Consider the following 71,840-nt stretch of genomic DNA (forward strand, 5'->3'; position numbering starts at 1 on the left):
CAACTGTTACGCGGACACTGCAGTGATCCCGGCTGGCCGCGAGGTTAAGATTGACGACTGCACCATCTGCTATTGCACGTATGAAGAAGGGACCTGGCGCATTGAACGGCAGGCCACCTGCAGCAAGAACGAGTGCCAACAAAGCTAGGGCTACCTAGCGCTCACACCACATCCAGCCTTCACCTGGACAGCTGTCAGTCAGGAGGATGCAGCCCAGCTGGGCTTTGTAAAAGACTAACAGCAGCACTGAGTCTCAAACACTGCTGGGATTACATTTGTCATGACTGTTTATGACAGCTCGTCACGATCTGACCTCAGCCTGTCAGTAGCATTGTCAGTTAGCCTCGGAGAAAGGCCAGTGTTTAGGCCACATTGTTCCACATTCCACATGCTGTTGTGGAGCCTGAAATATGACAGTGTGTCATGTAAAGTGCTATGTTCCTGATACTGTTTATGTATATATGTATGTATATATATATATATATATATATATATATATATATATATATATATATATATATATATATATATATATATATATATATATATATGTATATATATATATATATATATATTTATATATATATATATATATATATATATATATATATATATATATATATATATATATACATGCACAATATCTTACGTGTGAACACACCCCTCACATTTTAGCAGTACAGATTTACTGTCCTCTGAAAATAACTTACATACAGCCATTATTGTCTAAAATAACTGGCAACAAAAGTGAGTACACCCTAATTAAACATGTCAAAACTGTGTCAATATTTTGTGTGAGCATTATTGCTATGTATCATTGCCTTAATCCTCCTTGGCATGGAATTTACCAGAGCTGCACAGGTTGTTGCTGGGATCCTCTTTCACTCAATAATTATATTACGGAGCTGCTGGGTATTAGAAACTTGTCGCTTCCACACCTTCCGCTTGAGGATCCCCCACTGGTGCTCAATAGGGTTCAGCTCTGGAGACATACTTAGCCACTATATCACCTTCAGCTTCCTTAGCAAGGCAGTTTTCATCTTTGTGGTGTGTTCGGGGTCATTATTGCTGTATGTTGGAAAAAACTGATGTTCGGCCCCTGCACCAGCAGCACTCATGCAGCCCCAGACCATGATGCTACCACCACCATGCTTGACTGTAGGCAAGACACAATTTTATTTGTACACCTTGGCAACCTCGAAATTACTGCTGGCATCACTCATGTGTCTGTTTTTTTAAGCCAGCTTCTGCACCTAACGCACAGCAGAAGGACTCTTTAAACGACCCTTGCGAAACCTGTTCCAAGTGGAAACCTTATTGGAAAACCTCTGTATGACCCTGACCACTGTACTGTAACTCAGTTTCAGAGTCTTACCGAATTTCTTATAGCCTCTGCCATCTTTATGTAGAGCAACAATTCTAATTCCTAAATCCTTAGAGAGTCTTTGCCATGAGATGCCATGTTGAACATCCAGTGGTCATTATGAGAGAATTGTACAAGATGCACAAATTTGTATTGTCCTGTCAAACAGACAAAAACATGAGCATGAATAGTACATGTGGCTTTGCACAGCTGTTATCACTTAGGCTGTACTTAATTTTGTTGCCAGTTATTTAGACAATAATGGCTGTATGTTGAGTTATTTTTAGAGGACAGTAAATCTGTACTGCTATACAAGTTGCACATTGTTTCATTTCTATAGTATTTAGATCTACTAAAATGGTTGCTGAAATGTGAGTGGTGTACTCACTTTTGTGAGATACTGTGTATATACATATACATACACATATGTATGGAAGCTGGAGCAAGGTGGCATTGAGGGATCAATTTAGTTATATTACTACATAAACTTTGTATTAAAATTTCCTACTAGTGTAATAAAAGTTATTTATTTACATATGTATTGATAAAAATACACAGACAGGAGGATGTTTGATTTACAGTTAAATTATATTTTTTATAGGTACTGTATTTTGATATGTTGTGAATATATGTAACAGGGTCAGACTTCAGTGCTACTTATTAGAATGTATGCAGAATAAACAGCTGTCACTGCGGATGAAGGCAAAACGTTGTTAGACGTCAGGAAGACAAGCTGTAGCCAGCAATCAAATGATGAACACACTTCTCAGCATGTTTCACAGCACAATGGATGTGTATAACAATTTCCGCAAATTAAAGAGGGGTAAAAAATAGGAGCTGTTTTTGATGTTTATATCATAGGTTTTTTCTTGTGTTCTGAGCTGAAGTGCAGTCTTTAACAAGAAAGTGTTTCTGTATATGTGTTTACATGTTTCAAATAAAAACGAGTTACACTGTGCACTAACATGTAAGCCTTAAACTTTTCTGATTGTGCAGGTTAACTGCAGACACTGTCCCTGTGGGTTGGCTTTCTTTCTTTCTTTCTTTCTTTCTTTCTTTCTTTCTTTCTTTCTTTCTTTCTTTCTTTCTTTCTTTCTTTCTTTCTTTCTTTCTTAAGACATTTTTAAAATGTGGAGATTTTTGAAAAAAAACAAAACTATTTTATCTAAATTCTCACTTGTCCAAAGGTCTGAATGAAACCTGCTGTTACTTATGAGAGGTCATGGCCTCATTGCGATCCTTTGAAACCAAATTAAGTTTTAGATGATTGCATCAGCAACTGGATGATGGGGTGTAGCATTGCTCACCTGCAAAAGTCAAAGTAGCTTAGCAGAGTCAAAGCCCAAACTAATGACATGCTGTAAAACAATCTTGTTTCTGAAATGGATGACTTGAGAAATAGGCTGTCTGAATGCTGACAGCTCGCTTCTTAGACAAGCTCAAACATACACTATATTGCCAAAAGTTTGTGGACACCTGGTCATAAGTATTGATTTATAAGTGCTTTTTGAGCATCGCATTCCACATTTGCTCTTATAATTCCCTTCACTCTTCTGGGAAGATGTTCCACTATATTTTGGAGTGTGCTTTCGGACAGTTGTGTTCATAAGCCAAAAGGGATTTAGTAAAGGCAGGTATTAATGTAGTGTGTGGAGGCCTGGAGTGCAGTTGGTGTTCACATTCATCCCAAAGATGTTCAGCAGGGTTGAGATCAAAGCTCTATCACAGGCCACCCAAGATCTTTCTCTCCAAACCATGTAAACCATATCTTTATGCAGCTCGCTTTGTGCACAGGGGTATTGCCATGCTGGAACAGGTTTGAGTTGTGTGCCTCCAGCTTTGTGGTAACAGTTTGGAGAAGACCTGCATATGGTAGAAAAGGTCACGTGTCCTAAAACTTTTTTTCCAACATAGTGTATTAAACATTGTGCTTTTTTCACAGTAAAAATAAGACAAACAACATGCATCAACACCAGGTGTTAAAAGACTATGAACCGCATGCAGCAATAAAGAGATTCAATTACCCCCATAATCCTAAATGCAATCTTTTGGATGCAAGCGACTTAGAACATATTACTATCATAAATAATGTCAATTTCTATTTGGCACTAACACTGTAAAAATATGAATTCTTTGTATATAATAAGTTCCTTGTGTGTGCTCTTATTAATAACACAGATGCAATATTACCTCCTTTTGACAGTAACAAACCCAAGCACCAACTACTAGGTACTACAAATCATGATACATGATGAAGGGAAGTTTGCCATTGTGATGTATTCCCACTTCATATTTAATGTTCCTAGAATTGTATCCAGATCCTTTGTGACCGCTATGTAGGATAAAATAGTAACTTGAAATAAATGAAAGAATAATAAAAAAAATACATTTTGTAGCGTATAAAATCTTATCATGCTTATCAGCTTTATTACTATACACAGATTTAAAAATTTAATTGCCAAAATAGTTTCTTTAATGATAATTTATTGGCCTATTATGCATATTCAGTCATGTAGTTTCTGTTATTGATTCTGCTACACATCCAGTATATCCTTCTTGTGAGAATAATGTCAAATGTATGCACATGCATTATAGTGTGAACACTGTCATGCTAACAAACATTGTTACCCATCTGTCTGTGGAAAAGCTCTGGTCTGTCTGTTTTATCTATGTGATGCCGCCTAGAAGCAAATTTCAGGAAGTAAACATGAAACATGCATGCATTGATTTTCTCCCAAGTGAGTTACAGTTGAACGAAGCAGATAAAGGTTAAGAGCCTTGCTCAAGGGTTCAGTAGTGGCAGCTTTTTGAGTTGAACTCACAACCTTCTGTTTAGGAGCCTTGAGCTGATCGTCACCAGTTTAAATAATAGATAGCGTTCAACCCCTAGCACAAAGAGGATCAAAGTCAGACAGTTTTTTATATTTTTTATGCCAGACTGCTTGGTCATTTCAGCAATATAATTGTGAAATAATAAAATAAATTATGCTAAATAAAGAGAGAATTCATAAACATCTGTAAATAAACAGCTTAGAAGCATCTGTTTAATGATTCAATTCTCTAAACTGCTTTCCATAAAATATGCGTTATCACTTGGAAAAATATTTATATGGGGATTTTGACAACTTTAATGGCAGTGCATGCCTAGTTTCCTACCCAGTGAGAGTCCAATTAAGAACACTAACTGTAATGAGTACATATCCACGAGGATGCCCTAAATTAGTCGTCTTCTTTGAAATGGAATTCCCCAAAGTGTATTAAGATCCAGCTAGCCTCTGCCTCCATCAAACGGAGTTCCTAATGATGTGTTGCAGAAGAGCAAAACGATTACCCTCCTCCCTTTTCAAACAAGTGATATACTTTTCCCCTAACAAGCAGCAACACTGCGGTTTTGGCCAGTTGCCAGCACAGCAAAATCCCTAGTGCTGAATTAACACTTAGCATATTTACATAAGTCCAGGTGGACACAAATGAACTCGGTAACAGTTTAGGTCGACACCCTAGGTATTAATTCAACACTTGGGATTTTTCTCTAAAATTAGTTATTTCAACATTGACGTCCAGTGGCATCTAATGGCAAATCATTTCCTCTGAACAAGAGTCTATTCAATGGACTGTCTGCAATCTCAGTGGTTTTAACAATCCAAAGAGGGCTTTTATAGATTGTGACAGCAAAGATATCTTCCTCAGATGAATCCTTTAGTGATTTCCTATGTAATTGTGGTGATATTGAGAGTATGGATTGAAGAATGACCTAAACACTGCTGAAAGTGTTCCAGGCTTAGTACAGTACATCACTTATAACTTGGCAAAAGCGGAAAAAAGCCTCTCCAGTGAAAATGTAATTACTAACCATGCTTCATTCCCTCCACACTACTGCATGTAACAAAACGATAGCAGGGGCTTAAAATTCGCAAAGCTCTTAAGAAAATCGCAGCTCTTATCTAACAGTGACATTGTTCATTATAGTTCATTATATAGTTCATTATTTTACTTAATGGCATGATGTCTTAGGATGAATAGATACTGTAATTCTAAAGTACTAGACAATTTATAATGCATTCTGAAAGTATTCAGATCCCATAATTTTTTTTTACATTCTATTATGTTGTAGTCTGATACTACTATTAGTCTATTAGTCAAGGTGTAGCACGATCAAGAGAAATGGGAGGCACCTGAGCTAATTTTTAAATGTTTTTTTTTTTTATTATTATTACAGATTTATCTGAATTCTGTTAGGATTCTGTATTCACTTTTAATGAGAAAAAAAATCTTTAAAAAAATAAATAAAAATTGTATTTAAATGATTGTACTATCAGGGTTAGGGTTAGGGTTAGGGTTACAACATAACAAGATTGAAAAAACGTGAAGGGGGGTCTGTATACTTTCCAAATGCATTGTAGTAGATTAAAAAATTACTTGTGTGCATTCAACTAATATGATGTAGCTTACATAATGTTAGTTGATTTCTTTTTCATTAAACTTCTGAGCTTAACTTCCGCTAACGACTTGTAGCATATTGCTGGACAATGTGCATCATGTACGATTTCTCTACTTGTTATCAGTATTAATATTGCAATATTATATACTGTATAGTATGTTATGTTGGGGGCCTTGCTTTCAATAAATTCTCTTTACAAGCCTAGCCTGTAGATCCATTTTTCTCACTAATAAATTTTTCTGTTGGAAAAAAGTCACATACAAAGCTTTTTCACCCACCCAGGTATGTACACTTGTCAGGAGACATGAGTTCCAGCCAAGTTTGCTGATTTCCCTTTTCAAATACCATTGATTGAGAGTTTCACAGGTGTGATGAAGCAGTGAAATCACTGAATCATGTTTGAGGATAGAACCCAACAACTAGCAAACAAAGTGATTAAAAGAAAGAAAACATGGGCACAGCGTTTGTTTTAGACAGAAACTGTGGTAGCGGATAGCTATTGACAATCTGCTTTTGTAAGCCATGGTGGCGTGTTGCATCTCCCTGTGTGTGTGTTATTGATTGGTGTGTGGCTCTGTCGGGGAGTGATTGGGCAGGAAGGATAATCCTGCACATCCTGCTCCATGCCGGAGTTAGCGTGTGCTCAGGGAGAAACCGCCTTTGCTCTCTGTTCTGCTGTGACCTGAATTTGCAATGTGCTGTGGTGAAGTTCAACTTAGGAGAGAACATTGCTTTAGTACAGGTGTCTGCATAACTAGATGTCAAGCTGTCTGAACACGAGGTCGTGTTAACAAAAACCTGTGGGTTTTTTTTTCCATTTATTTGTAATACATAAAAATTACATGCCTAACAGTCTAAAAAATGACATTTTAGCGAATATATATATATATATATATATATATATATATATATATATATATATATATATATATACATATATATATATATATATATATATATATATATATATATATATATATATATATATATATAGAGAGAGAGAGAGAGAGAGAGAGAGATTTTCATTATAAGAATCCAAAAGATTATTAAATCTATTTCTAGACATATTTGCTAATTTCAAGCTTGAAAATAGCAGTATTTCTAGAAAATTACAAACAGCAGGTTCAGTAACCTTATGTTTTGTTTATCAAATCTTGTAATAGAAAACACTAGATAAATTTGACTATATTTTAAATATTATCACTTGTTGGGAGTAATTTTTTTGCATTGCAATATGTGCATGCTGATTACTATAATGAACATTTCTCTGTTAAAAAATGAAATTACTAAGACTAATTGTTACTTTATTATTTACTTATTTATTTATTTTACAATTTTTGCACCTTTATGAATATTGCATGACATTTTTGTCCTGTACTACTTTTGACTATAACTGACAAATGTTTATGCCCAAAAGCAGCAAAGGAGAACATGCATAGAAGCCAAAAACAAGCAGGTTTGTCAGAAGGAGAGGTGTATTTGACACAGTTTAAATGAGGTACTGCTAAAACATCCAGTTAGGTGACAGCAATTAAGGAGCTAAGAGAATGGCATTCACTCCAGCAGCTGCTTTTAAGGGTCTCTGGTCCAGGTAATTTCAGCCCACAGGCCAAGAAAATAAAAACAGCTTGACTGTGCAATTGCATGGTAGTTTACTAATGGAAAGACAGGGATCTCTAGAGACAAGCCCATTTTTCCAAGTAACAGAACAAGTCCATTAGCCTACACGTTGCCTACGTAATATTGCCTCTTACTCCTTAATTGAAACTGTTGTCTGTGTTGCAAGACAGAGAAAGTTAGAAGGCATGGGCAGGGTATATATATATATATATATACATATAGGTGGATTAAGTCTGGTAGGCCTAGGTACCAAATGCATGGCCCACCTCTGATATGTATATATAATGTGTGTGTGTGTGTGTGTGTGTGTGTGTGTGTGTGTGTGTGTGTGTGTGTGTGTGTGTGTGTGTGTGTGCGTGTGTGTGTGTGTGTTTAAGGGGGCAAATTTAGAGGCTCTCTTTTTTTTACCTCTAATAATAGTATATGTAAAAATATATATGAGCAAGTAGCAATGTGTGTAATGTTTTTAGTGTAGACACCTTACACCAAAACTCACTTTCATGCAGTATACCAGCGGGAAATAATTAATAGCTAAAATGTGCAATTTGATGCTGAGGCAGAATTTGTCACTTAATAGAGGGGCTTATAAAATAATATCAGTCTAACCATATGCTGCTAGGCTTACATAAGAATCTAAGTACATATTTAACTATTCAGCCAGCTGCATTGCATGAACACTGTGGGGGAGCAATCCAAGCATGAGACTGATTTATGTTGGTAAACTATATATGATCATACCACCCTTACTGGATTACATATAAATTAATCCCAATTCAGTGCTACATAAAAAAGCATATTGATTTTTTTTCCAAGTATAAAAAATAGAAGCCAGTGTGAGTCAAGTTTCTAATTACTACAATAAGCAACAACCTCAGATATTTTTTTTTTTCCCAGACAACATTAAATGTTTTATAAATTAGGCTGAAGTTTGATGTATTTTACAGTGGATTAGATAATAGGCGAATCAGGCAATGCAATGGTAACACACCAGATGGGTCTCAGTACCACTTTGCATGCAGTTATTCTGTTTAAATATTAAATATTTTTATGAGCAGCAGCACAGTTTGGTTATACTTATTTTGTTTTTGCGAGGGAAACAGATGAAGTTGTTAGAAATAATGCCAGTCACCTTGACCTATTCATACAAATTGAGTTCAGTTGTTACATATGTAAGTATAGCTTGTTTTTCAATGGTTGCTGTTCACATCATGCTTTTCCAAAATTATGGTATTTCATTTTATTTACAACCTAAATCCAAAATAGTTGGGACACTGAAAATTGTCAATAAAAACAGACTGCAATGACTGCAAATCTCATTAACCCATATTATAATCACAATAGAACATAGAAAAATTATCAAAATGTTAAAATTTTTGAAGAAAATTTACCATATTAAGGAACAAAAAAGTAATATTGAATTTGATAGCTGCAACATAAAATTAGGATGGAGCAACAAGAGGCTGTAAAAAAAAGTGTTACTAAAAAGAAACAGCTCGAGAAACATTTTGCAAATACCGTAATTTCCAAACTATAAAGTGCACCCATATATAAGCCGCACCCACTGAATTTTACAAATATTTGTATTTTTAACATATACAACAAATAAGCCGCACATGTCTATAGGCCGCAGGTGTCTACACTAATGTACTTTACACAGGCTTTAACGAAAGACACGTTACACACGGTGTAACAGGTAAAATATGTTGTGCTTCCTTTAGGAGCATAGCGGTATTTTGGGAATAGGCTGCCACTGCATTCTTCCGGTATTACTGCATGTGCTCAAGACGAGGATTATGTCCTTATTATTTTCTGATGCTCATTTCTTTGACTATCCCTTAACGCTGTTGCCAAGAAAAATTAAAAAGCACGAGTTTTGGAAACCTGTCTGTGCTTATATGGTTTCTGTTGCAAATGATGAACGCGGTACAACTGCTTGTATCTAAACAGTAGCCTACTAAGAAAGTCATTGTTCACTGTCCTTCTCCTTCCTTTCACAACTATTTATCTCGGGAGTTTATCTTTTGGCATCGTCGTGCGTTTAAAAATCACCCGGTGGAAGCTTTTCTCCCGATGCCGTGCAGCTCAGAACACAGGTGAGGTGCGTTTTTTTCGTTTCCATTCGGAAATTTCATTGGTCTAATGTAATGGGGTTCAGTTTTTTGGCTTGAAGTTTGTGAAACCGGGAAAAACCCAGGAAAAATTCATAAATTGGCCGCTTCGTTGTTTAAGCCGCGGGGTTCAAAACGTAGGAAAAAATTAGCGGCTTATAGTCCGAAAAATTCAGTAATTATGTTTAGTGGTAACAAGTCAGTAACATGATTAGGCATCTAATATAGGCAGAGTCCCTCAGAAATAAAGATTGGTCACCTATCTGCAAAAAACTGTCTACAAATTCTTTACATAAAATTGCAAAGACTCTCATCAACTACAGTACAGTAAATATCTCGTCAACTACAGTACATAATATAATCCAAAGATTCTGAGAATCTGGATAAATCTCTGTAAGCAAGGGACACGACAAACATCTGATGCACATGATCGTTGGGCCCTCAGGTGGCATTGCATTGAAAGCAGACATAATTATTTGATGAAAATCACTAAATAGTGCAGAAACATCTCCATAAATCATTGTCTGTGAACAGTTTTTTGTGTCATCCACAAATGCAGGTTAAAGCTATATTGTGCAAAAAAGAAGCCATATGTGAACATGACCCAGAAACAAAGCTATCTTCTTTGGCCCAAAGCTTATTTAAAATGGACTGAGGCAAAGTGGAAAACTGTTTTGTGGTAAGACTAAATTAATTTTTAAATTGTTTTTTTAAACTATGCACATGGCATCCTCCAGACTAAAGAGGAGAAGGACTATCCGGCCTGTTATTAGCACTCAGTTTAAAAGCCTGCATCTCTGGTGATATGGTTGTGCATATCTGGAAAGGCACCATCAATGCTAATAGGTATATACAGGTTTTAGAGCAACATATGCTTCTATCTTTTTTAGGGCACGCCTTGCATATTTAAGCAAGACAATGCTAAACATAATACTACATCTATTACAACAGCATAGCTTTATAGAAGAAGAGTCCAGGGGCTAAACTGGGCTGCCTGCAGTCCAGACTTTTCATCAATTGAAAACATTTGGTGAATGAAATGAAAGATATCACAAAGAAGACCCAGGATTATTAAGCAGCTAGAATTTTGTATCAGACACAGATGGGACATCCTTCCCCAAAAACTGGTCACCCCAGTTCTCAGACATGTACAGACTGCTGTTAACAGAAGAGGGGATGCTAGCCCTGTTCCAACTGTATATGTTTTCTGTGTTCTATGTTGAATAAAATATGTTTATAACATGCAAATCATTGCATTCTGAGTTTATTTACACTTTACACAGCATCCCAACTTTTTTTGGAATTTTAGGTTGTGCTTTAGTTTTGAGTTGACAGCTCACTAACACTAAACATAAACCCTTCTTGTAGTAGCTTTCTTGTTCTGGGCATTCAGAAAGCTCTACTCTGACTGCTAAAGATGCTTTTGGCTAAGGTGTGCTTTGCAGTAGTAAAGCCTCTGATTTCAAACAAACATGACAGCGCAAATATCTAATTTTCCCCAAGTCCCTCATGAAACTACAAAGCTGTAAATTCATTACTTCAATTGACTAATTGAGTGTGACAGGTTCAGAACAAGAAGTAGCAAGGAAGCGCTGCACGCAAATGCTGCCCATAGCAAGACCCGACAGGACAAGGATGCTCTAGGTGAAATTTCACTTCTGTTTCAATGATTGTAAATGCCAAAGCCAGCAGGGCAGAAGAGAGCAGAGCAGCCAGTAAAAGTGCAATAATGCATAAAACGTATGAAGCAGAATAATTACAGTGTCGACAGCTAAGGGCTATAGCATGTAGCATAGAGTTTTAAATACTGTAATACAAAACAGATTTATAAAAGGAAGTGTGTTGATATAAGATGTATGTATTTAATTTCTGCAATATGAACAATTGTTACTCACACACACACACACACACACACACACACACACACACACACACACACACACACACACACACACACACACACACACACAGTCCTGCAGTCTAAAACATGGGTGCTTACAAGATCTCTGACAACGTCCCTGACTTACTGTGCCATAAATGCATTACGAAAATATATCATGACACCATATTTATACTTGTATCTAAGGTGTACTTTTATATTTAAAAAAAAAGCTTTCGCCTTATAATACTATTCTGAATACATCTGAACAGATTATGAATATGGAAATATTCATTTAGAGAACACCAATTCAAGATCTTTAACAGTTACATTCTTAAAAGTTTCGAAATTACTTCCCTACACCCATATGATAATCTGATAAATAGCAATACATGCTCATATGGATGTTCATATTTGAATTTCACAGATATAGAAATATGTCATATACTTGTACTATATGCCACATATATGTCAAAATATAAAAAAATGGCCGTTTTTATATACGTAACATATTTTCCCAAGTACACATACTGTATATATCACAGATATGCATATAGAATACATGTTCATATATAGATAAAGGATGTTTATCCATGTATTTATAACACACACACAATATACTGTATATGTATATTAAATAATTTCTTTATCAAATAAATGGTAAAAACATGCTTAATTTTCAAACATTTATTGTTGGTTTACAGTTGCTTCCAGAGTCAAAAAAGCAAGCATTTCAATTTAATGGATGTCCCAAACTGGAATAAAAATGCAAAAAATGTGGAATGATGTAATACAGATGAGCTCTCTGAAAAAGTAAAAATCAATAATAGTTAGGTTTTTTTTTTTTTATGAAGTTACAATCAACATCAAAATGAATGTTTCACTTCATGTACACAATTTGTTTTAGCATAAAATCAAAGCTTTAAATGTAGATAAGATTGACTAATTGTGTTTGTGCAACATTTTGCCGTACTTGCAAAGGATATTTCTAGCAAAATAAAATGAACGACGAGATGACAAATCATACACATATAATTTGCTTAAATATAATGCATAAAGACCACCGTATATCTTACAATGATTCAGGAGACAGATGAGAAATCCTCTAAACGTTTACATTTAGAGAACTTTCCTATGTTTGTTTGAGAATTAGCATATAAGCAAAGGAAAATGTTCGCAGAGATGACAAAGCTTTTTTTTTTTTTTAAAACAAACACATCGTCTGTAAAACATGATGCACATAGTAAGTCGATAGTACATATTATAAAGATCAAAATTACTCATGTAATAAATGAAATAGTTAATTTACCAATAACTGCAGTCACAGCAGAAATAAGATATTTATTAAATCAATAATCATAATCATAAAAATCATAAAAAATGGTGAATGTTTAAGTGTAAATCATTTATAAATATAGAAAATATCCTACCTTATGTCTCACTTGTAAAATCTAAAAAAAATTTGGTCCAAATCTCCATTGTTGGCTAATCAGTGTTCCAGGAAGTATTGCAGGAAGTATTGCAGGAAGTATTGCAGGAAGTATTGCAGGAACTGTTCCTCTGCCACCATTAAGGGTTTTTTTTGTGTGTGACTGTAAGGCGCATGTGCAACATCTACATTTGCGCCTTACAGCAGCAAATCAGGTATAGTTATTATGTCATTTAACAGTAATTTGGAACAATAATAGTTCTCTTAAAGCATTTTACATATAACTTATTTAAATTGTCTGCTTCTATTCAAGAAAGAGCTTGAATAATTTCATTCCGCTGCATTCACATTTATGCATTTGGCAGATCTACATCCAACAGCAGAGATGCCGACAAGACTGACCTTTCAATAATTAAGACAAGCACAAGACCGACCTCTCAAATTACTCTCTAGGAGTGTATCAGTGTTGAATAGTCCCAAGAGCAAATTCTACATTAACATCTATTTGACACTAGTTTTACTTAGTAATTAACTCCATAACTCAACATCAGGTATCTCATATATTAATTAATAGTTTAATGTATCATGAATGGTGTTACACAATATATTAAAGTATATGTATCTTACATTTTTATAGAAACATTAGATAGTAATTTAAATAAATATATATATGTTTATATATGTCAGATTTCCGTATGGGCATACTCCAACTTATTTAGTCAATGACATTTAGTTGAGAAACTACATTTTTGGAAGTAGACAAAAAAGTGTGTTGATTGGTGGGCCTCCAGGATGCTTCTAAAATATTGATCTGTGTTTCTTTAAAGGCTGACCGAATCAGGTACTGTGCAGCAGTGGTGTAAGGCAGGGCACAACAGGGTGGAAGTAGTACTATTTAAATAATTTGAGATGCTGCAAATTATTTAAAGGAGGTGGGGAGGAGCTGACTTTAAATAGCCTCAGATTTTAGCCAGGCACACTTTTTCACTCTGCTCCCGAAGAACATTACTTCTTATACCAAAAATACCCAGACAAAAATATAAGACATTGTAATTCATTAAGTGTAGACCCGCTAAAGCACCCCACCCCCACACCCCCAGTTTGAGCCTGAAGCAGCAAGAGATAGAGAGAGAGAGAGAGAGAGAGAGAGAGAGTAAGAAAGAGAAGGGGGGGTAGTGAGAAAGAGAAGGGGGGGTAGTGAGAAAGAGGGGGGGTGAAGAGAGAGAGAGAGAGAGAGAGAGAGAGAGAGAGAGAGAGAGAGAGAGAGAGAGAGACAAAGAAAAGAGAGAGTAAATGTATTCCAGACTGCATTAATTGAAATGAGAAATAGTATAGCAATAGCACAAATTACCACCACACAGAGCCTATACAGCAGCAGATGCTATGCATATTTCACGCAACAGAGGAAAGAGCAATGCTGTATATCTTGGTGTGGCATTCTCATTTTCTTGCATTTATTATGCTACATGTTTCAAACCCAAGTAATCAAGGTGATGCAAAAATATTGCAGTGAACCATGAACGGAGTTAACGGAGTTAACCATATTCCTACTTTCTTGAACTTAGTATTAGCTAATTCATGAACAAAGGTCATTACAATAGAATACAAGGTTGGTAGAATAAAATAAAAAGAGTCAAGAAACAACAAAAAAGAGCAACAAAACCTTAAAAGAAGAAGGAGAACAGAAAACAGGGTTGATAAAAAAAAAAAAAACCTATTCCAATGTGGTTAGTGCTGTCCTTATTGATAGTGTTATGAAGCGTATCATGAGGGAAACTTTGTGGCGAATCCAGCCACATCTGAGCCTGTACACAACAGCCTACAAAACTTTTTAAAGTGCCTCTGATCAGATGTCACATGAATGAATGAGTCTTCTTGCAACTAGAAATGGAGCATGTGAAAACATCAGTTAAGTCATTTCAGGGATCCGGCATCCTAGACACCATATCAGCTTGTGATGTAGATGAAAAGGTTTTTCTTTGCTGATTTAAGGGTTTGATGGTCGAGGATATTACTGGGATTTTTACCATTGTAAATTGTGTGTGCAGTATTCCGAGAAATATGTCTATCCGATTGGAAAACTAATGTGAATGGGAGTGAACACTGTCTGTGTATGTCTGTGTATTTTGCATACTGAAAACCGTTTTTAAGAATAACAGTGGGACAGCTGCACTCTGGTTGCAAAAAGCCTCTAAAACACCCAGTAAACACTTGCACTTTACTGCAATTATCTGCTATTTCCACAATTATTTATATCAGCACATTAAACCATTTGCGTATCTGCATCTACTCTATGTATCTACTGCATCATATTGCATGCATCATACTGTTACCTCTATTTAATGTTATTGCTATTCGGACAGATATGCATCATATTCCTTTACCTTTACATGCTCGGTGCTACATTAACTATGCACCATATTCTTACTATTCCATTTAATTTATTCGTTATTTTCACTACTGTATAGGTGCTAACTGCATTTCATTGTCTCTACTTTGTACGGTAATAGTCACCAAAAAACCCCGGACCTAAAACAGTCAACTTTGAAAGGCTTAAAGCAGGCAATATGGAAAATGATCTGAATTCAGACATTTTATCGTATGATCATTTTATTGTATATTGTATATGATATTGTATCTTTTATTTTGATAAGAGTTTTCTCTATAATCAAGAAGATCAAAAGGTTTTTTTATCACAACATAATGATGGCCATCACAATACATCTTCTCGCCTTCAAAAACATCATAGGGCTCTCAAAAGCATTAGGCATTTAATACAAAATTAACCTAATACTCAATTGCAAGGTTTTTCTTCTTTCTTTTTCCCCCTGTGTTTTGCTTTTATATTTTCCCATTATTTACTTTTTGTTTTATGTTTTAATTACATTTCAGGGAAATGACTTCAAAGTGCAAAATAATACATTTAAAACATATCATATTTGTTGGAGCAAATGAGTGAGAATCACACAGAATCTCCAAAAAAAAAAAAAAAAAAACATGTAAGCTGGGGTTTTGATGAAGAGCATCTCAGTGGATTGGAATAATGCCTCTAGTTTAAACAAGCTTGATCCTAATGAATTTAAGTTGTTCTGCAGTCTTTCTTAAAAACACCCCAGGACTGTTCAAGTCAATTCAAAGATTACCTGAAATTCAGGGGGGAAATTTTCAGCTTTTAGAAACTGAAAATATAGTTATGCCTCATTAACAATCATGCACCAGACTGTTTAAAGAATTTCAGACACACCTGAAATACTTCACAGTACATAAGTATTACTAATGTAATTATGTAAATGTGGCTGATTAATCTGATTCTGTTTATGATTCACAAGGCCTAGCAGTGGCTTTATACAATAATAAACACAGGGTCACTTTGAACCACTGTATCCAGCTTTGTGCATGTATAAAGCCATAGAAGAGTGTCGATTACTCAGTTAAAAGCCTGAATGTGAGTTTCTACAGAAAGCACTCTGCTCGAATGAACCTGCAACATAATTTTCAATATAATGAACTTAAGGGGGTGTTACATGACCCACTCCATTCCCAAATAACATTAATTAGTTCTTTAGTTCTGCTGGCTTTTTTATGTTAAATGTTTTAACATTTGTTTATAAAATTAAATGGTAAATATAATTATTATATAATATAAATATATTTGAAAACATTTTTAAAATTGTTTAGAATGTTTCTATTTATATTCAACCCAGCCATTAGGGGGGCACAAGCCAGTGTACTCTTAGTGCCGGTCCCAAGCCCGGGTAAATGGGGAGGGTTGCGTTAGGAAGGGCATCCAGCGTAAAACATGTGCCAAATCAAATATGCGGATCACAAATGAGAATTTCATACCGGATCGGTCGAGGCCCGGGTTAACAACGGCCGCCACAGGTATCGTTAGCCGACAGGGTACCGGTGGAAATTGGGCTACTGTTGGCCGAAGGAGGAGAAGGAGAGGAGGAAGACGTCTACAGAGACGGCAGGAAAAGGAGCAGTGTAGGAGAGTAGAGGTTCGGGTTGGTACTTTAAATGTTGGTACTATGACGGGTAAAGGGAGAGAGATAGCTGATATGATGGAGAGGAGAAAGGTAGATGTGTTGTGTGTTCAGGAGACCAAGTGGAAAGGGAGTAAGGCCAGGAACATTGGAGGTGGGTTTAAACTGTTTTATCATGGTGTGGATGGGAAGATAAATGGTGTAGGGGTGATTCTGAAGGAAGAGTACAGTAAGAGTGTAGTGGAGGTGAAGAGAGTTTCTGATAGGGTGATGATCGTGAAGGTGGAAGTTGAAGGGATGATGATAAATGTCATCAGTGCCTATGCTCCACAAGTTGGCTGTGAGATGGAGGAGAAAGAAAGATTCTGGAGTGAATTAGATGAAGTGGTAGATGGTGTACCTAGGAAAGAACGATTGGTGATTGGGGCAGACTTTAATGGGCATGTAGGTGAAGGGAACAGAGGTGATAAGGAGGTGATGGGTAGGTATGGTTTTAAGGAGAGGAATGTGGAAGGGCAGATGGTGGTAGATTTTGCTAAAAGGATGGAAATGGCAGTGGTGAACACGTATTTTAAGAAGAAGGAGGATCATAGGGTGATGTATAAGAGTGGAGGAAGGTGCACACAGGTGGATTATCTTCTGTGTAGGAGATGCAACCTGAAGGAGATTGGAGACTGTAAGGTGTTGGCGGGGGACAGTGTAGCTAGACAGCATCGGATGGTGGTCTGTAGGATGGTTTTGGAGGCGAAGAAGAAGAGGAGGAAAGTAAGGTTTGAAAGAAGAATAAGATGGTGGAAACTGAAGGAGGAAGAGTGTAGTGTAAGGTTTAGGGAAGAGGTCAGACAGGGGCTTGGTGGTGGTGAAGAGGTGCCGGATGATTGGGCAACTACTGCAGGAGTGATGAGGGAGGCAGCTAGAAAAGTACTTGGTGTGACATCTGGAAATAGAAAGCAAGACAAGGAGACGTGGTGGTGGAATGAGGAAGTGCAGGAGAGCATTAGGGGAAAGAGATTGGCAAAACAGAAGTGGGATCGACAGAGTGATGAAAAGAGTAGGCAGGAGTACAAGGAGATGCGGCAGCAGGTTAAAAGGGATGTGGCGAAAGCCAAGGAAAAGGCATATGAGGAACTGTATAAGAGGTTGGACACTAAGGAAGGAGAAAAGGATTTATACCGATTGGCCAAGCAGAGGGACCGAGCTGGGAAGGATGTACTGCAAGTTAGAGCAATAAAGGATGGAGAGGGAAATGTGTTGACTAGTGAGGAGAGTGTGTTGAGAAGATGGAGGGAGTATTTTGAGCAGCTGATGAATGAGGAAAATCAGAGAGAGAGAAGGTTGGAGGATGTGGAGTTGGTGAAGCAGGATGTAGATAGGATTAGTAAGGAGGAAGTGAGAGCAGCGATTAAGAGGATGAAGAATGGAAAGTCGGTTGGACCAGATGACATACCGGTAGAAGCGTGGAGATGTTTAGGAGAGATGGCAGTGGAGTTTTTAACCAGATTGTTTAACAGGATTCTGGAAGGGGAGAGGATGCCTGAGGAATGGAGAAGGAGTGTGCTGGTACCGATCTTTAAGCATAAGGGAGATGTGCAGACCTGCAGTAACTACAGGGGAATTAAGTTGATCAGTCACACCATGAAGTTATGGGAAAGAGTAGTGGAAGCCAGGCTGAGAGAAGAGGTGACCATCTGTGAGCAACAGTATGGTTTTATGCCGAGGAAGAGCACCACAGATGCATTATTTGCTTTGAGGATGTTGATGGAGAAGTATAGAGAAGGACAGAAGGAGCTGCATTGTGTATTTGTGGATTTAGAGAAAGCATACGACAGGGTGCCGAGAGAGGAGTTGTGGTATTGTATGAGGAAGTCAGGTGTGTCAGAGAAGTATGTGAGGATGGTGCAGGACATGTATGAGGACAGTGTGATGGCAGTAAAGTGTGCAGTAGGTACGACAGACTGGTTCAGGGTGAAGGTTGGACTGCATCAAGGATCGGCCCTGAGCCCTTTCCTGTTTGCAGTGGTGATGGACAGGTTGACGGACGAGGTCAGACAGGAGTCTCCATGGACTATGATGTTTTCAGATGATATTGTGATTTGTGGTGAGAGTAGAGAGCAGGTTGAGAAGAGCCTGGAGAGGTGGAGATATGCGCTGGAGAGAAGGGGAATGAAAGTCAGTAGGAGTAAGACAGAGTACATGTGTGTGAATGAGAGGGAGGGCAGTGGAGTGATGCGGTTGCAGGGAGAAGAGGTGGAGAAGGTGGAGGAGTTCAGGTACCTGGGGTCAACAGTGCAAAGTAATGGACAGTGTGTTAGGGAAGTAAAGAAAAGAGTGCAGGCAGGGTGGAGTGGGTGGAGAAGAGTGACAGGAGTGATTTGTGATAGAAGAGTATCTGCAAGAATGAAGGGGAAAGTTTATAGGACTGTGGTGAGACCTGCGATGTTGTATGGATTAGAGACAGTGGCATTGAGTAAAAAACAGGAGGTGGAGCTGGAGGTAGCAGAGCTGAAGATGTTGAGGTTTTCGTTGGGAGTGACGAGGATGGACAAGATTAGAAATGAGTTTATTAGAGGGACAGCACATGTAGGATGTTTTGGTGACAAGGTGAGGGAGGCGAGATTGAGATGGTTTGGACATGTGCAGAGAAGGGACATGAATTATATTGGTAGAAAAATGCTGAAGATGGAGCCACCAGGTAGGAGGAAAAGAGGAAGGCCAAGGAGGAGGTTCATGGATGTGGTGAGGGAAGACATGCAGGTAGTTGGTGTAAAAGAGGCAGATACAGAGGACAGGGTGGTATGGAGACGGATGATCCGCTGTGGCGACCCCTAATGGGAGCAGCCGAAAGAAGAAGAAGAAGAAGAAGAAGTTTCTATTTATATTCAAAGATAAATATTTTAAATTGTTTACTCTGCTTGAATCAAAAATAAAGCCAATATTACATATGAGATCATATTGTGAACTTGCAATGAAACTGTTTAATAGTTTTAAGAATGAATGCAACCCCTAAAATATTTAGACCCTACAACTCCAAGCTAACAAAATATCCAACTTATCTAATAGTATTTAAAATACAAAAAAAATCTCTGCTATTATAATGTATATTATTTTAACAGGACTAATCAAAACCTTATATCAGTTATGGGTTATGTTATGCAATAGTTATGTTGTCGGTTTATGTTTAGACTTTCACATACTTTGCATTTTTCCAAACACTCAACAAAAAAAATACAAATACTAAAGTAAAATAGAAGCATTTTATTCTAGTATTTATTCTAGTATTATTAAATAATATCTAGTAAAAAATACTATTACCAGGGGTAACATTTACATTTCAGAACAATCATGATGGTGATAATGCTGATAGCCCAAACAAACCATTTATTGTCATACCATATAATCTCGTGTATAACATACAGTATGTATCTTATTATATTAGGGGTGCTTTCAGTTCGGTGCACATGTGTACTGAATGCAGTCATTTTTACATGAGGAACTTAGTAAAATCTGCATTTTCTATTATTCTTAAACTTGAGAAAATACACAATGCCAGGGGTAAAAAAAAAAAGAAACTAGAGTTAATGCAGTCTCACTGTGGCTCTCACTCCGTACCAGAAATACGATTTGTAGTGCGTTGTTTTGCGCATGCGTGAAATCCTGCCACTTTTAACCCTCGCTAACACAAACGCTATGGATTCTTTAGCGTTTTATGTTCACCTTAAATTCCACATATCGAGAAAGAAGGCTGGAAGGAATGAAGACATTTGTTAACATATAATGAAGTAAGTAGAACAGTTATGTACGTAGATCATATATTTCAAAATTTGTATTCTAAATACACACACACACACACACACACACACACACACACACACACACACTATCCAAATGGGGTCTAACAAATGCAAAGTATAAAAAAGTTGTTTCTATTTATTTCATTTTATTTAATCAATTTAATAAATTTAATTACTTACTTTAAACAATATAATAAAAAAGTGTGTTGCATTTATTTTATTTATTCTATTTTATTTTTTTTTATAAATTATTATTATAAAATATTATTTTATATTATTTAACCAAGCAGGCATTTTATTAAAAATTGTTTTAATGTAAACTGTTGATGTTCACAAATGTTAATAATAATAAACTAAAAGAAAACGACAAGCAATTTTATTATTTTTTGCATTTCTTTCCTCTAACTGTACTAAAATTGAACTGTGACTTAAAAACCAAGGTACCGAACCTTACTTTTCTTTTTAACCATTACACCTCTATTACAGGAAGGTTTTACTTTTTGTTTGTCAAACAACACATTACACCCAGCATTCTCCACTAGTTAACTAGGTGGCATGGCTTATTGAAGCAGCCAACATTTTATATGTTCCTCTTAATCAATACATTCTCATAAACTGAGATATCCATCCTAATCCATGTAAATTAACATGTATGTGTTTAGAGTAGGCAGTATTTTGCCTATAGCTACTGTTTGTGACAGTTTAAAGGAAAACACTAAGTTTTCAGAGACACCTTGCATCCACTCACTCGGTCCATAAAACTAATCTGTCTCTGTCTTTGTTGATAATCATTTAATCATTATCATTTTACCAATAAACTATGATTAAAATCATTTTTAAAAACCTATGAAACATAAATAAAAAAATGACACAGTATTGAACTTAAGATCAGACAGAGACAGATACAAGTGTGTGTCTTGTAAAAATGGTTTTATGTAGTTTTATATTTCCAAAACTGAAACTTATCAGACTTTTAGTCTGACTACCAAAGATATATAGATATAAAATCTAGATGGCATGGTTGCTAATTACTTTCATGCATCAGCAGCAGCACCACATGATTAAGCCAATTCAGCTCTTAGGGGAAGGAAAGTGCAGCTCTACCCAGTTAAAATCTGTTATATGTTTAACTGCTTTTCTTTGTTAAAAGTGCCCTATGTTTCAGCATATTGCAGGTGAAATGAACATGCATATATTTGCACTGTTGATAATTGCAGTGTCTAACTGCTAGCAAAATTAGAAAAGCAGTGGGATGTAGGCTAATGTATATGTGCAATGGGACAGAAACGACCATAAAACCAGAGCTGCCTGTCATGTGGAAAGTATTTTACTGCTATTCGTAATTGTAATCTAATAACACTTTAAATAACAGAACACGTTTGATCCGATGTTTAAGTTCTTGGGTTTCCTCTGGGTTTTCTGGTGTCCTTCTACATCCCAAAATAATGCCAGAAGGTTTATTGGCTGTGCTAAATTACCCCTAGTTGCCCATGAGTGCGTTTATGTGTGTGTTTGTGTGTACAAAGCAAAATGGACTGGTGTTCAATCCAGGGTGTATTCAGACTTAGCACTCAGTATTCTCAGCATAGACTCCAGATCCACTGTGAACACGTTCAGAATCAGGCAGACAAATGGCTTAGTGGATAAAATCTACAGCAAGCTATACTATAACAAACAGGCAAGTTTCCGGAGGAAATCTGACTAATGTCATAAATGTAAATGTAAATGCTAATGACATCTGTTTACTAGATTCCAGTCATTGTTTTTTTTTTTTTTTTTTTTTTTTTTACCATTTTCATGTAGGAAAAGAATATGGTTCCACATAGTGTGGTTCCAAGACATGTGTTTATGTTATGATGTGTTTATTTCTGTTAATAAAATAGGCATATAGTGCAAGCATACACATATAGAATTAACTTTTGTACTTAAGAGCCCATATTCATGAATAATTAGTCAATTCTTATGGCTTTCTATTCTTGATCTTATGTGAAATTACATTATTTTTGTTTGGCATATCTTACAGCTATAGGACTCACTTCTACGTAGAATTAGAAATGCTTTTTCGAATGATTGTTTCTTTTAGACCACACTGCTGTTTATTGTTGCACATATAACCCCCCTTCCTTTTCCTTAACTACCACAGGGTTGGCATTTCTGGCCATAACCTTCTGTAATAAAGCATATGGGAGCACAAAGTGCACCTTTACATGGCCCTATTTGCCAGTGTAAACAAGCAAACCATTTACAGTCGAACGACTACCAGAAACTTTTTTTTTCAGAGCTTATTTTGAGAGGCTGCAATAATTGTCTCAGTACAGCTTTTCTGTTTAGGAGTACTGTACAGGGCCGTACTGTCCTCAGCACATGATCGCCACCTAGTGGACACATTCCGCACTTGAGGCTCGTTTGTTCTTCTCAACCAGAATTGTCTCCTGTTGCATTTTCTACTCAAGAGGTTTGTTAATAATAATAATGAGAAAACAGTCTATTACTGTACATTTAAGTCAAAGTCAAACATATTTGCTATTCAACATGTAGGAGGTTTTGTCTTAAACCAGTACCGGGCCATGATTCACAGAAAGATTAAAAACATTCATTTTAATTTTGTTTCCATTTTATAGACTCTTGCATATTTTGAAAAAATCACCACCTCCACCACCTTAACCAATTTCCCGCACTTGTTTCAGACGCATTTCTTTCTATGCATCAACTAATAATCCCACGGATTCTGCATTATGAAGTTACATTTAGAATTAAATTAATAATGATATAATATAATATGTATTCTAGTAATATGCACGTTATTATGTATAACCCATCCCTGGCAAAATAGGTTGGCGACCGCAGTCCTAAACTACTAAGGCCTATACTACTACTAAGGCCTACTGTAGCCTACTAAAATGATAGACAACGCAATCTAGAGTTACATGAATAACAGGGGACACAGACATGATGGTCTAACAGAGCTATGTTTGAACATAATTTATCATGTTGAGTTTTATTACTGCTTAGCAGGAGGCATGTGGTTTAGACTGTTTGCTTTTGGACGGTCTCTATGCAACAAACGACGCGGTGTTGTATCAGTGACATTAGAGCAGTAGTTTCCCCCTTGTGTCAGATTCTCAGAGAAACACACGGAAAAAGCAATAGGGTTGCGCTTCCGGGTCTGCAGAATGGGTCTCCAGAACCGCGTTGAGACGTGCAGGATGTCATGCAGACACATGAATGTTCCGTATGAAAGTGGGCGACATGACACGAGAAGAGACAGCGGTGCCTTCCAGCCTCAGGTCTGTCCACCGCGGGCCCCTCTGAGGGAGGATGAGCCGCTCACGGTGTCCTATTCCGGGCGCCTGAGCGCCGCCGCCCGCGCCGACCTGAGCCTCAAAGCCGGAGACGCATTCACACGTAAAGTGTGTTTTGCTCCTGATTTCCGACCTCACACTCCATCACCCAGGACTTCAGCAGTGACGACTGTAACATCCGATCACAAGCCCTGGGACTCCAAAGTCAAAAAAATATTGCCACCAAATCCCCAAAGTAAATGGTCTCTACTACTACTACTTATTATTATTATTATTATTATTATTATTATTATTATTATTATTATTATTATTATTATTATTATTATTATTTGTAACCATTGTGCTATAGAGTTCTCGAATAGTATCTGCTTTAAGTTTAAGCATTGGTTAATAATAATGCATATAGTCATCGTTTGTAAACACAGACTTGTATGATGTTTTAATTTGACATCTGAATATTGTATGGAAGGTAAAAGAGTGTTTAGACTTGATAGTAAAAAGGAGATACTACTGCATGAAATGAGTATTTCCTTTAACACTATATGCTCAAAGTGTTATATACTTTAATAACTACCCTCCATATTAGGATTAAACAGTTATAGATAAGTGTAAGTCATTAATTTTTTATATTGTTTTATATTTCTCTTAGACATCCACAGCAGCAGGGAGAAACATGATCCTGTTTCCACCAGGCTTTTGGAATTTAAAGGTCTGAAGAGGGTAGGTGGCTGGGGTGTATGTTGGAGTTGTCGAGGTGGACAATAGTTGTAAGAAAGGATTCCTATTCAGTTGTATTTCCACGCTTCACCACTAGAGGCAGACATACAGTTTACCAAGCAGTGACAAGCTACCCATGACATCACAGTGCACCGGCCTCCACCAAGATTATAAAAGGCCAGAACACCAAGCAGCAGTCGTCATTGACCAGTGGCCATTTGACACCGTGCAACTTGTCACTCAGCACTGACAGCAAGAATCACCTCATATATGATCTATTCTATACCCAGTAAAGTTAGGTGTTCTGAATCCTGTACCGTGTTTTTACTGACGCGCTGGGGCGAGTACAATCCCCTGATCAGCGCACACCAGATAGTGAAAATCCTTATATGGTCCTTCGAGCTAGAGAGGAAAACTTCCTAACATTTGGTCCTTCGAGGCCAGATAGGAAAAACTTCCTAACAATAGTACTTACATGATGCTATTCTAATGCAGGAAGGAACCTAAAACTCACCCCCGAATCCTTATATTAGATTGGTGTCTTAGTGACAGTCTTTATTTTTGTTCATAATTATATAGCTGATGCATTATGTGCATAATAGTTGGAACATTGCTCATAATATTTTTCCCCTTCCATCTTTTTTCCCCTTCTAGGTTGCATGCACCTCTCCACCTGCATTTATGGACAAGGTGTTGCGAAATAACTACACATCAGAAACTCGAAGGTTGAAGATTTCTGATGTTGACAGAATCATTTTCTATTGACTATCGTTATCACTATCATTTTCCTGTGCACTTCTCTGTAGACCTTCAATTAGTTAATTAGAAGTGGCAGTAAATAAATAATAAAATAAATAAACTTGTATTAGACATATACCATGACGGATAGTCATTCAGCTATGTGCCATTAGTCAGCTGTAATCATTTAAATAGCCACTTTTTTTTTATCTTTATATGAGTGATTCTATGTTGTTTATAGAAGTTTTAAGGCTCCAGACTGGGACTTTAACTTGTCTCCTGGTCTCAAGCCACCACTAAGTACTCTGGAGAAAATGGCAGACCCTGTGAGTCAGCACTTCACTTTAAAGAGATATCATAGCAGGCCTGAATTATGGCAGGTTAGTTTTTCCATTCAGTAAGCACATGTGTGGGTCAATTTGGATCCAAGATTATGTAGATCTTTAGGCCTTTTTCCTATTTAATTTATTTCCTTGTTTTTCTTCAAGACTGTTGGATCTAAATGGAATAAACATCAGATTCGTGCCTCATATATTGTGAAGAAGCCCTTCAGTTTGTAAGTGATTTGTGCAATATCTTTGTTGTATTACAAAATATGCCCGGCTCTAAGCTTTGTATAATGAGCTTTCACAAAGCAAGTGATCTTTAATTTTCCATTCGTAGCTGCATTAAAATGTGTTAAAACGGAAACTCTTTTAGCAACATAACTGAAATGACAAGGACTCACTTATTCAACTCTTACCAGAAAGCTGTATTTGAGAGAACTGAAAGAGTTTAATACATCCCTTTTATAGTCCTCTTGAAGGACCAACTGCCTTAACATCTACTTCAAAATGGATACATTTACATTAGCACCCGTTTAGTAAGATATTATTCCTTGAAATGAACTTCTAAACAAAGACAAATCACATGTTTCTTTTTTTCATTTTAAATGAAACAATAAAATTTTGTTTTTTTATATTTTTAAACTAGCACTAGCCCATGTACAAAATCAGGACAAATTCCTTTATATAGGTAAGTTGTTACAAAATGATTGCCTATTTTATATGGCATAAATATGAGGAAAATGCATATATGCTATGTATGATCTAAGGGTTGCTATTATGTGTTATTGACCTGCACAGTGGTGTAATTGGCTCTGAGAACATGGACAATATTGACATCCCTGAGAAAGACTTCATCCCACTGACTTTACTGCGTACCGTTATACCTCCCGACACTCCCACAGCCCAGTATGTGAGCATGGATGTAATGAAGTGTGAAATAATATGTAAATACAAAGCTGTTTTAAACAACCTGGCTCCAACACAGCACTGATGTGAATGCTGTAGTTTGGTTGAGTTTATGCATGTGTTATATCTGATGTGTTTTTTTTATTAAAGCCTTCCCACTATTCCTGGTTACACTGGAAAAACTTTGCACAACAGACCACACACCTCAGCCACCAGCCAACCTACTTCAATGCTCACTCATCAGGTTACAGGGTAAGGCAACATACATAGTATGACATGTGGAGCATTCATTATTGTATTTAATGTTTGCATTCCCTCTTGAAATGACTCTTTTAATGACTCTTTTCTACATTATAATCAAACTATATACATTATAACAAACACATTTACAGACTTTGAAAGCAATTACCAAATGTTAATTTTTATTTAATTTGTTGAGCAAACCTGTAGTCCATTGACAATTGTTGTTGTACACATCTCAGAGCGTGTACACTGTGTTAGTTCAGCAGGTGGCAGCAATGCAGTGTATTCACACTACTTTCCTGAGAGATCTGACACAATAAAATTATGCTGCACAGGTCTCAGATGAGACACAGTTATTATCGAAAAAAGCTCGGCTGTAATGCAAAGTGATGCATGAGATCATTACTTGATAGTAATCAAAAACTTTTTTTAAATAAATATTGAATAGTGGATCGTTACTTAGTCATATATCTGCCATTTCCTCTCTATCGCTTTTTGTTTCTCTTTTTCCTCTCTTATTTAGATCTCTTGTAGATTTCTCTATCTTTGTCAGTCCTCTTTAGTGTTTTCCATTCAGGGTCTCTTTTTTTCTTGATTTGTGGTTTTCAGTGAGGGGTCTATAAAGCACAGACAAGGGGTTCACAATTTTCTTTTTTTTTCTTGCACTGATAGAAAGTTAAGTAATTAATTTTAGCTCCAGCTAAAATATTATTGTTTACTTTTAATGTGATTATGTTTTAAAATAAATTGGTTTTTAGGGGAGCTGCTAATTATTTGCAAAATTAAAACGATCCCGGGCTGAAAAAAAAAAAGTTTGAGAACTTCTGCTCTGGAGGCTTTTGGGTAATCCATTTCAGTATTCACCCCACTGTGGCAAACCCCACTGTTTTTTTTTTTTTTTTTTTAAATAATCTCTCGTGTACTTTATTGTTCGAAAGACAATTCTATAGCTGGCTTCAATTTACAACTCTTTACAAGACTGCTTTCTTTATCTGAGAGGTCTTGGAAGCCATATAGTAGATTTAAGGCACCAACACATGATTTAAGTGCAAGGGTTGACAATGTGATCAAAGCATACTGGATATATGGAAAGGAACTTGTAAATCATTAAAATGAGGAACTTTTAAAAGTACCACTATGAGCATTAATGTTGAAAAGTGCCCCACACTTGGGGTATGTCAGGTCAACAGTCTCCCTCCCTTTTAGTGTCAGCATCAACGGTAAAACGTCCCCTGCTTTCAGAATGAGTAGGATTGAGCCATGTGCAGCTTGAGCATAGAGGAAGAAGGAGGAGGCAATGTGTATGAGAGGCACTAGAGGAAAACCAAACTCCTCACCCAGGGACTGTTTTTTTTTAATTGAAAACGTGTTTCCTAACTGGGTCTCAGAAGAGCTGGTTTACCGGCTTTTGGAGAAGCCTTCCACAGATGGCCATATCCAGAGCTGAGGTGTTCTAGCTGCTGGTGGTAATCGTGGTTTTTGGTCGACCCAGATCCATTTTCCTGGAGCGACTCGCCCTCTTAAATCTGTTTCCTCTGCTGATAAAGCAGCCCTCCCAGCTTTCCCTTATAGCAGAAAAAGTGGACCAGTTAGCACCTCTAGAGCTTCCTCTTAACTCTGCTTATAACAAGCATTTTTGTTTTGGTTCCTCTAGGCCTTGTAGTTGACTCGTTAAAATGCAAATATTCTTCCGAATTGATTCTAAATACTGTATAACATTTAAGAATGTAAATGGTTTTATGTCACTGGCAGCACAACTGAGACTGAAAGGTATAAAGTGTTAGGGTTAGCTTCATTATTCTGCTATTTTAACTGTAAATAAATGTGTATGTGATCTTTGTGATTTGTAGGAGCAGTTCAGCACCATCATGCTATGGTCGGAAGGCCCCTCTGTCCAGAATGGTCCTCACTGTCCCACCACACAATCCCTTCCTTCAACCTAAAGCTCAGTAAATAGTCTCAATGCACTATAGCCATCAAAACGAGAAATAAAAATATGTGGCTTTTCACGAAACCCAGTCTGTATTTGTGAATAGAACTTTAATGATGTGATTGCACAGACTGGTTTAGAGTAATGAGATGCCTCATTAGCATAATTTCCTTTGATTCAGTTGAGACGTTTTGTGAATATGGAGGAATATTTCATTTGTTGCACTTTCCTGTGTGTGTGTGCGGTGTGTGCATCAAAGTGTGATGCCTGCATATTGTTCTCAGAAGTCCTTTTTACATAAAATGACTTCCTCAGAGAATTTACTCAATCATTCGCAATAACGTAGAGTTGCAACAATGCTACTAAACTTTGCTACTAAACTCAGGTGCTTATGTAGCGGTATGTAAACTATGACGAAATATCTGCTGTTTCTGAACTACTCTACACCCCAAGAACTGTGGTTGGAGTATAAAAGAAAAAAGGCAATGTCGCTTCACCTGTTGACAGGAAATAGGAACGTGCTGGTTTCCTGTCTCCCCCCCCCCCCGTAACCTTCATTTTCTGTGCAACAAACCCCTCAGGATTTCGCTCAGTTAGCTCACCCAAACATGTCTTACACTATAGGATGATTTCCCTTTACAGAAAGTTTTCTTTTATTAATAAATTATATGTATATGTATGAGAAGGAACTACAGTTTTGAAGAACACAATAAAATATTTTATTCCACAATAAACAAATGAATGCAATTGTTGTCCATTTCTATAAACTACTAAAGGCAGGTATAGGAACAATGTGTTAAAGGAGGCCCCTTACTACTAATTTTAGTGTGTGTTAGGTGCTATTATTGATGCCAGCAAAGTCCAGTAGCTTGCTTAGCTTGCTGTTTCTGTCTGTTAGTTGAAGAGCAGAGCCGTAAAGGGAACAACCCTGTCCACACTATTTCCAGAGATGGAGATGTGGTTAGAAGATAACTAACGTCCACACTGGGGCCATGGACGTTTTACCGGCCTGGGGCCTCACGAGATATAGAATGCTTTTTTCCAAGCTTTCATTCTTCAGTCATAACAAGCTCTGAGACAATTTAAATGAAAAGACACGCAAGTCATCGCATGCCAGAAACAAAACCCACTGCCTTAATACACTGTATGTTCAATTAGACTGGAGTTCTTGTGTATTAATTAACATCACTTAGGTTTATCATAAAGAGAAGTTAGGAAATAAAATGAGACATAATACTACATTATACTTATACTTCATTATAATTGTACTACATTAAACAAGATTTGCTCTGGCTGTTTCTTTTTTCATGATGCTTTTTTATTCAGGTATATGGCAAATGTATTTTCTACAGTCACTACAATGACACACAGTATTTCTCTGTAGAAAACCCCCATAAGAATAAAAAATTATGAGGTGTGCCATTATAAGGAACTAATCAACAACAGGTTGGTGTGATGTGTTACCACACTAAAAATGATTTCAAAAACTGTATGTCCTAAAGAGCTGTCCTCTTATGCCATAGCTATTTGACAAACCATAGATTTGTTTTATGTGAGCACATTAATATAAGTTTATCATTTGCCTTGCAGCAGGAAAAAGTATTGTTAAAGTTATTGAATAAAACCACAACTTGTGATCAGAATCCAGTGTTGTGGTATGGTATTAAATGTATTAAAAGTACGATACTGCTGGTGTGGTATTCATTAAAGACAATATGCTCAGTACTGGTAATTGACTGTATCATAGCTTTGACCAAATTGTAAATTCACAGTAGGACATCCAGTATTATTAACTTTACTCTTGCACCAAAAGCAGCATTTTATGATTTTTTAAATCCATTTAAGATTTGGGAATGAATCTGTTTGAACAAAATTATAAATATAAAACTAAGGAGTGTTATACTGCTACCAAATTCATAGTTCTGCCAAAAAATGCAGTTTTTTTATATAAAAAATAGATCCAGTACCGTAAGTGTGCATTGTTTTCCTTGTATTTTCGCACAAAGTTTTCCATGGCACCGCCATTTTTAGTTGTTAATTTATGACTTATTACAAATACATAATTATTTATTTACATTAAATAACAGATATCAGAAAAGGGGCGCTGTTTACTAGAACAGCATGCACGCTGCTTGTTACTGTAAAGAATGTTAAGGAGTGCCAGTCTTATACCCTCTTATACCCTAGTGCTCTAGTGTTAAAATATCCCTGCCCTATATATTTGGTTGTTTTCCAAATATACGTGATTCAATTATTCTGCTAATTACTAGCAGTTCCTAAACTTGAGTTGGTGTGTGAGAGAGGAAAACTCTAAAATGTGTAGGACAGGGGGCATTCCAGCGTTGGAAACCTGTGCAGTAGGTTACTTCCCTTGGCTACAATGTAAATACATTCAAAGAATCACGTCATTCCTCATTTAATGAAAGAGAATTTTTTAAACGACTTAGCCAGCTCTGACATTCATGTGATTTCCTTCTACTGCATATGACCTTCATGCTTATTTTAATAGTTATCTTTAAAAAAAAAAATAATAATACAAATTAAAAAAAAAAAAAAATATATATATATATATATATATATATATATATAAATATATATATATATATATATATATATATATATATATATATATATATATGTGTATATATATATATATATATATATATATATATATATATATACATATATATATATAATAAAAAAAAAATCACTATATACTTTTTTTAAATATATATTTGGTGGCCTTAGATGTCAATTTTCTGTTGCTTATGTATCTCTTTTGCTGATTTACTATCTTTAAAGAGTATATTTGATTTCTAATTTCCAAAGGTTGGATGTCTAGACAGGGACAGACTAGTAAAAACAAAAAGCATCATACAGTATGGGTTTTTTAAATGCCACTTTTCTCACTAGAAAAAAATAAAGGAAAACACATTCTCAGAACAAATCATTTTTAAACATATTAATATATCAGTTGGGTTAACAAAACGATACTAACATGGTGAGTACATAGATGACACTGCCAGTAAAAGCGAATGAGTACAAAAGTCTTTGAACAGTATTACACTATATATATATATATATATATATATATATATATATATATATATATATATATATATATATATATATATATATATATATATATATATATATATGGTTTGCAGACCCAGTGGAGAAATTACAAATTGGTAAATAAATTGAAAACTTTGTTTTTTCCTTCATACATTCAAAATATTTTTTATCAAAACCCCACATATGTTACATTTTTTTTTACATATTCCTCATTTTATATTAAATTTATCCCAAAGCATGCTCTACCACTGTACATTTAATTATAATCCATCTCATTTTGTTGAAAAAAAGTAAAAATGTTTAAAGATCCATATACGGATTATTCTCTGATATAAAAATATTGTATAACACCACTAAAGAATATTTGCAGTATGTTATTAGTGAGGCATTTCCATTCAACAGAAGCTGGTCAGTGTCTTACTTCCTAAACTAGCACACATGATTTAGTTTTTTAGGTTCATTATATAATTGTGCAGTATCATTCACATAAATACATTTCCTGGCCAACAGTTTTGTATATGTAGTTTAAATACACAGCTTTTGGGCAGATAATTACCCTCTGGTATTCTCAGCCTATGTCCATTTTCATGCTCCTAGGTCTACTTGTTATCATTGGCTTTAATTTTCATGTTGGGGTCACAAACACAACGGCTGATTCTTTAACAGTCTTTTAGTCTTTTCCATACTCACTCGTGCGAAAGATTAAATTCTCTGCCTCCCCTTGATTTTTTCTACCATCATTTCTTCATAAAGAGGGTAAATGTCAGGCATGCCTGACTCCTACTGACACATCCATTCCAGCAGATGATTACCATAAGGAAATTGACACTTTAGTGTGCACAAGGGAATTTAATTTACTCCGACATCTTGCTGCATAATGTATCCCCAAAGAACGTGAAGCTCCGGATTGAGATTTTAAATACATTTGACTATTAATGTGATTACCAATCTCGAACACTTCAAACTTATGCATCTGAATCAATTATGGATTACAAGTTGTTTAAGCCTCTAAAATGTGTGCTGCTTAAAGATCCATGAAATAACAATGGACTGCTCTCTTCTATCAGTCTATCCATAATTGTTACTCATTTAATTGAGCTAATGAATTTAAACGCTACATAAGCCTGTGGGAAATCTGATGATCTGTTTTGGAAACTTGTATGAGTGTGTTTTTATACACTTCCTATAATGTAGTCCATATATTTTTTTAAAGCAAAAAAACTTTTTTTTTAACTTAATTTTTCAAACTTTACTGCTTATGCAATAGTGAGCCAGGGTTCAGTTGTTAACAACAACAACAACAACAACAACAACAACAACAAAACAACAATAATAATACCTGAAGAAATTAGTACTTAGTATTTATAACTTTACCTATTTATATATTTTTGACATCACCATTTACTGGATAATATTAAACACTTTTTATATTGTTTTATGTTGGTTGTATTTATGCTATGTGAAAACATTTATTATTAGAACATTTCTAAATATTCAAGGATTTTGAGTAATTTATGGAATGACAGGATGCATTTTTTTATCTATTACGTGTCCATGCAGACAAAATACATTTTGTTTATATGTGAGGGACTTGTCCTGATATCCTCCCATGCTCCAGCCCTTTCAGACTACCTAATTTATGCTTAGTCAGAGGGATTTGTTGGTATCTCTCTGGTTTGGAAGCCCCTGTTCAGCTCTGGTGGTGTTGATTGGAGCCAGAGTACAGTATGCTGAGTCATGCCCCTTGTTTAACTTTCCTCTGCCTGGCCTCTGGCCTATGGAGTGTACCTACACAACACCTCCATGCTGTAAAGTTATAGACCAAAATAAAGCCAGGATCATCACTGGCATTGACAGTGCCCTTAAGACTTCTTAACAAATTCAACATGCAGTGAATGTACCCTGCAAACCAGAGCAGGTAATCCTGCAGTAGCAGGCCAATATCATCCATGTTTCCTCACTCACATAGACCAACTGCCTGTGAAAGTCCTCCTGGCTGACTGGAGATAAGAGCAGCGTCCTACTACACATGACTCAGCAGCTCAAACAGCAACCTGGGAGGGTCAAATATTAGGATCAATGGGAGAGAAAAGTTTTCAGGCATATTGCCTTCCAATGTAGCCATGAAGCAGTGTACTGGAAACATCATTTACAATATAATGACAAAAACATGGGAATTAAATGAGTCTATTTATTTTAAACAAACTTGCTCCCATTCTCATTATTTATTGAGAACTTCTATAAATATTAATGCGAAAATGATATCTCTTGGAATAATTGCTAGTAGTGTCATCCGCACATCCATCTTGAGTCACATGATTAGTTTTATAATAGTAATAAAGAAGTGGATGAGGATGCCGATCATGAGATCATGCGACAAAAGCGAATAAAGGACCTAAATATGGGGACACGATTTTGTTGTGTGTAAAATATTGCTTTGCTTAACGAGAGGTTCTATCTATATCATTTTATATAAAATTAAAACAACTAAAAGATAGTCAAGTAATTCTTTTTGTAAACTAAGACACAGTTCAATCGAGGTCACTGACCCAAACAATGGTTTAACCAAAGAGTCATAAGTGTACTAGTGTGGAGGCTTTAATAAAAGGAGTGGGTAAAAGAGGTCATGTGGTTAGGTACAGTCTATAGAGTAATAGTGAATAAATAGCCACGTGACACTGTTGGCTGCAGGATGAGCATTACAATACTGTGCATTAAGGAAAATAAAAATATTTACTACAAAAATGGAATTTTATGGGAATTTAGGAGCATTGCATAGATGTCTTGCTACTAAAGCCTTCGCACATGACGCACCTCTGGTGAACTGATGTAACTCAGCACGTATGAAGTCATAGCGATGAAGTGAGTGTGAAAAATAGGCTAAGGAACAAAAAAAAAACACCTTACTCTCATTAGCATATAAGGAAAACACACGATGTGTAAATAAGTTTAGTTTAAGTGACAGTTCAGTCATAAAATGCTTTGCTCCAAAATCCATTTGGAAGATGCTGAATTTGGAAAATGAAGTACATTATATATATATATATTCCCTTTATATCCTGAGTATTGTTAGTAAAGTCAGGTAACAAGAAGAGACCCTCAGTGCGGTCTCCATCTCTATATCTCTCTCTCTCGCTCTCGCTCTCTTTCTCTCTTTCTCGCTGTGTCTCTTGAGAGAAACTAAATGAATAACCCATGAAGGGTCCACTCTGCTCATCCCCATCTCATGCATGGCTGCCAGCGCTACTCTACTGGCCGTCCTCTTTGACTGGCACGACGCAAAGCGAGGTGCCAAGGGCTCTAGCAGGAGCCGCTCGGGCCTGTGGAAAATAAAAGCTTGCGGGAGGTTTCGGCTGATTGCAGACGCGTGAGGCATGCTGGGCTGGAAGGAGGAAGTGCATTGGGGAGGAGGGGAGGGACCGCGCATCCCCAGCGCCGCCGCGCTGCCTCGGACTGCGCCACATGGAGCGGTGCGCGCCTGGAACAGCTTCATACTGCACCCGAGCCGAGGACTAACAGGTATGGACATCAACTCCACCGCGCTTTCACACACCCACACACACACTCGAGCGCCAGTCCGGGGTCCAAAGTCGAAAAAAAGTTCTTCTCGGAGAGTGAGAAAGTAAGCGGGCAATCTAGTGGAAAACTTTAGTCCTAAAGCAGGCAGCAGGTGCGCGTCACTTCTCCCAGTTTCTTCACAGCGTGGAGTGGTAGCACCAAGTTTCAGGGTTCTCCATCACTTTACCATGACCTTACAGAACTTTACAAAATAACAGACTGGGTTACTTCTGGAGATGAATTTTCAATATGAATATTTTTCCCTCTGGTTTTCCAGAGAGGAATCGCGTCCCTATGAGATCCACAAATTGATTGGATTCCGAATATTTATTTCGGTCGTGTTTACGGCAGCCATTACACACCAATTGCCAAACATATATTATCATTATAAAACATAATTTTTTAAATAATCCTTGCTGAGAAAAATGCTCGCTTTTACTTTCGGAAGCGCCTCATACTGAGAGGCACCTGTTGCTCTTTCCGCTCTTTACACCCTTCATGAACACACAGACTTTTCCCTCTCGCTCTCTCTCTCTTTCTCTCTCTCTCTTTTTTTTCTTTTTTTTATGAATTTCGTTAAACAAACTTGAAAACATATATATATATATGGACTTGGAGATATATATATATATATATATATATATATATATATATATATATATATATATATATATATATATATATATATATATATATATATAATGTATAGTCAATTTGGACAGCATTTTAATAAACCTTATTACAATTAATAATTGTTATACTGGAATAACCTTATTCAAACCGAGCAACATATTTTTCCATAATATACAGCCTGTGAAAATGAATGTAGTCGGTTAGATTAGGTAAAAATAAATAAATAGGCAGTTTATAATAATTAGCTTTTTTTTCCTTCAGTGTGGCATCAAAAACGAAGTCTACTTTTTGACTGGTTATTCCTAAATTGAGAACTTACTTATTCTGTTGAACTAACTTGTTGTCCGTGTTGAATCAATTCCAAGAAAAGACAAATGAAAAAAACGCGCACACGGTAATCGGAAGGAGCGCTTCTGAATATCTTCGAAATATCTTTTATTTCATATTTACAACGGGTGTATTTTACAAATTGGAAATACACCACATATTTTTTATCCGCTTTGATTAAAAAGAAAGAAAGAAAAAAATCTTCCCCATTTGCTTCAGTTTTCAAGTTAGATATATTTATTTTTTATAATGGTAATTTGCTGTATTTCATATCTTCTCATGAATTTCCCCGCACTCATCCTTACACAAACTTATAGGATGGCATGGGTAATAATATATTTTTACATAATATACATAACAAATACAAATAAAAAATGGTGAAATTAATGTAGAGTAAGAGAGAGAGAGAGAGAGAGAGAGAGAGAGAGAGAGAGAGAGAGAGAGAGAGAGAGAGAAGAGCTGAAGTTTTTGAGGGCCAGTGTAGTGAAGTGGAGCAGATGTAAATGAGTCTGTGCTGGAGTTTTATTTGAGTGAAAGCTGTGAGCTGCAGCTCATCATCATCATCATCATCTCACACTGACAGAGATCAGCTCGTCCAGTACTCTGCTGAAATCCCCACTGATGCAAGACCAGTCAGTCAGAGAAGAAGTTATTCCTACCCTTCCTGGGTTACTAAGTTTGCCCCCCCACCACCCCACAGCTAATTATAAATGTTAGTAATATTTTAGCTCAGAAGACCACCCATTCCCATCATCTCTGCGATGCTTGTAGCTCTTTATTTTTCCAGAAGTGCACGCAGTTTCTGCAAGGGGTGGAAATGCATCAGCAGTTAGATGCACACTTTGAAAATTAAAAACGTCAACAAAACTCCATTTACATTTACTCAATTTAGGGCTTACATTTATGAAGGGTAATGGCAATATTTATTATAAGCTGAATTATATTAAAAACACAGACACACACACACACAGACAAACACATACACATTTAAAATGAAATGGAGTTATACATACACCACTAAATAATATTACATGATAACACATAAAATTTTAACTTTGATACAGAAACATTTTTTACAAAATAAAAAAAAAAAGGCTTCTATATACACACACCCTATCTGAATCTGGAATTCCTGCATAAATGAAGAATTTAAAAAGTACAATGAGACAGCAGCTAATTTTGTGCTGTGTGTAAACACTGTCTGGGAGTTTCAGGAATATCCCTGATATATTATTCAGCAGATGTATTTAGAAAACATGGAATTTACCAGACTTTTTTTCAGTACAGTAAGTGTTCTATCCTTTTGGTTTCACCTCATGCAAAACCAAAATTCTTAATTCCACCATTACATAAACTTTATTGCTATTATGATTCCTCAGATCCAGATAATTTTGTTATTCTTATATTAAGCAGCTTTAAGTAGTGTTTTAGAAAAGTTGTTCTCACCTCTGTAATCCTCTGACCTGAGCAATGTTATTTTGTCTGTTTAACGGTTTTGCACCTCACAGTCTCCACCCTGCTCTGCTTGAGCGTATTTGTTGCGCTGCTTTGCTCTTCAGTGCAAACACACACACTCTCTGTGTCTCTGTAGGTTCACATATGCAAACGCCACTATATCTCCTTACTCTCAGCAAAGTTACCTGTCAAATGTGCTATAGAAGTGAAGTCATCTTATCTCTACACATTCACACATACAAGAGCAGAAGAGCAGCATAAAAACAGTATAACAAAATGTTCCTAGTGGTTAATAAGTAATCTAAAAGGGTTATATCACAGCCAAAACATTTTATTAACTGTCTCTTCTGAGCATATGATGTCTTCAGAGCAACTTGTTGACTAGCACCAGCACACTAATTTACATGATAAACTTCATTTTCTCTGAAATGTCTTCACATCATTAAGACATGATATTTTTGAGTCTCTGCCCCTATGATATGAAATGTACTATGAATAAAAAATATATGTTTATACACATTTCCAGTAAAATATGAACTGAAGTACATAAATTATGATTGACGCCTACAGTTCAAAAATGTGTGTAGTCAAACCTAAATTATTTGGCCAGGTTTCCCAGAAGCAGGGTAGATAGAAATCTTCGTTAGGCGGAGATGTGCTCCGTAATTTTAAAACTAAAACTTTAAGGAAACTTGGCTCACATTTACTGGCTCACTCATATTTACTTATGTTTTTTTTTACAGCTCATATGAAATATAAAAATTTTATTCTGCTCTGTCATTTCTACCTTTTTTTCTGGTATTAACAATTCGAAAATATATCATTAAATGAAAAAAAAAAAAAAAAAAAAACGTAGTACAGTGTTTTGAAATAAAAAAAAACGAAAAAGGAAAGCGCATAAATTTTGTATACATAATCGTAGACGTATTGACACACAATTTCCAGACCTACACCAGTACTGAGGAATCTGCCATCATGAGATGTATTAATGTCTCCACCCCCTCCTTTATCCACAGCATCAATATTTCCCTTTGCAATAGCTACTCAGCAGAGGGGGCACAATAGGAATACTGACAAAATACACTTAAACACACCCGCACACTTTCACACACATGCACGTATTCAGAAATCTTGTCCTGACAAAAAGCCTCAGTGTCGAGAATCGAAGATCGACACATAATCACACTGAACAAGTCTAACCTTTAACTTACATCGCAGTACACAAGCACACCTCTTTCTCTAGAAAAACACCTAATCTAATTTAATCTAATTAGGGAGTGCATACTGCTGTGGAGTCATCCACAGAAACGCTAAAGTCTTGTGACATACGGATCAAAAACTTGTTTCCCGGTATTTGTTCCAAATGTGTGGAGCCATCTGTCAGTGAAAACAGGAAGGCCTAGGTTCCCCTTCTCCCAGGGGCGCGCTTCAGCTTGCTTGGCTATTTTCGGGAGCTTCACTTCTCCCTGCGTGACTGCAGGGCCGGGTGCGGACCTCCAGTGGGAGCGTCTTGAAGTGGCAGCAAGAAGGCCGAGGCTGTTGTGCCCATCTGCTGCAAGGCCTGACGGGACCCTACATTATTAATGGGGCCATGCGCACTGGTGACTCCTTCGATATGCAGGCCTGGCCCGAGGAAGCGCTGCTCATTTTGCCTTGCATTCTCCAACACTCCCTTCTTTTCCCTTTGTCTTTTTCTCACACTTAAATCTTTTTACTTATGTCATTCGTTTGACATTTTTTTCCTTCTTCTCTCATTCCCCTTCTTTCATACTTCCTCTCTTTCTTGAGCTCTCTCTTTCATTTACTCCCCCTGTCTTTCTTCCTCTTTACTCTCTCTGTCACCCCTCTCTCTTTCTCTCTCCATTGCTGTGTCCACTTCACCTTTTGTTTATGTCTACAGCTTGCCCGTGTGAGCGTGTACGAGTGATAGAGAGAAAGAGAGAAAGAGAGCCGGGCTGCCGGGCTTACCCATGCATGCTCAGTAAATTAGAGTGAACACGAGCGCCAATCAGCTGGCTATGCCAAACACCCGCATCCTCCATGACCCAGGGCCATCTAATTTTCTGCTTAATTTTGCGGCAGTCAGTTTGCATTTTTGGATGATTATGTGCTGGGAAATTAACAATAAATAACAAATGTGGGCTGAAAGGCTGCTCTTGAGTTCCCAACACCCCACCCCTGAAGCCCACCATCCAGTTGCTCAGTCTACGCAGACTGTCAGCCTGGGTAATGAAAATGTCTGTAGTTCTTTTGTAATGTAATGTGCAGGACAGTGGTGTCTGCTACTGGATGAGGAGTGTTATTGTAGCAGGTGATGGAGACACACAAAGAAAGGGCATTCCCCCTTTAATCACTAACTGCCCCCTCTTAGAGTGTTACATTTGCAACAGTAGGTGTTGATGAAACTGAAACACTTTTCTCTGAATCTGTCCTTCTGCCTGTCTTATTCTGTCTATCTTACCCCCTCTCTCTTTCACTTGCTCCTATTAGAGTACCTACACAGGATGGAGACCGAAGAGGCACAGGAAATGTCCCAAATAACAGGTATAGCACCATTTCATGCATTTAGAGCAACACCACATTGTGGTAGGCCTCAGCATACCCAGATCTTACTGCTTCTCCAAAACGGCTAACATCCAGAAGGCTGATATATTGTGTGTTCAAGGCAAATGTTGCAATAAGCTCTTTCCTAGAAAAACAGGGAAACAAAAAGGAACAAGTCAAATACTAAAAAAACAAAAAAAAAGTAAACTAGAGGACAAATAATTGATCATTCTTTACCAAAAGATCTATCTATCTATCTATCTATCTATCTATCTATCTATCTATCTATCTATCTATCTATCTATCTATCTATCTATCTATCTATCTATCTATCTATCATATATAGTATAGTATATATAGTATAATATATATATATTGTGCTTTTATATATAGGGAGGGACAGCCCAACCACTAATGAGGGGGCAGAAGACCAAGAAGAGGCCATGCCTGTCCCTGAAGACTTGTCCACAAGCACAGGTCTCCAGCACAACAATCGTACTGACAAACCAACAGGTGGGTGGGACCAATGTAAAAAAAAAGCACCTCAAATAATCCTTGCTTATGAATCACCTTTAGTTAATTTTTACACCAGCAGTCCATGCAATAACTTGTACCTGATGCAAACCTTAAAGTAAAAAGAAAGTAAAGCTAGTGTAGAAAAGTACAGTTTTTGTGCACTGTGAGATGAAAAATCAAATAATATATTAAATAAAAAGGTAAGCTTGCACTGTAAGCAAATTAAAAGAACAGTACAACTTTTTCTTTCTTTTTGTTTTGAAATACATATAATTTTTATGAATTTATTTGTAAAATAAATGTGTGGTTTGATGTAACTTTGTAGTGGCTAATTTTAATGTCCTGGACCTTTAAAAAAAAAAAAGCAGTAGTGTGGTTTATTTAGCCCCTGCTTTGAGTCCCCGCTTTTCTGCACATTGATGATTATGATTAGAATGTGTATGTTCCTTTTTCTCCATATTCAGAAACAGAAAGAAGGCAGGAAACAAGAAACTTAAAATTCACACACACACACAAACACACACACACACACACACACACACACACACACACACACACACACACACACACACTGAAAAAATTTCTTTGAGATATCAAAGAGTCCGTTGGTTTATTCTTAAACAGCTAGACCCTATGCACTTATAAAGTAAGGAGATTAAATTTCTACACATATTTAATTATAGACTAAATTATTACCTTTATTTATTAACTGATCTTGCTACATATTAATAGTTACATTTGTCAAAATGTTATCTTGATATCTCTTCAACACCTGGCCTTATGTGGTTCATTATATTCACTAGTTTTTGTGTTCTGGATGAAGACTGGCAGTCTCAGATTAAAAAAAAGATACTTTGCTGGACAAAATAGAGATTTCTCAGTAAGACATGGTATCTTAATATAAGGGCGACAAGAGCGCATGAGTATGAATTAGGTTAAGTAGAAGCAAAGTCTGTGATGTGGATAGGAATGGACCTGGCTAAGCTGAGGTTAGCAGATGGCCTGTTTAAAATCTTGATGTATTTTAGTTTAGGAATTTTCCCCTCCAGTAGTTCCAGATTAGCTTGCCCCAAACACTTTGAAGCTGTAGCAATTTGAAAAGAGCGAAAAAAAAAAAAAAGATGTCAGAGGAAACTGAAATAGGATGTGCAAGAGTTTCCTAAGAAGAACTTGCCAGAACACAGTTTCAACACGCATATGGGGAGATAAAATGTTCAGGAGCAACACTAGACAGGCAAAGATGGCACTACATGCACACACACACACACACACACACACACACACACACACACACACACACACACACACACACACACACACACACACACACACACACACACACACACACACAAGAACACAGGACTGCACCTGCACATTTTGCCATGCTTTCACTTCAACTGACAAGCTACACCTACTTCACTCACACTCTCATATACACACATAACCCTTGTCTTCCTATCCTTGTGAGGACATTCCCCCATTGACATAATTATTAATATGATGTAGTGTAAATCGCACAAAAAAATAAAACAATAAAATAAAAACCTTTATTGACTGTGTAAGCAATCAGTGGATATCTTTATATGCTCTGTTGATACATTAAGTGTTTCGCTTGATGAGAAGTTGCTGGATTCCTTATAATTAAATAGCAGTTAGAAAGTACTGAAATTGTGTCACAGGAACAGAAGTTTAGAAAGGCCATAACAAAAGTGCATTGTGGACAGCGACATTTACGTGTCATTCTCTGTGACAGCAGAACACACAGATAGCTATTGATTAGTCATTTCACTTCTCACTGACACAGAGTCAGCATGATTCTTAAAGTCCTTACTATAACGTTCATCGTGCACTGCAACCGTCACAACGAGAAACAAATACTAATGAACTTTCTAAATACTGTTTAATTAATCTTCAGGATTGTTTTATACAAAATCTAATCATTAGAAAGTTCAACATTTGAGTAGGAGAAACTATTTATTGACATGAAGGAAATGCACTATATGGGAAGATATTTACATTTTAGTTTTAAACCTTATGGAATGCTGAACTTTATCTCCAGCTGTCTGACAAGTTACATGTTTGCGAGATAAAATGTTCTACTTCAGAGATTCGTATTTTGCAGGATAATGGGTTTTAAACAGGCTATTTGATACAGGCTGTAGATAATCTTAAATTTTGACGGTGTGTGTGTATGTGTGTGTTTCTGTGTGAGCGTGTGTGTGCACTGTCCTTGAAGATGTAATCAGCCAGTGTGTGAGAGGATGTGACTATTATATCTTTGCAGTGCATCACTGCTTCTCAGATTAATGCAGAAACTTGGTAATGGAGCAGTAGCTATCTGTGCTGATCATTTACTACTGGGTTGCAATGTGCTATTCGATCAGGAGTGTGTAAGTGATAGAGGAAGGAGAAGAGCACTAGAACCAGAATCGCACACGCTGTGATGGCTCAGGCTGTCAGTCTTTGCTATGCTCCTAAAGGTGGCATCTGAAAAAAAAAAGTAAAATAAATAAAAATAAAAACAAGCCCCATCTGTAAATGCAGACTGCAAGAAAAGGGTCACATAATGTCAGATGTCAGTTAATTTCAGGTCTTAATTCGTAAAAAAAAAAAAAAGAAAATCAATAATCTAAAGATTGAAAGCTGCTCTTAACTTGTTAATGTACAAAAAGCATTTACATTTTCCTCTATAAACATTTTAATTTTAGAGCACATAAGATTAAGTTTTGCACAAATTATTGGTAGGTTGCTTTCGTGTCATTGCCATTTTACAGTCAAACGTTTTGAAGTTCCTAAAAATGCAAAAGAAGCAGTGCTTTTTTTCCCTCCTTATCAAAGGTCGCATATGTGCAAGCGCACATGCACATATTCACACTGAGCAAAAGCCGTGGTTAAGTGCGTGGCTCCAAGGCAACAAGTACAAAGCTATTTTCAGTTTGATTCGACAGAAGCTGTGCCTTGAGATGTACATAGCTGACACCCAGTTTTACACATGTAGGACTATTGCAGTTATTTGGCACATCTGTCCTAGTGTTCATAGAATGTATTTTGCTGCAAATATCTCAAGCTTCAGGGTGACAGTGAAATGGCTCGGTGCTGTTTAATAGAGTTCAGGATAATGTGACAGGAAGTGACAGGAGTCATGTTGTAAGGAGGATGAAATGAGTCTAATGTCTACTCTCTTCTTCTCTGTACTAATGTAATGCTCTTTGTTTGTTCTTGCCTGTGGGTTGTGACACTTGCTTCCCAAAAAGGGTAAATTAGGATGTGTGACAAACATTATCTAAAGTAAAAGCTCCTGTTCCCATCTCCAGTTTAGTCACAACTTCCCCAAATCCATGAGAGATTTCAGCACACCAGCAAAGCTAGTTCCTTCTGCCATGCTTGGGTCACATATCTCTGGACTAAACAATGAACTATACAAGAAGAGGGAGTGTGAGTTGCTGCAACAGAATATATGAAACTATTTAGATATGGATCCATATGGATGGCTATAGATCATTACATATTCTAGTTTTCCCATATGATTTTTTTGCTATGCAAAATCTGGGAAAATCATTTTAATAAATTTATTCATTCATTTATTCAGAACAGTGGTTTTACTATGTGACTTTAGAAAATTTTAAGTAGCTAAAGATTTTTAGTATATTAAAACTGCAGAAGAGCCTGTTCTCAGGATCAGACCAGACAGAATGGAAGCATTGATCAGCAGCATCTTGCAGACCATTGCTCATGGAGAGAAGCACATTTGCTATCAGTATAGTGAGCTCACACATTTTCATCTTTGTGCTGACACTTGCTCAACTTCCTCTAAAAATGAGCTATTCTGTCTGGGTGCCTCTCCCATAGTGGTTTGTGGCCTTTTGTAGCAGCCTCTCTCTCTCTCTCTCTCTCTCTCTCTCTCTCTCTCTCTCTCTCTCTCTCTCTCTCTCTCTGTGTTTACATATTGTTTTTCATGATATTTTAGATTCATAAAATATTTTGGTTAAAATGAAGGTATTGTTAGTTGTACAGAATTGAGCACAACAGAACAAAGATACACTCTCTCAATGCATCATGTGACACATTTGCTGATCCATGTAGTGTGCATGAAAAAGAATACCTTTTGTGTTCCACAAAAACACTGTTTCAGTTGCACAGCTTCACAATTCCCTGTCTGTGCTTCCCTTTCTGTCACTTCTCCATAATTCTTGGCCTTGTTTTCTTTTCGGTTGGGCTGGCTCTGTTACTGAAGCTTCCCCTTTTCTCCTAGATTCCTATATTTCATTATTTCCACTTCTTCCTCTTCAGTGTGTACAAATGGATGTAAATGCATGAGGAAATCAAACATGGCACCATGACATGTTAACCACACAACCCAAACCCAGTGAGAACCGTTTTAGGCACAGGGCAGCAGTGTGAAAGCTACTGCATAAAAAAAAAAAAAAAAAAAAAAAAAAAACTAGCACTAAAATAATCTTTTTGTCTTTAGAGTGAAAATCTTCAGACTGTCTTTTGTTTTCAGTTTAGAGCTAAATTAGCTGTTGTTTCCTTTCTCAAATTCTAACCCTTTCATGCATTAGAAGTTTAGATTGTTTTATTAGTCGCCCTAACTCCCTCATCTGTATAGTCTCACTTGCATTAGCATGAGCGTGTATGTATTTACCACGGTTTGTTGGTCTGGTTTACACCGCTGCTCTCCTCAGTTTCACAGTGCTTCCTGTGTCTCTGTTTCCTGTTTATCAGTCATTTGTTTCAGAGAACTGTGTTACTGAGAGAGATGGGGTATGGAGTTTGTATTTCCCAATTCCTGAGTGCGCGAACTCATATAAGAGTTTAATGTTCGGGTGCTCAAAAAAGAAATGTGTTTGTGTAGTGTGAGGAGAAGCCCAAAATCATTTTTGTTAGAAACTGGTGCTTTTATCTAGGTTAGATGTATGAGTTTCTTTGCAACTTCAGCTTGAGAAGGTTATCCTTTAACATTTAAGGAAAAAATCACACGCTTTTTATTAAACATTATAATGCAGTCAGAACTTCACTAAAGCCTGTACACTGGATATAAAAATTAGACCCCTGCCCCAGGACTTAAACAATTTTCATCTATATTAGAAGAATAATTAAAGTGTTACAATAGCTTAGGTGATAGTCAGGGTGAGCATTTAGCCTGATGCTTCACTAAACAGGCCCACTGCCCTCTTTTTCCAGCCTGCAATATAAAAGTTGAGGCTCGGAGTGATGAGGAGAACGGGCTGGCCGCTGAGATGAATGGAGAGGAAGAGGAGTGTGTGGCCGAGGACTTGCGCATGCTCGATGGCTCGGGGGCCAAAGTGAACGGCTCCCACACAGGCCCAGACAGCAAGCCAGCACCCACCTACCCTATGGCCGGGGGCATCCGCCTCCCCAATGGGAAGCTCAAGTGTGATGTCTGTGGAATAGTTTGCATTGGGCCCAATGTGCTGATGGTGCACAAGCGAAGCCACACTGGTAAGCACAACTGCCATCTACTCTTCCCTCCCCTTAGTGTCACTCACACCCATAGCACAGAATAGCTGACAGTGTGCAGGACTTGATAGGATGCACAAAACACTCAAGGCACATTTTGCAGCTGCAGAGCAGAAGAGCCCGTTGAGGAAGAGTGCAGTATAGTACTATGATTCTCACTTTTAATGAGGAGTTGCAGTGCATATTACAAGTGTCACTACTAGTCTTAAATCTGTCCATGACTTTAAAATGACAAATAAACCGAAGCCAAACTCATTAAAGCTACCAGTCTGTGGTTTACACTTCATTCTTAGTACAGTCAAAAGCCTCAAAAGCAACATAGGAGGAGTTAAAATGTTACTTTAGCTAGTTTGATGTTTTTAATGTTTTGTCTTGCACAGTAAATCTATTTAAACACAAATGTAAAAAGGGAATGGAGTAAATATCTCCATATCTAAATTACAGTTGAGGGCAGCATCAACAATTAGGCTGAAAGAAACTCTGTTAAATTAAAACGATCAAAAGTATTTCGTTATTTTCTATCTCACTCAAGATTGGTATTCAGTTGTAATGAGCTCAAACCAGTGGTGGAGAACATTTTTCAAAAAGGCACTTAACTTCAGCATTTGAGAAGCTAATGAAACCCAAAATGGAAGAAAGGAACTGAGGACTAATGCAAATGCAAACAGAACCTACAATAAAAGATATAATGAACTGCTTCCTATTTAAATATAAATATTCGCTGTTGAGACTGTTCTCCTAAAATGCTTTTTTAATGAGTTTCTTTTTTTTTCTTCCAGTAGTTTTACTGCTTCACTGGTGACTCTTATTTTATAGAGGGCCTTTGAAAAGAGAGGCATTGCATTAAAACGGTTCTCAGAGAATGCCACAACACGCGCACGCCCTGGATATTGGTTTATTCCAGAGGCGCTGATCAGGAAGAGTGGCTTTCAAACACAAAGCGTTTCCTTCGCTTTATTTAAATGAGCTCTTCCATTTGCATTGTGATGGGCCACCCTTATTTGAGAGTAGAAGAAGAGGGGGGGAAATGAGATTTTGAGATCAAATTGACCCAGGCAGCGGTGCATTACGAAGCTGGCAGGCCGAGTCGGAAAGGCTCGTGTTCGATCTGAGGGGCAGGCAGCGTGCACGCCACGGTGCACGGTGGGCGGGGCTTCTGGCAATGTTGGGCCTCTTGCGCTTCGTAGCAGCATGTAGCGCTGTGACCCGAATGCACAGTACAAACAGGGCCACTGAGAGAGAGACAGACATAGAGACAGAGATATAGAGGCCTCAGAGCTGCAGAGACAGGCCCAGAGTAATCACTGTACGCTTATCATTTACATGCTCGGGGTTTGCCTGCATGTAGCTTGTCCATGTAGTGCAAATGACTAACATAGCCACACGGTACATCTCATACTGGACTGAATTATAAATGGCACCAGAGTTCACAGCTATCACAAGACATAACCGATTTCTACCATCCACACCTATTATAACGGTGTAAATTATAATATCAATAGGAGTAATAATAGTAATAACAATAATCATAATAACAATAATACAGTGAGTCAAATGAAAAGCTTAAAAAGGTGACAAATTAGAATGAAATTTATTTTTTTTATATGAATCTTGACACATAATAATAATAATAATAATAATAATAATAATAATGATAAGGAGAAGAAGAACAGTTATGTAAAAAGCTTCTTCAGAAATGTCTATCAGCTAAATATCACTCTTAATGGACACCTTTGTTTTTTTTTCTTTTGCTGATCTTCGTTTCCTAAATAGGAAGTTGAATGTTTTGTAGTGTTTATGTTGCTCAAATATACACTTCACCTTTTTTTTTTTTTTTTAGGTGAAAGGCCTTTCCAGTGCAGTCAGTGTGGAGCTTCTTTCACTCAGAAAGGCAACCTGCTACGCCACATCAAACTTCACTCTGGAGAGAAACCCTTTAAATGTCACCTATGTAACTACGCCTGCCGCCGCAGAGATGCCCTTACCGGACACCTTCGCACACACTCGGGTAACTGAACACTTCTCCCAGTGAATAGCATGCTATTAAACACTGCACTAATAAACGATCTTATTTGTGAGCTGATTTAGAAAGAACGCAATCTGAACACATGGTTCAGGGAGAAAAGAAAAGCATATTAAACACCGTCATTTTTCTTTTCAACTGACAGTTGGAAAACCCCACAAGTGTGCATACTGTGGACGCAGCTACAAACAACGAAGCTCGCTAGAAGAACATAAAGAGCGATGCCACAACTACCTGCAGTGCATGGGCCTTCAGAACAGCATCTACTCAGGTCAGTACAGATATGTTTCTTTATTCATACTAAATCCAGACAATTTTAACAATATTCTATAATAGTATAACATCTAATAATGTAGTCTTATAATGTAGGCATATATTTCTAGCTTTTGAAAGTCTTAATATATTCCAGTTTATAGATGTACATTTTTTTTAATAATATTTTACAGATTATACACATTCTGTTTATATTTTTGCGATTTACTGCATGACTTGGCTGAGAAGGCTGTGAGGCACAAAATAATATAAAAAAATTATAGAGATATTATACGCTTAATGGCAGAAACCTAAGAAAAATTTTTTTTTCTTTTTTTTAAGCGAGAGAGGTGTCAGGGGTTCATTACAGGTTTAAAGAGGCAAAATGTCAGTGCAGTTTATGTCAGAGTTTATGTCAGCCCAAAAGGGACAGGTGTGTATCTCTGAATCTTATACGTGATTTTTCTGTCTTGCATTTTATAGTGAAGGAAGAGAACAGCCAGAGTGAGCAGAGGGAAGACTTAAACCTGGCTGCGTCTGAGAGAGCCTTGGTACTAGACAGAATAGCAAACAATGTAGCTAAGCGTAAGAGTTCTATGCCACAGAAGTTTATAGGTAAGAGTGGCAGTTTACTTTTTCAAATTTTTTCTTCCAAAAAACAATAATTATCTAACTGCACTGTGTGATCGTGGTGGTATATAGTGGTCTTATGACAAAATGGTCATTCTACATAATTATGTACATTATCTGCTTTTTAGAAATATAAATTTTATTGATATATTTATTTAATTTTTCATTTGGATGTTTTAACTGTACGCATGGTGACCTATTTTTAGATTTTACTTACCGTGTCTCTGGGAAAAATATATTAAAAATTATTATATATTACAATGGAAACAGTTATTATTTTATTATTATTTGAATGATATTTTTTCAGATTTGTATGTCTTTTATAACAAATTCAAATACCAGTAACAGTTACTATGCCAGCTATTGTGTCTTTTATATGTAACAGGCAGGAAAGTTCTTCCCTTTTTCATATAACTTGAAACATGTCCCATTCTGTGTGGCCTCCATGTAAGTGTTCTCCATCTCTCTTCCTCGTACTCTTTGTTAGGCGAGAAGCGCTTCGCTGACCTCTCATTTGAGAGCAGCTCGGGTGAGATGATGCAGCCATCAGCAGTGATTGACCAGGCCATCAACAGCGCCATAAACTACCTGGGAGCTGAGGCTCTACGGCCGCTGGTTCAGACCCCACCAGGCTCTGGCAGCGACATGGTTGTCAGCCCCATCTACAACCTGCACAAGGGCCAATCAGCTGAGAGTAATGGCTTGTCAGCTAAAGATAGCGCAGCCGAGAACTTGCTGCTGCTTTCTAAATCAAAATCTGCAATTAGCGAGAAAGACGGCTCACCCAGTCACAGTGGCCAGGACTCCACCGACACTGAGAGCAACAATGAGGAGCGAGCAGCTGGGGGAGGAGGAACAGCGGCAAGTGGTCTCATCTACCTTACCAATCATATGGCCCCGGGTGCACGAAATGGAGCTTTGCCCCTGGTGAAGGAGGAGCAGAGGCACTATGAGTCTCTGCGGGCTGTGGGCATGGAGCTGGGCATGGCAGTGGCTACAGAGGGTTTTAAAGTGTTGAGTGCTGAGGGTGAGGAAGTGAGGGCATATCGCTGTGTCCACTGCAGGGTGCTCTTCTTGGACCATGTCATGTATACCATTCACATGGGATGCCATGGCTTCCGAGACCCCTTTGAATGCAATCTATGTGGCTACCGCAGTCAGGACCGCTACGAGTTTTCCTCACACATCACACGTGGAGAACACCGCTACTGAGCAGACACACAGATACACATTGAAAGATCTTATCCATATAGAAAACCAGCACACAGACAAAAATAAACAGTCATCAAATATACAACATATGCAGAATGTTTTTTTAATGCATAGTATGAACACTGTGTGCATGCCGAAAAGATCGATTATTAATTTAATATACAATGATTAATGTAGACAGATGTAAATATAATTCATTGCCATGTCTATTTTTCTACAACTGTGTGAGTTACTGATGAATACAGTATAAAACTTTTAAAAAGTTAGTAATACTGAACAGTGAAATTAAAATCGAGGCAAGATTGTTGTTTTAAGAAGAACTCTCCAAAATTTTTTATTGGATTCACAGCATAAATTAACTGGGATTTGTTTATTTAAAAGAAAAAATCATATTTGCATTAATGGGCAATATTGAAGAAAACACAAAATCTGTGTGTAACCCGGTTTGGCTTAATTATCAATTTGGATACTAAAAATAATTAGTACTCACCTGTGCTATCTGTAAATATACAGACAAAATTCTTAAATACAGTTTTCAGTGTTACTTGTGATGGTGAAAATATATGGCAGTAATGATTGTACCCATTACCAATTAAACATTTGGACACACTAGTCTGAAGGTATGCATCGTAGTTTTAAAGATTGTTTGATACAGCTATTGAAATTTTTAGAAGTTGCTTATATAAGGAGAGGCAGTTGACACAACCAGTCTATTTGCAAGCTTAAAGAGAAGCCTCCTGGTGTCATGAAGATGGTTTAAAAGATTTTTAAAAAATCTGCAAATCTTCATCAAGAGCTGAAATCTAAAATAGTTTTGATTTTTTTAACACGTCTTTTTCTCATGAAATATTTTTTAATGTGTAAAAAAAAAAAAATGTTAAATGAAAATGAAGGAAACCATTCGATGAGCTAGTGTGCCCAAACGTTTGACTGGAAGTGTACTTCTTGTATCAGCAGTATTGAGAACTTAACTCGTCTCAGAGATCTGTACTACCCTCTTGCTGTATGTATTATGAACACATTTTGGTCCGTTGTATTTCTTTTTTTAATCTTCGTGGGTTTTTTTTTTTCTGTTTTTTTTTTTATTATTATTTAACTTTAGACTTTTACAGGATTGGATGCATACATACAGTAGCATCAGCAATGCTAAAACATGCTTGCAAAATATCAATAAAAAAATTACATTCAACCATTGTTTCTGTATTTGTGTATTTGGAAAACTATTTAGATAACCCTTTGTAATATAAATGAAGAATACATAAAAAAAAAAAAAATCAACAACAACATTTGAACCTGCAAGATGTATTTGCCTGTGAATGTAGTTCAAAAAAAAAAAAAAAGATTTAGAGCAAAATTTTTTTTTTTGACATTATGGATGCAATTCCATAAATTTGGGCATCATGTAGTGTAGTTTTTAGCTAGTCATTGAAGAGTCTGGGGTTGGACGATAGGGCACAAAGGGCATAGCTATAAACATTATCTATATGTTTGAGGGGAAAACAGTGTGGAATTTATCAGCGTTTACTCTGTGTGTTCCATCGACTTGGCACACCTACTAATTAACATCATCTAGACCACGTCATGTGTGTGCACACTTGCTCTTCAAAAATGCGTTAGGCCATACACACACACACACACACACACACACACACACACACACACACACACACACACACACACACACATCCAGATGGCACTGGTGTGATTGGGTGGAAACGGGATGCAGCTGTAGCCAACACAGTGTCCCCACGCTTCAGTGGGACCTAACGGTGGAGACAGCGCATTTGCATGAGAGGGATAATCTGGCCAGCACCCACCCCTGACTGTCTCAATCCAAGATCTCACTTCTCCTTTCAAACCCAAACTAATGCTTCTTATTGAGACCACACAACTACTTTACAACCAAAAAAACCTCTTAAATATATGATATGCAACTTTCCAAAAAGATGTTTCCTTGTTGCTGCGCAAGGATAGACACATAATACAGGTCTGTGGTGCCTCTCTATATTTAATGTATTTAAGTGTTCTTTATTCTTTCCAGTCCAGCTACAGTGGAATTCTGGGTATTTTGTCCTTACAGTCCAGCTGTGGTCTGCCCCTGCTGCACTGACAGCTTTCCATCAGTCCTCTGGGATACGCTCACTACTTTCACTGCTGGCTAGTTTTACAAAGTTCCAATACTGTAGCCAACCGCATGACCCTAAAATATTCATTAACCGACTTGACAAAAAAGATGAAAAATAAATGAAGCACTTTTTTTTTCATGGTCTTCCAGTTTTTCTAAGATTGTTTCATAAAATTTACATGACTGGTTCATTTCAAGTGAGTACAGTCTATAATCAGTGTCACTCTGCTAAAGCCAAGGAGATCGACTACACATTTTCAACACTTGAGATGTCTTAGAAGTGTTAAAACTTTTCCTTATGTCCTGTCTAAATGATGTCATAGGTTGCTGGGAGGATTTGCACAGTTAAAATGTATTGTATTCTGTAACAGTTTTGTGTACATGAAAAAGTCTTGAATCTTCGAATCCACTCAAAGAAAAAGCGTCACAACGCTTATCACTTAGTTCCATTTTCAGAAACTAGTTAACTGTAGATTACCTCATGTATGTGGGCATTTCCTCTATTCAGACACATAGCTATGGATATTCCAAATATAAACCACCAAATGTCTAACACATGAAAACTCATTCCTGAAAAGTTTCAAATTGAAACAGAATGACTTTCATGTGAGACAATTCATATGTATGAATTTTTAAATGGTGGTTTTATGTAGAAGTTAAAATTTTCTTTAAAGAACACCATTGACATTAGAGTAGGAGGAGAGTAGGAGGAGAAGTCCAGAAAAAGTCTGGACTTCTTGTATGTCTCATGAGTTCAGGAACTACCCATAATGCCATAAAGAGTTGGTTTTCCAAAAACAGAACATCCTTTACACACAAAACATTTGTTCGTATTTACAGTCATAGGTACAGAAAACCCAAGAAATACAGCATATGTTAATAATAAAATGGAATATTTAGTTATTAAAACAAAATATATTTTTACTTAGTTATCTGATACATAGTGTAAGATCTTATATGAAATTAAATGCAAAACTGAAGCATTAACTTAGAAAAACAACAGTCTGATCAGCCAGTAAATTAATTTGTACACAGTCTATTGGAGAAATCAAAGAACTCTGATGGTCTTAATTAAAATGGTCTAGGATGTCTTTTGACATGCTTGGGCAAACAGCAATGAGCTAATAAGCAATGCAACATCCTCAGACATCTGTAACAGTTCAAATTCCTACTAACCTAAAAACCAAGAAAGGAAGCTGAAACAACATTCACAAACATTTACTAGTAAATAACACTTCTCCTTAAACAGACTTCTTCACAAAACATTGACATCCCAAAGCCAGGTGTGGGGACTCAGTGCTCTGAATATTTTTGTTTTCCCTGATATAACTAATTTGATACGCATATTTAATAAAGTCCTAGTATTAAATGTTAGCTACATAAAATAACTTCGAATAAGAAGTCAGTAAAAATATATATATATAGGGCGAACAATACTGATTTATCCTCATAACCCCATTCATTATAGAAAATCTTTTTTTCTCTGATTTCCCAAATGCAGCGTCAGACCACACAGCCAAATCCAGAACAGGAAGAGCAGAAAGAGTAAGTCTGTGGCTTAGTCTTATCATGAGACCAGAATGCCTGCAACATTGCCCAACTTCCCTCATCAGATCCACACAGAAGGCGAGAAAAAAAAAGGAGATTTAGCCCAAAGCTGAAGAGCAGTAAACTTGAGAAGAGGTCACCACTATATTCATTGCCGGTTCACGAATGGAAACAACAGATGCAGAGCTCCTTGTTCCCCTTTAGTATGAACATGAGCATGTTTTCTCTGTATCACCAAAACATTTTTTTGCTGCTAGACTTCGTATCAGTGGGTCTCAAAAGGAGTTTGGAGACCTACATTGGTTTGTGACAAACAGCCATTTGGTTTATTTGTCATGAATAGTATATTCCTTTCTAAGAAACATACCTGAACATGCCACTACCATGTCAGTGCCCGCAACTGTTCACATATGGGCAGGCGAATTGGAGACGTTTAACAAGCATAAAACAAGTCGAAAAGACAGCGCATATAGACCTATTCTTTCCATTGCTCTCATATCTAGTCATATAATAATTTTATGAATTTCACAAGGTTTTGAAATCATTCCTTTTGCCATCAGGGTCTATGTTGTCAACTTACAGATTTATCAGGGGCACATTCATGCTGTTCTCTTGTTCTACCACATCTCAAAGGTGCTTGTCCCCATTGTTGCCTTACTTAGCTGACAGGACCTGGTATCTGATGTGAGGTTCAGTGTGGTGCTCTAAGATGATGATCTGGTTTACTCGTTGTTTTTCTCTGTTGTTGTTTGCCTTTCCTCAGTAAACCACTAAATGGCAGATCTAATATTTAGCCAGCAAAAATATTTATCTAGCCAACATGGTGTGATCAAATTACATTTTATTATATTTAATATTTAACCACAAATGCAGGGTATTAAAGTAATAAGTTGCAGATAGATAAGATATTTTCTAAAATGCAAAGGACTACATGGGATTTTATTTATGATTAAGTAAGTTTTAATATTTGGGGGGAAAAAAAGAAAGAAAACAAAGAATCCATTAAAAAAAAAACATTTTTATTTATTTTTCAACATTTTCCAACATCCAGGCCCAAATGAACATGGCACTGCTAACTATGAACTTGTATAAAATATCGAAAGTCAAAACTGCTTTTGGTCGACTGTTGAATTTTCAACATTACAAACAGCATCATTCTTTCACGTTTGTAAACATTCTTTTGTTTTTTGCTTAAACACAGAAAAAATATTGACAAAACAAACCACAAGTTAAGACTTAATGATTATCTACCACAGCCAAAAGTTTTGTTCCAATCTTCATAGAGCTCCAGATCTTTGGTCGACACACTGGGCCGTACAGTCTTTAGAGCCTCCTTGAAGTCACAGTAAAGTATAGGGCGAACCTGCTCAGGTGTAATTGTGGCAATGTCACTGAGCTGGATGCCGCGGATTGGGCCAAGTGCTGCCTCACGGCACAGCTGTGTCATGTCAGCCCCGGAGAAACCCTCTGTGCTTGACACAACTTCCTCAAGCTCGTCGGTTCCCAACTGACTCTTCTCCTGTGACATTAGATTGGTCACTATCTGCTGACGAGCGGCAGCCTCTGGAAGGGGGATGTAGAGTCGCTTGGCAAGGCGACGTCGGGCTGCTTCATCAATCTCCTGTGGACGATTCGTGGCCCCCACCACTAAAATTCGATCCTCAGAAGAGGTTGCAGCACCATCAAGCTGGACAAGAAACTCAGTTTTGATCCGGCGAGAGGAGTCATGTTCTCCATCCGTGCGCTGAGAAAGCAGGGAGTCAATCTCGTCAATAAAAATGACCGCTGGCTGATGGCACCGGGCGATAGCAAACAGAGCTCGAACCATCTTCTCCCCTTCTCCCACCCACTTAGAGGTGAGAGATGATGCACTAATGCTGAAAAACGTGGCACCGGACTGGCAGGCTATGCACTTCCCTATGAGCGTTTTCCCAGTACCTGGAGGACCAAACAAGAGAATCCCTTTAGGTGGACCTCTGAGACCTGTAAAGATGTCAGGCCTGAGCATGGGCCACACTACAATTTCTTTAATAGTAGCTTTGGCAAACTCAAGCCCAGCTATATCCTCCCAAGCCACAGGTGGGCCATGGTCCATAATTTCACTCATAATCAGTTCAATAATTTTAGGTTCAAAGTTCTTTAGACGCTCATCGACAGGCTGAGCGTCTTGTGTTGGATCATCTCTAGTGTTGTTTTCCTCTTCTTGTCTAGGTATTGGTGAGACAAATTTGGAGAAGGCCCCCCGTGACCTGTTTGCCCCTAGGGATTTTTTGGTTATGGTACCAACAGGAGCTGAATGACCTCGGTGGCCCTGATTGAAATTTTTCTTCTGTTGGTCAACAATAAGCTGCTCTCGTGCTGTTTTAAAGTTAGTGCCAGGAAACTCCTCTCTTCTCCGAACAGTAGCTCCACCTTCATGACTTCCCTGTGGCAGGAATGAACTTCTGTTGATTTCAGTTCCTGAACTGTAGACGTTCTTCCTCTTAGAGGGATTGGTGGAGGAGTGGAACACAGAATGGCAAATGTTTGCACTGGACACGCTTGTACTAGCAAGACCTGAATGAGGAAAAGAGCCAAAGTTGGTAGGGGAATTACGCGCATTATGAACCAAGAGTGGAGTAACCCCCGTTTGGGCTTTAGGAGTTGAAGTTTCTTTGCTTCTGCTCCTCTCTGCAGGTCCACTGGCCAGATTCCCTGCTGTTTTGTCTACCACAGCACTCATATGACGCAGAGGCCAGAGTGAAGGGTGCTCGGGTTTACATCCCCCAGCAGCACCAGACTCACTCACACCTTCTCCACGACTCCGACTGACTTCCCCGCCGACAATAATGTCGGCATCTGCTGGGTCTACAGAGACACTTTTGTCACTAACACTACTCTGCATCATCTTCTGCACGCACGGCAGGCTGAACACATTTTCGACTGCTAACGACGACTCCCATTTGTCGCTATGGTTTTTCTGATTGCGGGCCAGGTGAAGGGCGCTGTCGGCGTAGTTATTCAGCCCTGTGCGCTGGTCGTCTGAGTCCAGGACTGCAGCGTAGCGCTCAGTGTAGGTCCTGAACAGACTGGCAGCTCCGGCTGGAGAGAGCTCGGCATTCGCCCATGCATACTGAACGGATAAAATGTGCGCCCGATAAGCGTCGGCCGTCTGTTCGGGTGTATACGTGCCAGACGAAATATCAAAGGACCTCCTCTGCCACTCGTCCAGGTGTGCACCGCTCATGCCTGGCCTGCTTCTTTCTGTGTGAGGAGTGGCCACAGATTCAGTTAAAACACAATGCATTTAATTGACTGCTTTGCTTTATTACTCTGAGTGTTTCTATGTGTATGTGTATGTGTATGTGCAGGGGTGTGGGGTGGTAAGTAATGATGACACATCAGGTTCATAAATATTCATCTGGACTCACATATTCAGTTTTGCATTATATCATCACTGAAACTGAGCTGACTTACACAAAAAAGGCATCACTTCCTAATATTCACTTTCCAAAGGCTGCTGTTTAGGGAATAGTTATATTTTCTGAACTGATACAACAGGAATGGCCAACTCATAAGTAAAGTAAGAAATAATTATACGGAATATTATTAATTATATATTTTTTTTAAGATGATGATCGCACACACCAAACCATTTGAGCTCTGCTGAGAGCTCAGCACTGTATGGGCGCTGACACACAAGAGGCTAAAGGGGATTTAGTTCCGCTGCTAAAAGCCTGGTGACACATGACTTCTTTTTGTGGTGCAGCGCAAAACAACTTACCTCCGGAATTATGAACTTCTTGTGTTACTCATTCAAATTGATTATTGCAGCCAAGTATATCCGACTATAACCCACTGCCACGACTCACAACTTTCCCGCCGCCTTCCAAACATCTTTAAAATCCCACCAGTATTCAGACAAGCCGTTTCCGTTACGTAATTCCAGACGTGCACTCAGTGACCAATCAGCGAGCCGGGAGTCTGTACTCATGGCCAATCAGAGTAGTAAAACTGGAAACCGGCCGAAAAATGATTGGGAGTTTAAAAAAAACTGCAATATACTTATTGCTGATCCGGTCTGCTTGCTGAACAGAGCTTTCTTGGGTTTCTGCTGACACCTTGTGGTGGAACATGTCCAGCTTTCAGAGAGGAAATATATTATAATTTAACTACAATAACCATAATGCTTTGTGGGACGTATTGGGCGTTTCCCCTGTCTGTGATACCTACAGCCGTCCAGGGTTGCCAAATATTTAGTTTTTTCAAGATAAATACTATTTTGTGGTACAATATATAATATTTAGTAATACATGCAACATGTGAAAATCTATTCCAGGAAACAGATTTTAAAACTGTATTGCTATTTTTTAAACATTTTTTTTATAAATGTAAAAACATGTTTTAGCGTAAATACACATTAAATTACAAACATATAAAATGAAATTTGTAATTTTAGTAATGTACTCTGAAATTTCTATCATTAAAATAAAATCTATGTATCTATATATATCTCACAAAGTAAACAATCAAACCGAGTTAAAGTACAGCGGCCAGAGTCATTTCAGAGTTTTTCCAAGACGGTTTCCACTCGGAACAATAAGCCACATACTGCAACAAGTTGTTTTGCATGGTATGCCTTCAGACCTGAACCCTATTGAGCACCTGTGGGGATTCTCAAGCAGAAGGTGGAGAGGCGTCATGTGTCTAACATCCAGCAGCTCCGTGATGTCATTATTAAGCAGTGGAAGAGGATCCCAGCAACAACCTGTGCAGTTCTGGTGAATTCCATGCCCAGGAGGATTGAGGCAGTGCAGGATAACAGTGGTGCTCACACAAAATATTGACACTTTGGACATAATTCTGACATGTTCACTTAGGATGCACTCACCTTTGTTGCCAGTTATTTAGACAATAATGGCAGTATGTTGAGTTATTTTTAGAGGATAGTGAATCTGTACTGCTAAACAAGCTGCATATTGTATGACTATTCTAAAATATATCCAAATTTCATTTCTTCAGTATTGTCCCTTGAGAACATATAATAAAATGATTGCTGAATTGTGATAGTGTACTAACTTTTTTTGAGATACTGTGTAGCGACTAGCTCTGGTTACGAAATAGTACTTTATTTATCCACGTATACACACTATCACAAATTAGTCTGTCAAATAGTCTGCTTAATACAGCTCTCCCAACGTTCATGCCATCCTGGAACTTTTTCTTTTCGCATGTAAAGCACTTTCTGTGAGTTGCACTGAATGTCTGCACTGATGTCACGGTGACCTTTGAGCTGGATCTCCATACGGCGAATTCCACAGGAAGTGAATCATGTTGTTTCCAGCGAGAAATTCAGGAGTGATGAGAGCGCGTGACGGGGGAGCATATGGTCAGAATATGGTCTGTCTGTCTGTCGGTCGGTCGGTCGGTCGGTCGATCTATCTGTCTGTCTGTAACGTTGTCGCACGTGAACATAAACACGTGAACATAAACAGTGCATGTATGGTTGGGACACTTGTCCATCCTGACAATCCTGAGGCGGTGTGTGTGGTGTGACAGGCCAGACTGGGAGCTCGTGGTTCTGGGTTTATAATATATGTATTGACTGATTCAGAGTTTGTAGCTCAGACCTGGCAACCCGCTCAGTACGCCCTGACAGTGCAAATGGGGCAGAGCGGTGCCGGTGTCTGGACTGTTACACCGGAACAACACAGTTTCTCTACAGATGTCTGGACATTTCACATCCGGGCTTTTATCTGAGCACATACTCTTTATTTTACTGCGTGTTGTATTACAAGTGCGTGGACGGTTCCGTGGATCTGTGTATGAGCGCTAGCGTGTTAGCTCTCCAGCACGTTAGCTTTAAATGCGCGGTTAGAGCAGAGCAGTCACACCCAGTCCTTCAGCATGCAGCGCCGCTAAACACCAGCTACCGGAGCGGGACTTTATTCCCAATACAACCTTATTACTGAGCAAAGGCTGTTATTGTATTACGAGTGTCAAAAAAAGTTTTTAGTTTCTCCAGAAGAAGCGATGAAAGCCCGGGGTCAGGACACAGTGCAGGGAGACAGATAACACGAGCTAGTGTTCTAGCTAGCGCGCTAAGTGTCCGGTGTGTGTGTCGGAGTGTAAAGGCCGGTCAGGACACCGTTAGTCTCAGTAAGTGTGTGTGTTTTAGCAGGCAGTTATGAGCAACCCTACACTTATGTACACTTTTGTATTGAGAGATGACAACAGCAGCGTTTATGCTGAAGTCTCCAAAATCCTCATCGCCACTGGAAAATGGAAACGACTGAAGAAGGACAATCCGAGATTTAACTTGATGCTTGGAGAGAGGAACCGCCTTCCCTTTGGGCGCCTAGGTAGTGTGTGTGTGTGTGTGTGTGTGTGTGTGTGTGTTTTGACAAATTTAATGTATTATTTGTCAACTCTTGTAATACTGATATGTTCGAGATCCTGGTCTCAGTGGATCTGGAGATTATCTCAGAGCACTGGACATGAGATGGAATACGATCTGATGGGTCACCAGTCCACTGTGAGAACATTCATTCACATGTCTGAGCAATTTAGAGTCGACAATCCACTTACTGAAAGCTGAAAACCTTAAAGAAGAAAGACAATTTCTAATCTCTCTTCCAGTGATTCACCAATCTGTTTTTTTTTCTATTGTTAACGCTGTACCAATCTCAGAATTTGTTACGATCGTCTAATACTGACGTTTATCTGATAATACTTCTGTAACCGGGATGCCGATTTACAAGCTTGTGTTGTAAACAAGTCGACATGATGGCGGTGTGATTTAATGCGACCCATATCATGAGTTACATCTGTGATCTGCGTCGTCTCAGTCAACATTACCGACTCTTGAGACAAATTGCATGAACTGTCAGGCCTGTTTCCGTAACCATTCAGTAGGTAATGGTGTATAATATCAGCCCTGATGCTCACTGAGAGACTCTACTGTATATCCGTTTCATCATGCATTATCGTGATGCTCTCGGAGTTGCCTTTAATGATCTGTAATACTCCAGCATCCTGACTTTGTTTCAACTCCATTTACATTAAGCTGCCTTCAAATCTTTTATATCTGTGATATTATCCTGTGTCTTTCAAAGGCCATGAACCTGGACTGATGCAACTCGTCAACTATTACAGAGGAGCAGACAAGCTGTGTCGCAAAGCATCTTTGGTCAAGTATGAACTCCTTCATCGACTTTTATTTTAGCTCTTTATTTCATTTTGTAGAAATATTTGCATTTACTTGCCATTCACTACAAGCATGATACATGATCTAAACATGTACTTTTTGCTCTCTGTTTTATTTTCCTACAAACTTTAATATACATCACCATTTGTATATTTCCCTGCAGGTTAATAAAGACTAGTCAAGAGCTGAAAGACTCCTGCCACTGGTTCCCTGAGTCATACATCATTTATCCAACTAATCTCAACACTCCAGTGGCTCCTGCCACCAATGGCATCAGCCACTTGAAGAACAACCCAAAGACGGATGAGCGCGAGGTCTTTCTTGCCTCACATAACACTAAAAGAGACAATGGCGAGGGAACGGTGTGGATTGCTAAATCTTCTGCTGGAGCCAAAGGTGATAACGAAACAAAAAGTTAATTTACAGCCCACTAACAAAAACAAATGCATTTGGAAAATACTTCAGATTTATTTATCATAGCCCCTGAAACCCCCTTTAATCCCATAAAATGTTAAATTATGGTAATTGTGAATATTTATTTTTTTTCTTTTTTTTTATTCAATTTATCTGTGAATGGTTTGCAAATACTGTAAAAAAAAAAAAAAAAAAAAAAAAGTTCATTCTTTTACTGTTTTTTTTCTGCTTAAATAAGGAAAATAGAGTGGCAGTGTAAATCATCATTTACTAAGAGAATTGGTTTCTTTTATTATTAGGGGCTGGAATCTTGATATCTCAGGATGCAAACCAGTTGCTTGAGTTCATTGATAATCAAGGACAAGTTCATGTCATTCAGAAGTATCTGGAACAACCACTGCTGTTGGAACCCGGCCATCGCAAATTTGATATAAGGTAAGTAATGCAAGCTTACGGGTTTTATCTGTGCTGTAATTGTGGACTTGTTTGTTCACATCATGTGATGTACTAATCCTGTGAAGGAGCTGGGTGCTTGTAGACCATCAGTACAACATTTACTTGTACCGTGAGGGAGTGCTGAGGACGTCCTCAGAGCCGTACAACAGCTCAGACCTTCAGGACATGACCAGCCATCTGACCAACCACTGCGTCCAGAAGGAGCACTCGCAGAACTACGGCCGCTACGAGGAGGGCAATGAGATGTTTTTCGACGAGTTCAGACACTACTTGCTGAACGTTCACAACGTTTCAATGGAGACGTCCATCTTACCTCAGATCAAGCAGATAATAAGGTATGACAGGTGGATTACAGGCACTTATGAGTGTCATCTCTCTGACTTCAAATCTTTTTCCATTTTCACAATATAGATATAAGCAAAGGCTGCCATATGAACATAACATAAATAAAATGCTGAAATTGTGTGCTTTGAGCATCCTGACTAGATGTTACAGATGATCAAATAGCCATCTCATAAATCACACCATCTTATCAGTTTTGTATTATTATATATAATAAAGCATACCACAGTTGCAGTAGCTGTACAATCACAATCATGTCTTTATTACATACCATGCAGTTATACATTTTACTGTAGGTTTTTGTAAGTCAGTAACTATAGTAACTAAGCTAAATCTGTTCCTTTTTTGACAGGAGCTGCCTCATGTGCATTGAACCAGCGATCAGCACTAAGCACCTGCCCTACCAGAGCTTCCAGCTCTTTGGTTTTGACTTTATGCTGGACGATAGCTTTAAAGTGTGGCTGATTGAGATCAACGGAGCACCTGCTTGTGCGCAGTCAGTACTTTTACAGTTATTTTAATGTCTCTTGTCTCTATCACCTAAAAATGATTTCTCTGGTTACTGAGCTTATCTGACTCCCTTGAAGCATCATACACGATCATGGTTTCCGTGGGGTCAAAAACGACTTTAACACTTTAGAGTGTTTGTTGGTTCTAGAGTATGTTTCCATGGTTCTTTGGTTCTAGTCCAAATATAATTCGCCGTATTATGACTACAAACAAGACCAAGATTTTTGGAGTGAATCTCTCTTAGGTTGTATCACGGGTGTATTTATTTTTAACTATGGGGAAGTGCAAGTTTAGGGATACTTGGCGTGAAAATTGTTTTTATTTAGGGCTCGGTTAAGGTTAGTAACAGTAACCAGTTACTAACAAAGAGTGTGTGTGTGTGTGTGTGTGTTTTTGATGTTGTGATATACAGTGGTGTGAAAAAAAAACTTTTTAGGATCATTAAGAATTCAATTTAAGACCTACAGTGGTGTGAAAAAGTGTTTGCCCCCTTCCTGATTTTTTATTTTTTTGCATGTTTTTCACACTAATGTATCAGATCATCAAACTAATTTAAATATTAGTAAACAAAAATGCGAACACAACATGCAGTTTTAAATTTTTTTTTCCCTTTTATTGTGGGAAAACTCAATCCAAAACTACATGGCCCTGTGTGAAAGTGTTTGCCCCCTGTTACAACTGTGGTTTATCGAATTTCTCTATCCACAACCAGGCCTGATTACTGCCACACCTGTTCTCAATCAAAAAATCTCTTAAATAGGACCTGCCTGAAGTAGACCAAAAAATCCTCAAAAGCTAGACATCATGCTGAGATCCAAATAAATTCAGAAACAAGTGAAAGAAAGTAAATAAGATCTATCAGTCTGGAAAAGGTTATAAAGCCATTTCTAAACCACAGTGGGAGCCATTATTCACAGTGGATTGACAAGACAAAAGGTGAACTTTTTGGAAGGTGTGTGTCCCCTTTACATTAGACGTAAAAGTAACACCGCATTTCAGAAAAAGAACATCATACCAGCAGTAAAATATGGTGGTGGTAGTGTGATGGTCTGGGGCTGTTTTGCTGCTTCAGGACCTGGAAGACTTGCTGTGATAACCATGAATTCTGCTGTTTACCAAAAAATCCTTAAGGAGAATGTCCGGCCATCTGTTCATGACCTCAAGCTGAAGTGAACTTGGGTTCTGTAGCAGGACAATGATCCAAAACACACCAGCAAGTCCACCTCTGAATGGCTGAAGAAAAACAAAATGAAGCCTTTAGAGTGGCCTAGTCAAAGTCCTTACCTGAATCCTATTGAGATGCTGTGGCATGACCTTAAAAAGGCGGTTCATTCTCTAAAACCCTCCAATGTGGCTAAATTAAAATAATTCTGCATAGATGAGTGAACCAAAAATCCTCCACAGCGCTGTAACAGACTCACTGCAAGTTATCGCAAACGCTTGATTGCAGTTGTTGCTGCTAAGAGTGGCCCAACCAGGGATTAGGTTTGGGGGAAATGCTTTTGTTTTCCGTCAATATTAAAAACCTTTCTTTAAAAACTGTATGTTGTGTTCACTTGTTATCTTTTACTAATATTTAAATTAGTTTGATGATCTGAAACATTAGTGTGATAAACATGCAAAAAAAATTAAAAAACAGAACACTTTTTCACACCACTGTAGGTCTTAAATTTATATTTATTGGTCTTAAGAATGTCTTAAAAAGTCTTAAATTTGACTTGCTGAAATCTGCAGAAACCCTGATTATGGCCAAAATTTGTGGACACGTATCCATCACACCCATCTGTGGACTTTCCTCAAACATTTGCCATAATGTTCTCTTAATACAAAAACCCAAATATGCTCTGGTATAAAATGACTGATGTGCACAACGTGAGTTTGCAAACATTTGAAGTGGAAGAACTTGAGTAGCCTGCACAGATCTTTTAAAGAGACTTTAAACCCACTGAACTCTTTTTGGGACAAATCAGAACAGATTGCTACCCAGGCCTCCTTACACAGCATTTCCTGACCTCGTTAATAATTTTGTGACTGCATGAGGAACTCTTCACAGCCACAATCTGAAAGCAAAGGGAGATTAAATATAGAATGAAATGTTCAACAAATACATGTAGGTATGCTGGTCATTTATCCACACCATCAAGCGTATGTCCACAAGTTCCTCAGTGTTCTATAACCTGTATTTAAATTGACCAGCTAAGCACTCCTGCCATTCTAGAAACAATATTTTATAATTGTAAGAATAGAAATTCAGATCATTCCTTTACAGTATTTAAGTTTCCCAATTTGACATGTTTGTTTTTTTTCTTCGAAATTGATCTTTAGAATGCAGTTCCTCTTTCAAAATGTTTATTTTGTTTGTTCTGTTTAAACAAATGTTAAGGATCATGAGTAACAATGTTTGGTTTTGTTGGCAGCATTGTGAAAAACTTCTAATTCTCTCCTCTTTAGGAAACTCTACCCGGAGCTCTGCCAAGGCATTGTGGACGTAGCCATTTCCACTGTCTTCTCACTAAATGCAGACTTCCTGTCCTCCTCCCCACCATTCTCCACATCTCCTTCTCTCACCTTAAACTCTTGCTCTTCACCCAAACTCAAAGCACCACAACACTTTGGCCCATTCATTAAACTGTAAGCATGATACTGCTTTCCTGAGGAATCCCTCCCTGCTACTGTTCATGCAGATAAAACAGCCCACCTATATCCTTTTCTTTTTCTCATGTAAAAAAAAAGGAGTAAACCAAGAAAGTTTGAGTGGCATTGACACATGTTTAACATGTGTTTCTCCTCAAAATTCTGGTGTGATTTGAGCTTTTTGTGCGGTAGAGGTGGGCTGATACGCCTGACTGGATGATTATAGCATTTTCAGTTCTCTACACCGACCCAATCTCAAGAACATGCTGGAAGAGAAAAGTCTTAGCAGTTACAAAAAGATTTCACTGGGCACCTTGATATACAGTAGAAGGTTTATGAAATATAATTCCTGCAACTTTAGTGCCTTACATTTCCATAGACGCATTACCCATAAAACCCAAAGCAGGATGCAATGTACACATTCTGAAAGCTCAGTCCTAAATCAATTCTACATTTTGTGCTGTAGGATTTAAAGAGAGTTAGATTTAGCCTTGGGTGAGGTTCTACAGTATTATTAAGTAACTGTACATCGCATTAGAAATGTCATCACTCCCAGTACATGCTGTAGTCTTTTGGTACATTAGTCTCTTTATAGGTTCCGAATAATTTATTCATGGTGACGAGGCATGTCAGCAAAGCGTTCGTGTTTTGTGATTTTAGTTTCCGTGTTTTTGTGTGCGTGTATGTGTGTATAAAGCTGTACATCTTAGATATATTTTATCTATTGTCAAGCATGATCAGAGACCGCATTAATAATTCCTGTACAGCCACCCACTGTACATTCTGTTGTCTGTTTCAGCACCATACTAGATTTCTCTATACAGAAATTCTGAACTGAATTCTTTTGGAAAAAACATAAACATAAAACAGTCCACCACAGCAGGTGACTAATTACCACAGTTTTTGTATTTTTCAAAATTTAAACAATCATATATACTTTAAAATTCTATCTACATTTTATTTATATATATATATATATATATATATATATATATATATATATATATATATATATATATATATAGCTATATACCCCCTCCCCCATCACTTCTTTGTTGCCTAAAACAGAATAATTTGTATGCAGATGTGTTGCATGCTCAACAAAAAAAAATGCATGTAAAATGCTATATTTTATATGAAATGCATATCTAGGAACAATTCTACAGTCTTAACATTTTAAGGCCTGATCCTAATTAAATACTCATGGTTGGGTTAAATGTATTAAATCCCCAGTACACTTTGACAAAACATTACTTGTGTATGTTGGATGCTTCTTGGGTTTTTGTTTACAATGAATGGCTGTTCCTGATTCAGCGGTGTTCTGTGTAATCCTCACTGAAGCTTAACACATGGTTTAGTTGTAGCAGGATGACAGACGAGAGTGTTTTATTTCATGAGAAGGGCTTAATGGAATGCCCATGATGTGACCCTGGTCATGTGGCAGTAGGAAGCTAATGAAGGATCAATGAAGGAGAAACAAAATTTTGTTATGTGTAGTAAAAATCATTAAAGAAGTAAGCCTCATATACATTACTTCCTACAGTGATAAGTGTCCGATCACTACATTCACATGTAAATACTTTACAACAGTATTCTTTTCAAGTCATCAGTTTACGTTTATTTTATTCCCTTATTTAGCTGAAAGAGAAAGGGTGCCTTATTAAATAAAATCATTAGATGTCTGACAAGACAATACACTGAGAGTGTTGCTTTATTGTCACTTATATTATATTGATATTTCAATGTTTACTTTGTGGACTAGACACTTTTTAACACCTTTATTTTGATTGTTGATATATAAACAAGTAAGAAATAATAATGACCTTGACGCCCACCTCAAGCTGGGTTTAAGTTTTTCAACATTTTATCAGTTCTAACCAAAGGGAATTGAAATGTTTTCATATATTTACTGTTCTGTAAAGATCTCTAGTATTTTGTGGAATGTTCAGGTATTTTGAAGCCTACCATGGGAAAAATCCACCCATTGGCATTGTGATATTTTATTAGTAATTTACAATATTTTCATTAGTCTGAGCTGTGTTCATCTGTCTGCGTTGTATCCTGTTCCTCTTAGCAATGAAAAGGTCGTGTTCTTACCGTGAAATTCACATTAAAGCTGTAAACTCTAAAGCCACACAAGCCCTGATTTGTGCTCAGCATGTAAACTTACATGTCACTAGAAAAGGTCATCTGCTTTTCTACTTTCAGCTCTAAATGTTTCCTACAGTTAGAGTCAAATGAAGTATGTTATGTATTTGAGTCAATAGCAACATCATACTGTTAGATTTTTCTCAGTTTCTTTTTTTGTGCACGGTGCATACTGTAATATTTGTGCTCATATCAAATAAAATCAGTTTTGTGTTTTTAATTTGTTGCAGCTGTAAATATCAATTTAAACAACCAAGTTCATAATTAATTATTTTTTTTGTGCTCAAACAAAAAGCAAACTTTATTTAAGAATAAGTAAATGGGTCATAACAAGGCTGCGATTAAAAGCGAATGGTCAGTGGTTCAGCTGTATAACAAGACCCAACCCTTATTGCTATAAAGGCAGATGTTATGAACTCTTTCAATAGAGAGTTTGAGAAAATTTAATAATAAATTAAGTTTACAGGCAAAATCTTTATTCATTCCCCAAAATAACCCATCCTCATTGTTTGATAAAGTTACGCTAATTAATAGAAATGACGGTCATTATGAAGGCAGAAAAATGGGAAAAAATCTCAAATTTATCAGATTTACCATAAAATGCCCAGTACTATAAAAGCTCTCAAATGATGTAATTACTGTATATAAGTTTTTTAATGGAAAATGTGTAATGCTAAAGTTTTACCTGTGAGAAACTGCAATAAAATCTCAAATTAGTGATCATCTATTTAACATTAGTGATCACTATCACTAGAAATAATGTAATGCACACATTTTGGTAACATATAATGAGTGTTAACTGTGAGCAGTAGAATTCAGCAGGTCTTTAGGTCAAAGTGATTAGAGAGAGGTTTTTTTTTTTTTTTTTAGGTTTTGCAGATGTGGAATTTTACCACAACAAAGTCAAAGTACAAAGCTTCAATCCATCGTGATAAACAGACAAGGCAGTTGTAGATGTCTAGCCAATACAGCAGGCAGAATAAAGACGGGAGGAAGTCAAAGCCCCAGACACCCCCTGATTACATCATAGGTCAAATAGTAGCTCTGGCATAAACAAAACTGGACGATGTTCATCCCATAAATGTGTGTGAAACACAAAAATAGATACATGCATGATATATCAAAGACCTAAAATGAAATTTTTTAATCACAATTTTATTAACAAAGACACAAAGCCAAGCAGCTCCTGTCAGCAGAATGTCATATACAAGGTCAAACAGAACAAACACACAAAGCAGCTACAATATTGCACTTTGTCACAATGCAGAGAAGCAGCATACTGCAGCGATCATACAACGCAGTGTATACTGTACAACAAACCTGCATGAACATTTTGTCATACCTGTTTGTGCAGTTGAACCTTGCCTTCAGTGGTTCATTTTTATTCTTAGAAAATGGTTTACTCTTTGGATTAAAGAGCTGGTAACAATGAGAAGACATTTTATACCATTCAATCATAAAGGGTATCAGTAATCCATCTCAATCACTAATTAGAGACCAGACCTGGTCACTCTTAGCTACTTCAAGACTGGTCAAAGTTACAATCTACAGTGCACATTCAGCTGTAACTGTGATTTCAGCTCTACTTCAACCAACCAGAGCTGAAAAAAGAGGCAATACATATTTCTTTAATAATCCTTTTTTAAATATTTTGTCTGTAGCGGATATATGAACAATGTGAAAAGAGAGTCACAAGTTAAATAGTTTAAGTTCAACTCCTGTACATCAATCTGTATAACATTATACTTTAAGAAAATGTAACAGATGAGGAAATTTTAACAATAATAACTAAGAAAAGGCTGGGAACCTTTTTCCTCCATGAGACCAGTGAAGTGTTGGTTTTTCTTGGTAGGTATGAAAACTTTGATCCACATTTTAAATTATGGACATCTAAAAGAAAAACATCTGGCTAATAGACCATTTAAGGCTACTTGTGTAGATTGGGTCACAACCAAAAAAAACAACAACAAAAAAAGCAAGAGAGCATGAGAGAGAGAGAGAGAGAGAGAGAAATCTAATGCCATAATAAAATGTACAGAATGTAAACAGAGTTTTACAGGTGTGGTTCATAATTTACCACAAAAAAAGCAAGACAAACTTACAAAGCTGAATGTCTGCTGCTAATCAAAATGAACTGGTTAAAAAAACGAACTAATAGGAATAAATCACACATCTTCACACATCTGTATGCCCATATCCAAATCACAGAGCCACATCATGTTGTCCTTCTCACACATTAAACAATAAGATAAACAAAAGAAAAGAAAATGACGTACAGATGATCATTAATCATTGGGTCGAAAGTGCAACATATGTGGAATTCCCTAACCTGAGCCTGAATAATGTGCCATGCTTAATTTGTGGGCATCAAAGTACTCACACTTGTGGATCTGGGAGTGGGTTGAAAACGCATGACTGTTATTTGCACTTATTCAGCAGTTGATCGTATTATTTCTAGTGTTAAACGACAGTACACAAGTCAAATTTGTCTACTGATCTGCAAAATGCAGACAAGTGAAGGTAAATGTCTACAACGGGTTTCCTGTTTAAAATGAAACAAGACAAAAAAATAATAGTTGAGTCCAGGAGTGTCGAAGTTGCCTCAGTCCATGCCTTCAGTGTACCCCCTCGACTTCATCAGCAATATGCTACGCAGAGCTTCAATGCGCAAGGTCAGTGTGACTGGCACTCAGATCCCGACTCTTCCTCAGACGATTATTTCTTTCCTGTTCATGAAAAAGGAGTGAAAACAATGGAGAGTTCAAGCAGGTAAATCCTCATATATTCTTCTTTTCCGTGTATGAAATAGCATTAAAATTATTACAAATGATTGAGAATTTCCTACACATTTAGAGTTGAAATTAAAGGTTTACTTAGACTCAGGATAGAGAGAACTCACTCACATTTCAGCTTTAATTCACTACATAACAGATCTGCAGTCAGTCAAAAGTTAACCAATTATTTAAAACAGATTCAAGAATTTGAAGTAAATTTTCTGACAGAATGAAATCATAACTAGGGGAATATTAGAAGTCTATCTGTCACTGTAAAAAGGGCCTACCTTTAGAGGCAAAACATTTAAGCCCATAATAGCTGAGGAAAATTTCAAGCAACAAAATAGACTCAAGTCCAATTCCTGCTGCCAAGCTACAAAGTTATAAACAGACGGTACACCGAACACCTGTTTAAACAATTGCATGTAAATATACAAAGGGACCACACAGACACCGTATTGTTCAGAATAGAGGCACAAATTAACCAAGTTTGCAAGTGATCACTAGTCTTTTGGAGTCATGTTCTCCAAGATTAAAAGACAACCAAAAATGAAACGCTCAAACAGAATCCCAACAAAAAAAAATTGTGGACTACATGGAAAACACGTCTAAGCAAGGAAGCTTGCGGAAATACACTATATGGACAAAAGTATTACAACACCTTGACTTTTTGGTTCTTCTCCAAACCACAAGGTTGGAGGCACACAGTTGTATGAGATGTCTGGATGCGTTTGCATAAAATGTTCTCTTCTCTTGGAAGGTTCTCTAGGAGAACCAAACCTATTCCAGCCTGACAGTGCTCTTGTGTACAAAGTGAACTCCATTAGGAAATGATGAGTTGGAGTGGAAGATCTTGAATGACCTGCTATAGAGCTCCCACCCCAACCCTCTTAACCATCACTGGGAATTTGAGTCCAATGCATCAAGACTAAATTGCAACAGTCACCAAATTACACAATAAAGCCACATTTTTCAAAATCTTATACGAGTAGATTTTTTTTTTTTATTGCCATCTCACACCCACACAGGAAGTCTGACTAGACTAGTCTTAGCCAAAGTGCTTTCCAAATGTCAAACTTTAGTTGCATACAGAGACTCAGATATTGCACAAAGTGGACTTTGTAGGATTATGATTAAAAGCTTTCTAAAATTCCAGACATTAACTACATTTGTTTTCATATGAATACTGAAGACCATCCTCTTCATTAAAAGCTGAAA

General features: G+C 37.4%; 6 protein-coding genes across 17 annotated transcripts in view; 4 read left to right on the top strand and 2 right to left on the bottom strand.

Moving 5' to 3' along the window:
• Positions 1 to 440, top strand: part of vwc2 (von Willebrand factor C domain containing 2) — a 14,829-nt gene extending 14,389 nt beyond the window's left edge. Inside the window, exon 4 of the mRNA XM_083539314.1 lies at positions 1 to 440. This exon is cut by the window's left edge and continues 4 nt beyond it. Coding sequence (XP_083395440.1) covers positions 1 to 148 — 148 coding nt within the window. The 3' untranslated portion in view covers positions 149 to 440.
• A 20,047-nt stretch (positions 441 to 20,487) lies between these two features.
• Positions 20,488 to 29,481, top strand: spmip7 (sperm microtubule inner protein 7). Of its 3 annotated transcripts, none has more exons than XM_083540325.1 (10): positions 20,488 to 20,605; positions 23,736 to 24,154; positions 24,569 to 24,639; positions 25,291 to 25,361; positions 25,616 to 25,754; positions 25,863 to 25,930; positions 26,347 to 26,388; positions 26,499 to 26,610; positions 26,757 to 26,858; positions 28,700 to 29,481. In XM_083540325.1, the coding sequence occupies exons 1-10, from the start codon at positions 20,601 to 20,603 to the stop codon at positions 28,790 to 28,792; spliced, it is 1,122 nt and encodes a 373-aa protein (XP_083396451.1). In that variant the 5' UTR covers positions 20,488 to 20,600; the 3' UTR covers positions 28,793 to 29,481. The 3 variants fall into 3 exon arrangements, with proteins under 3 accessions (XP_083396451.1, XP_083396450.1, XP_083396452.1); XM_083540324.1 differs by having other exon boundaries at positions 26,499 to 26,606; XM_083540326.1 differs by lacking the exons at positions 26,347 to 26,388; positions 26,499 to 26,610.
• A 5,474-nt stretch (positions 29,482 to 34,955) lies between these two features.
• ikzf1 (IKAROS family zinc finger 1 (Ikaros)) lies at positions 34,956 to 51,674 on the top strand. 5 transcript variants are annotated; one of them, XM_083539685.1, is made up of 8 exons: positions 35,113 to 35,373; positions 40,318 to 40,371; positions 40,765 to 40,884; positions 46,072 to 46,350; positions 48,209 to 48,376; positions 48,537 to 48,662; positions 49,127 to 49,258; positions 49,761 to 51,674. In XM_083539685.1, the coding sequence occupies exons 1-8, from the start codon at positions 35,229 to 35,231 to the stop codon at positions 50,483 to 50,485; spliced, it is 1,749 nt and encodes a 582-aa protein (XP_083395811.1). In that variant the 5' UTR covers positions 35,113 to 35,228; the 3' UTR covers positions 50,486 to 51,674. The 5 variants fall into 5 exon arrangements, with proteins under 5 accessions (XP_083395814.1, XP_083395813.1, XP_083395812.1 ...); XM_083539688.1 differs by lacking the exon at positions 46,072 to 46,350 and having other exon boundaries at positions 34,956 to 35,373; XM_083539687.1 differs by lacking the exon at positions 49,127 to 49,258 and having other exon boundaries at positions 35,110 to 35,373.
• Positions 51,675 to 55,176: 3,502 nt separating this feature from the next.
• fignl1 (fidgetin-like 1) lies at positions 55,177 to 58,137 on the bottom strand. The gene is made up of 2 exons (XM_083539289.1): positions 57,922 to 58,137; positions 55,177 to 57,401 (listed from the first exon to the last, which is right to left on the bottom strand). The coding sequence occupies exon 2, from the start codon at positions 57,382 to 57,384 to the stop codon at positions 55,402 to 55,404; it is 1,983 nt and encodes a 660-aa protein (XP_083395415.1). The 5' UTR covers positions 57,385 to 57,401; positions 57,922 to 58,137; the 3' UTR covers positions 55,177 to 55,401.
• A 1,639-nt stretch (positions 58,138 to 59,776) lies between these two features.
• Positions 59,777 to 66,672, top strand: ttl (tubulin tyrosine ligase). Its single transcript, XM_083539309.1, has 7 exons — positions 59,777 to 60,499; positions 61,253 to 61,331; positions 61,508 to 61,740; positions 62,058 to 62,193; positions 62,280 to 62,549; positions 62,909 to 63,052; positions 65,518 to 66,672. The coding sequence occupies exons 1-7, from the start codon at positions 60,325 to 60,327 to the stop codon at positions 65,699 to 65,701; spliced, it is 1,221 nt and encodes a 406-aa protein (XP_083395435.1). The 5' UTR covers positions 59,777 to 60,324; the 3' UTR covers positions 65,702 to 66,672.
• A 2,534-nt stretch (positions 66,673 to 69,206) lies between these two features.
• The window catches only part of klc1a (kinesin light chain 1a), a 24,943-nt gene continuing 22,309 nt past the window's right edge, over positions 69,207 to 71,840 (bottom strand). For all 6 annotated transcript variants that reach the window (XM_083539295.1, XM_083539294.1, XM_083539291.1 and 3 more), the window contains one exon: positions 69,207 to 70,574. In XM_083539295.1, the coding sequence (XP_083395421.1) occupies positions 70,556 to 70,574 (19 nt within the window). In that variant the 3' untranslated portion in view covers positions 69,207 to 70,555. The remainder of the gene's footprint in view (positions 70,575 to 71,840) is intronic.

Source organism: Silurus aristotelis (assembly GCF_946808225.1).
Source record: "Silurus aristotelis genome assembly, chromosome: 4".
NCBI classification, from domain to species: domain Eukaryota; kingdom Metazoa; phylum Chordata; class Actinopteri; order Siluriformes; family Siluridae; genus Silurus; species Silurus aristotelis.

What these genes read in the sequence shown, in the direction of transcription:
- spmip7 (XM_083540324.1), top strand. An exon ending in GTGAAGAAGCCCTTCAGTTT is followed by an intron (nt 25,931 to 26,346) that starts GTAAGTGATTTG and finishes TTTTTAAACTAG; the next exon opens with CACTAGCCCATGTACAAAAT. An exon ending in CTCACTCATCAGGTTACAGG is followed by an intron (nt 26,859 to 28,699) that starts GTAAGGCAACAT and finishes TGTGATTTGTAG; the next exon opens with GAGCAGTTCAGCACCATCAT.
- ikzf1 (XM_083539685.1), top strand. Translation starts at nt 35,229, where the DNA reads ATGCTGGGCTGGAAGGAGGAAGTGCATTGGGGAGGAGGGGAGGGACCG. An exon ending in GGAAATGTCCCAAATAACAG is followed by an intron (nt 40,372 to 40,764) that starts GTATAGCACCAT and finishes TTTTATATATAG; the next exon opens with GGAGGGACAGCCCAACCACT. An exon ending in ACACCTTCGCACACACTCGG is followed by an intron (nt 48,377 to 48,536) that starts GTAACTGAACAC and finishes TTCAACTGACAG; the next exon opens with TTGGAAAACCCCACAAGTGT.
- fignl1 (XM_083539289.1), bottom strand. Translation starts at nt 57,384, where the DNA reads ATGAGCGGTGCACACCTGGACGAGTGGCAGAGGAGGTCCTTTGATATT.
- ttl (XM_083539309.1), top strand. Translation starts at nt 60,325, where the DNA reads ATGAGCAACCCTACACTTATGTACACTTTTGTATTGAGAGATGACAAC. An exon ending in ATCTTCTGCTGGAGCCAAAG is followed by an intron (nt 61,741 to 62,057) that starts GTGATAACGAAA and finishes TTTTATTATTAG; the next exon opens with GGGCTGGAATCTTGATATCT. An exon ending in CATCGCAAATTTGATATAAG is followed by an intron (nt 62,194 to 62,279) that starts GTAAGTAATGCA and finishes AATCCTGTGAAG; the next exon opens with GAGCTGGGTGCTTGTAGACC.